General features: G+C 35.5%; 3 protein-coding genes across 19 annotated transcripts; 1 reads left to right on the forward strand and 2 right to left on the reverse strand.

Annotated features, from left to right (window-relative positions):
• Nucleotides 1-21,728: 21,728 nt before the first annotated feature.
• LOC149545011 (low affinity inorganic phosphate transporter 3-like) lies at nucleotides 21,729-24,100 on the reverse strand. The gene is made up of 2 exons (XM_089796483.1): nucleotides 24,051-24,100; nucleotides 21,729-23,464 (listed from the first exon to the last, which is right to left on the reverse strand). Exon 2 carries the CDS (start codon nucleotides 23,436-23,438, stop codon nucleotides 21,828-21,830), a length of 1,611 nt encoding a protein of 536 aa, XP_089652609.1. The 5' UTR covers nucleotides 23,439-23,464; nucleotides 24,051-24,100; the 3' UTR covers nucleotides 21,729-21,827.
• A 9,968-nt stretch (nucleotides 24,101-34,068) lies between these two features.
• LOC149545012 (uncharacterized) lies at nucleotides 34,069-57,376 on the forward strand. Of its 17 annotated transcripts, none has more exons than XM_089795515.1 (9): nucleotides 34,083-34,280; nucleotides 34,407-34,486; nucleotides 43,027-43,148; nucleotides 45,515-45,577; nucleotides 45,785-45,859; nucleotides 46,321-46,400; nucleotides 56,445-56,524; nucleotides 56,765-56,931; nucleotides 57,017-57,376. In XM_089795515.1, the coding sequence occupies exons 8-9, from the start codon at nucleotides 56,830-56,832 to the stop codon at nucleotides 57,260-57,262; spliced, it is 348 nt and encodes a 115-aa protein (XP_089651641.1). In that variant the 5' UTR covers nucleotides 34,083-34,280; nucleotides 34,407-34,486; nucleotides 43,027-43,148; nucleotides 45,515-45,577; nucleotides 45,785-45,859; nucleotides 46,321-46,400; nucleotides 56,445-56,524; nucleotides 56,765-56,829; the 3' UTR covers nucleotides 57,263-57,376. The 17 variants fall into 17 exon arrangements, 16 of the variants coding, with proteins under 16 accessions (XP_089651642.1, XP_089651646.1, XP_089651652.1 ...); XM_089795512.1 differs by adding an exon at nucleotides 46,050-46,112 and having other exon boundaries at nucleotides 34,084-34,280; nucleotides 56,445-56,931; XM_089795514.1 differs by adding an exon at nucleotides 46,050-46,112 and having other exon boundaries at nucleotides 34,084-34,280; nucleotides 46,326-46,400; nucleotides 56,445-56,931.
• A 3,320-nt stretch (nucleotides 57,377-60,696) lies between these two features.
• Nucleotides 60,697-63,961, reverse strand: LOC149545013 (putative inorganic phosphate transporter 1-7). The gene is made up of 2 exons (XM_089795527.1): nucleotides 63,637-63,961; nucleotides 60,697-62,533 (listed from the first exon to the last, which is right to left on the reverse strand). The coding sequence occupies exon 2, from the start codon at nucleotides 62,511-62,513 to the stop codon at nucleotides 60,954-60,956; it is 1,560 nt and encodes a 519-aa protein (XP_089651653.1). The 5' UTR covers nucleotides 62,514-62,533; nucleotides 63,637-63,961; the 3' UTR covers nucleotides 60,697-60,953.
• Nucleotides 63,962-72,089: the final 8,128 nt, after the last annotated feature.

The raw sequence follows: 72,089 nt of genomic DNA on the forward strand, positions 1-72,089 counted from the left end.
GATCTAATTGCATTCTCTAAAGAAAAAAAGTTATTTCTATTCATTCTTGATGCATGAGATAAAAGTGAACCCATTAACTCATCAATAGAGCGTATTCTCAAATCCTTAGATTCTTCAATGGTAACAACAATGGCATCAAATTTTCTAGGAAAAATATAAAATATATTTTCAACAATATTTGATTTGTCAAATCATCACCATATGGTCTAATTTGATTAACCACATTTATTACTTGATTTAGAAATTGATGAACTAAGTCTGAATCCTGCACACACAAATTTCAAAATCACATCTTAAAGTTTGTAATTTAGCAATCTCAATTTTTGATGTCCTTTGATATGATGTTTCAAAAATATCCCATTAATTTTGTATTTTTTAGCTACAAAAACCTTAGGGAAAATTGATTCATCTAAAGATTATTGAATTATAAATAATGCTTTAGCATCCTTTTTCCTGTTATCTCGTAATTTATCTTTTTCATCTTGTAATAATGTAAACTCATCTTGTGGTTCATTAAAACCCTTTTCAATAAGATCCCATATGCCTTTAGAACAAAATAATGTTTTTAGTTTTATAGCCCAAAATTCATAGTTTTTACCATAAAATATTGAAATTTGTAGTTGAGTTACACTAATTCCTGAAGCCATATTAATACTCATAGTTACAATTGCACTTGAAAATTTTAAACTTTTCTTTACAAAGAAAATCCACCAAACAAGTCTAAGCCAATGACATATAGCTTAAACAAACAACAATACAACACTTATTTTCCCTTTTTAATATTTTTTTTTCTCATTAGACTTCACTCCATGAAATTAGCTCATACCTTCTCTCAGACATTCAACTAGCATCTTTCTTCTCTAGATCTTCATAGCCACTAATTTCTGACTTTAGAAGCTTGTGATCTATAGTATATAAGTTTGTGATCTGCAGTAAAGAAAATATTAGAAGCTTCATTCATAGCTTCAACAATTATACATATCAACAAATATTAGCCAATACTCTTGTGATATCTCATATCTACCTATTTCTCAAGAGTGCTCTAAGTAATGTACAAAATACTAAAAGCTCCAACAATGGCGTCGGCTTTCCCTGCAATAGCCAAAATCCCATGACATGTCGATTGAAGCCTTGCTAGAAAAACCTTAGCCAAGATGATGAAACTGGTTGCATTGGGACCAAAATGTTAGTTTTGGTATCTTGGACAGTTGTTCGTCCATATGCTATTATTTAGAAAGTAATTATTTTGCTAACTAATTGGTTAGGTTAAAGACAAATATTTGTTAATTAATTGACCACTTTTGGAAACAACTAGAAATTGACTTGGTTAGGGTTGTTAAGTTGTTTTAATCTCAACTGTCGACTGACAATCAATCTCAGCCATTGGTTTCCCAATAGGAGTAGTATACAAGGAGGTTGGGGGCCATTTAGAAGAACAAGAAAGAAGTTTGGAGAAACATTTTCATGCTAGCAAATGAGTTTGTAAGTGTTTAGTCTTAGCAAACAATCTTGCAATGTTAGTAAGGGTGCGTTGTTAGCATGGGAATAGCAGTGGGGAATATCAGCAAGATAAATTAGGAGGTTGTCAAAGTTCTACCACTGAGAGGTAAGGAATTTTGTATCTCTTGATTTGCTAAAGTTTAATATAATTCCTCACTTGTATAGTTGGTTTTCCCTTAGGGGTTTTTCCAGGGACAATTTATCCAAAAATATTGTGTTCATTGTATTGTGCATTTCTTTCCGTATTTTATAAGTGAAGTTATAGTTGTGTTATTTTTTGATATTAAGCTGTGGATTTATTTTTAGTAGTTTAATAATTATTTATGATAGAAGTTTAATAGTCAACGACTGCAATAGTTGATTTTTCACATGGTACTAGAGCATTGTTCAGGGTACAAGAGTTTTACCCTAGGAAAAGTTTTTGATCTCTTTAGATTTATTATAGCTTTAATCCCTTGAGATGGCTTCAGCTGGTTTGAGAGATCAAGATGGATTTGAAAGTGCCTCAAATTTTGGTGTCTGAAAGGCTAGAATTTCTTTATTGCTAGAAGAGAATGGTATCAAGAATTATGCTACCAATGATGTACCTATACCAATGGATGCAAAACAACTTATAGCATAGAAGAAGGATGCTGCCAAGATGAGGAGGATTATCCTTGATGGTGTCAAGGATCATATTATTCCACATATTGTAGAGCTAAATATGATGAAGAAGATGTGGGACACCATTCTAAATCTATATCAGAATGCTACCACCAATAGGAAGTTGATTCTCAGAGAGAAGCTAGAGAATACTTGGATGAACTAGGGAGAAGACATCACAAGTTACCTCACCAAGCTTATACTTGTCAAGGATGAGTTATCAGCTATTGGAGATAGCCATAGTGATGATGAACTAGTGAGAATAGCCCTAAATGGGTTTACTAAACAATGGATTGTCTTTGTTTAAGTTGTCACTATATGAGATACTTTACCAAGTTGAGATCAACTATGGACTGATTTCACTTAGGAAGAGTTTAGACTAAGTCTTGTTAATGGGGCAAACAAGACTCAAAAAAATGAGGTGGAACAAGAGAATGCTTCCCTAGAGGGTAAAGGGAAAGCAAAGAAGGGATCTAGTGTAGGATTAAATTCATTAAGTGAGAAGAAGAAGGACCTTTCTAAGGTCAAGTACTTTAGATGTCACGAGTTTGGCCACTATGTTAGTGATCCCCCAAAGAGGAAGAAGGGTAAGAAGCAGGTGGGAGCTTTAGCAAGTGTAGAAGAACTCTCTAGTAGAATTGAAGATTAATTTGCACTCATAGCTTGTATTGTTAGCTCAACCTCATAGTGTGTTTGGTATATAGATAGTGGGGTGTCATTTCATATGACAGGAGTTAGAGAGTACTTCTCCAATTACAAGGAGGAGGACACCAACATCCATATTTCTATGAAAAACTTGTCCAAACTGAACCCAGTTGGGAAAGGGACTATTCAGTTTCAGAGGGAGAATGGAAAGATAATTCCACTTCATAATGTGTTGCATGTGCTAGGTTAGGTATGAATTTTATTTCTATATCTATTCTTTAGGATAGGGGGTACAATGTACTATTTAGAGGGCCAAACATGTTGATTAAGCACAAGGATTGGAAATCACCCATAACTATTGGAGTTAGGAGTGGTCACCTTTATAGATTGTAGTTTGATACTCCTAAGGCACTCATGAGCAGCAATAATACTAGAGATATTGGAGAGCTATGGCATAGGAGGATGGACCATATTCATCATGGAGCACTTAGATTGCTTCATGAGACGGTGACAGGTGTTCCAAAGGTGAGCATAGAGCATGCCGATGTATGTAAAGGATGTGTGTTAGGGAGGTTTGCGAAAGCATTTTTTCCAAGAAGTGACACTAGATCTGAGGGTGTTTTTGATCTAGTACATTCAAATGTTTTTGGACTGATGTTGATGAAATCTCTCAGAGGATATGAGTACTATGTTACTTTTATTGATGATTTCTCTAGAAAGATGTAGATATACTTCTTGAAGACTAAGGATGAGGTCTTTAATTGATTCCAAGAGTTCAAGGCTCTTGTGGAGAATTTGATAGCAAGGAAGATGAAGGTTTTTTGGTTAGACAATGGAGGCGAGTACAAAGGAAATGTCTTCCAGGAGTTCTATAACAGAGAAGGAATCAAGAGAGAATGGACTATTCCTTACAATCCACAATAGAATGGAGTTGCTAAGAGGAAGAACCATTCTATATTAAAGGTAGAAAGAGCTATTCTACATGACCAAGACATGCCCCGTTACTTATGGGAAAATGCATGTAATATAGTAGTCTACATCCATAATAGAGTTCCACACAAGGTGCTAGGGAAGATGACACCAAAGGAGGCTCTCATAGGGAGAAGCTAGATGTTGGTCACATCAAGATATTCAAGAGTTTGGCATATTGTCATATTCCTAGAGATACACTTACAAAGTTAGATTAGAGTGTAGAGAGGGGGTACTTTGTTGGGTACAATGAGACCTCAAAGGCATATAGGATTTTCATTCTAGGGACTAAAAGAATTATTTTCAAACGTGATGTCAAGTTCATGGAGGAAAAGGCATTCAAGAAATCTAGAGATTTGCTAGCAAATGACCAGAGTGAGTAGCCAAAAAAAGCTCCAAGACCAAGTCAAGGGCAGTAGAGCTCAAGTACAGTTACTAATACGAGTGTAGACTCAGGTAGTGAAGATTTACAGACTATAGAGCAACAAGTGCAATAGGAAATGTATCTAGATGATTTAGAGGTTGACATTTCATCCTCTATAGTTGGCAGCAAGAACCATGAGGTTCTAGATACATAAAGGGATACTCAAGAGTTTGTGGGAGCTCCTAGGAAGAGTACTAGATAGTGAAGAAAACTAGCTAAGTTCAATGACTATGTGGCATTATTTAGTCAATTGGTAAATAATGAGCCTTCTAGCTATTAGGAAGCTACATAAAATTAGGTATGGTGAGATGCTATGGTTGAGGAATATTCCTCAATAATGAAGAATGATGTGTGGGAGGTGGTGCCTAGACCAATAGATAGAGTAGTAGTTGGATCACTCTGGATCTATAAGATAAAGCATGGTGCAGATGGTAGCATTGAGAAATACAAGGTGAGGTTCATGGCAAAGGGGTTCTCTCAGAAGGAGGGAATAGACTATGAGGAGACATTTGCTCCAGTTGCTAGGTATACTTCTATATGAGTTGTAATTTCACTTGTAGCACAGATGGGATGGTAGATCCATCAAATGGATGTCAAGACAACATTCCTTAATGGTGAGTTGAAGGAGGAGGTATACATAGAACAACCAGAAGGCTTTTTTAGCACACAAGAAAGAGACCTGCATGTGCAGATTGAAGAAAGCATTGTACAAACTCAAGAAGGCTCCTAGAGCATGGTATGAGCACATTGATACATACTTGTAGAAAATGGGCTTTGTGAAGAGTGAAATGGTTGCTAACCTTTAGTACTTGGTGGCTGGGGGTTAGACTCTCATTCTTGTTCTTTATTTGAATGACCTATTTCTTACAGGTTCACTACGGCTCATAGTGGATTGCAAGAGGAACCTTGTAGAAGAGTTCTAGATGAAGGATTTCGGACTTATACACTACTTTCTAGGCATGGAAGTGTGGCAGAAAAATGGGGAGATTTTCCTTAGTCAAGGGAAATATTGCATTGAAATCATGAAGAAATTCGGGATGGAGGATTGCAAAGCCATGTTTAAACCCATGATCACAAATTTGAGGAAGGTAGGTACATCTAGGGAGAAGGATGTAGATCCCACTTTATACAAATAGTTGACCGGTTTGCTTATGTATTTGATCAACACTAGGATAGATATAGCATTTGCAGTTAACTCTCTTAGTCAGTTTATGGTTGAACTAAAGAGAATGTATTGGATAGTAGCTAAGCATGTGTTGTGTTACTTGCATGGTACAGTTGAGTATGAGATTAGATATGTTTGAGGTGAAGGTATCAAGTTGATAGGCTATACTAACACAGATTGGGCAAGAAGTACAACAGACAAAAGGAGCACTTCAAGGTGTTGTTTTAGCTTAGGATCAGGAATTGTTTCTTGATTTAGTAGGAAGTAGAAGTCTGTGGCTTTGAGTTCAACAAAAGTAGAATACATAGCAACTAGCATGGCAACATGTGAAGTTATATGGATTCGGAAGTTATTAGTAGCTTTGTTTGGTTAGAAGGTTGAGACTAGTGTGATACATTATGATAATCAGAGTTGCATCAAGTTGTCTAAGAATTTAGTGTTTCATGATAGTTCTAAACATATAGACATCAAATATCACTTCATCAGAGATTGTGTACAATGGGGGGTTATTTAGCTACAATACATACCTACAGAGGAGTAGGTAGTAGACATTCTAACTAAGGCTTTGGGGAAGACATTCTAAGAGGGAGTGTTAGTTTTGGTAGCTTGGACAGTTGTTCATCCATATGCTATTATTTAGCAAGTAATTGTTTTGCTAACTAATTGGCTAGGTTAGAGAGAAATATTTGTTAATTACTTGACCACTTTTGGAAACAACTAGAAACTGACTCGATTAGAGTTGTTAAGTTATTTTAATCTTGACCGTCAATTGACGATCAATCTTGGCCATTGGTTTCCCAACAGGAGTAGTATAAAAGGAGTTTAGGGGGGCATTTGGAGAAACATTTTTAGTTCTAGCAAATGAGTTTGTAAGTTTTCAATGTTACCAAACAGTCTTGCAGTGTTAGCATGGGAATAGCAGTGCAGAATATTAGTGGGAGAAATTAGGAGGTTGTCAAAGTTCTACCAGTGAGAGGCAAGGAATTTTGTATCTCTTGATTTGCTTAAGTTTAATATAATTCCTCATCTATAGAACTAGTTTTCCCTTAGGGGTTTTTCCAAGGACAATTTGTCAAATAATATTGTGTTCATTGTGTCGTGCATTTCTTTTTGTATTTTATAAGTGAAGGTACAATTGTGTTATTTTTTGCTAGTAAGCTATTGATTTATTTTTGGCAGTTTAATAATCATTTACAATAGGAGATTAATAATCACTAACTGCAATAGTTGATTTTTCACACCAAATTAGCAAAAAAAAGGCAAAATAGTAGAGAACAACAATGGTAATATGGTTGCCATCGTAGTAAGCATAAGCACATTTGGTGCCATGCTATTGATTATAAGGAATAGCAAGAGAAAACATGAAGACTATCATGAAGAAGAATCTCGTCAGGTGAATAGCAAATCTACTCACATGGTTGATAAAAATGGCTGTAAACTAGTAGCTGGGGATAGTAGAATAGAGAGCAATGATTGACTGAGCTCTTGTAATATGGTACACTTCTTTTAGGGAATTCATCTTTTTTTCAGCTGGGAGCCATCTGAGGGTGGTGAGGATATCCTTCTAGAATAGATTCTAGCTTTAGAAAGTGATGTCTAGAAGAGACCAGGTGGAAGTACTGCCAAGCAAATGAAGTCCATGGTTTTTAATGAATTTCTTGGAGAACAAGTTGTATTGTTCCTCTTTCTTTTCAATCTCGTCCACTATAGATTTTTTTACAACAATTTCAATGTTTAGAACTCTCAACATGTCTATCGCTACTTGTTGTGCATTTCTTTCCACGAGTGTCGTGTGACATGTATTTTTTGACATCTTCATTCACTAGTAGTAAGTCAATCCTATGGGAATGGCTCCAAATATGAGAAGCAACTGCCACATGAAATCCTCTAAATATTTTTAGTTTTCCTTGTTAGAAAGTTGGGGTATTATTGATTCCTCTAAAGATTTTATTGAGGATGTGGGTGAGAACAAGGAAATGGGTGGGAATCCTATTCATATTGAATTGAACAACATTGAAAAATATCAGGTGAGTTGGACTTATTTGAAATAATATGGTCTACTTTATTTTATGTAGTGTATATAGGGCTATGATGAATTAGAGTCCATGCAATCTGTCAACACTTGGGACAACATGCACGTGATTTTGAATGGGATTTTCATCTTGTTTGAGATAAATGAAGAAATTATTGTAAAAGTTTATCATCCCTCCTTGGATAGACAAAAAATGATAAAATTAGACAAGGGTTTTAGATGAACCTAACTTTAACAAGTTTTTCTACCCTGGTGAGATTTTGAATTGCAACCATGGTAGATTTGTCAGAATGGCCCTTCTAGAACCCTAGAAGGAGGTATGTTATGCCATCATTCATTACATTACATTAGAGGTTAGATTCCCAATTTTTTGCTACTATCACTTTCCCATTTTGTATCATTTTAGGAACCATGATCTCATTTCAGTGCCTTATCTTATGATGAATGCCATGGAAAATAATATCCTCAATGTTAGGAAGAAAATCAAAGTGAGTAAACCATTAAACATCCTTCACTAGGCCTTTATGTTCAAATTATTCAATTTCCACAAAGGCCTTTGCCCACCCCAACCTATTAATGTCTAGGTTGTTCTCCCTAATTTTGTTATTTCTACCTCAACCCCTCAAAAAAAATTTGAGGTTATGTTAATTGTGGATGCTAAATCCCTAAGATCTCTTCACCATATCCTTTAATAAATAAAAATGGAGAAGGATGTTCAGATTGTGGAATCTTATGTGGAAACCAATGGGGGAAGATGTAGGTCCCTTAAGAATAAGAAAAAATGATTACAAATGGATCATTATGCCAAGCATTTGAGCTTTGTTAGTTATAATTCCACTAATAGTGGTAAAAGCCAACCCTCACAAAGAAGGTAGAAAAGAAAGGCATTTGGGAAAAAATAAATTGAGGATGATGAGGATGAAATGGCCAATAAAAGAGGAAAAGGAGAAATTAGCCCCACTACTAGTCACTTAAGCCTTGTGACATCCCATATTATAAGCACCTTCAAAAATTATATCCCTGACAATCCCAAATTTTTGAGTAAAAAAGGGAGTGACCATCACTTACCATCCCCATTGGCATGAGAAGGATAGAAAGAGTGAGGATAAGGACCCCCTAGAGACCCTTGGAGGTGAAGACTAGAAGTAGGAGGAGAATCATCACACCCAGGAAATAAGGCTTAAGAAATTGGGGGAATGGTAGGACATTATTGAATAAAGATTCGATGATGTGGCCAATTTGGCGGTTAGGGTTATGCAATTGGCAGATTTGACTCTTCACCTTGTTTGTGCTAGAAAAAAGACCTTATAGCTATGGCAGGGGTGGACATCCTTGGTTCTCTTTAGAGGTTCCTTGTTGATGATTCATTGCAGCTACTACTTGACAAAATGGAGGGAAAGGAGAAGACTAAGGAGATATAGCTCTCCTCTTTGGTTTAGGTTTTTTATGCTTTCTTTTCCAATACTCAGTCCATGTGGGCTTTGCTCATAGTGGTTTTCTACACTTTCCATGTTTACTAGTTTTGTATATATTATATTTATGATTGCTCATATTTTACTACTTATTGTTAGATATTGGGATAATTTGATGTGGAGGCTTTTGAAATTAAGAAAGGGGGTAGGCTAATATGTGTTGGATATGACTTTTGGTTGTTTTACAATGTTTTGTTTCCTAGACCAGCCTTATTAGAATAAATTGATTAATTAGCATGTTCTAGAATGTTTAGTGGTTGGTGGTCAACATAGACCAGTCATTTTCCACATACAACCATCCAAGCACCAACCAACTAACTCAGCCATCCATCTTAGCTAGTCTCATTAATATTGTAGCTAATTCTATGTTATAGTCAAGATAACATTTACTATGTATTTCTCTATAAATTAATAGATTGGGTCTATGGTTATTAGAGCCCATTTTTTGGTCTCTCCATGGTTTTCTCCCTTGTTTGTTGTATTCTAATTTTTATCATGGTATCAAATCTTATGGTCAACAATCCAAGAGTACGAAGCGCTATGGATGAAAGATTGTGATTGGGAAGTGTGGAGGATTGTTTTTCTCTCATGAAGAAGTCTACAATTGTGAAAAAGATGCCCATTACAAAGATGGAATGAAGATCAATGAATGTTAATTTTTTGATAAGTGAGATAAAAAAGCTGAAAAGTGTTAAGTAATTAACAATTGTTTATGAAATAGTACATCATATTATGCATTTGATTACTATTGTGTTCTTCATTCACTATGAGCTATCAAGGAATCTAAGTAATGTGGGCTTAGAAATATGTAATTTTAGTTGGGTGAAAAGAATAAAATGAGAGATTGAAGGCCTACTATAAAAATGAGAGAAGCCATGAAAAGAAGGAAACCAAAGTTGAAGTGTGTTTGACTTAGCATGTGGAGCACTTCTATTCAAGTGGGAGTGCCAGAGAATGCATACACATGGCATGGAAGATATTGATCATGGAAATGTTTATTTTATCTTTGTGTTTGAAGTATATTTGTTTGATGTTATAGAATAGTTATTAAAGTTAGTTAGTTTTCATGATTCATAGGAATTCTAAGGTATGTGATGATGCAAAGGTCTACATGTGTGCTAATCAAATAAAAGTGCTAGGATCAGATGTGAGAAAATGCTTAATCAATTGTAAAGGCTATGATGTTGTTGATAGTAGTCAATGTAATAGAAGTTTGTTGCATTGATATCCCCCAATCAAGTGATGGAGATTGAATGAGAATTATTTGTTAATGAGCTATTGTAAGGGATGCATTATTGGTTGTACCTGACACCCTAGAATTTGATTTAATGTATTGGTGAACCATGTATCTAAATAGGATTCCTATACAACTGGTGAGTACAATGGTTGGACACCCATGTATCATGGTAGATGGATTTCTTTTTATATGCACTCAATAACCAATTTTATGTAGGTACAAAGATGAAAAGCTCAAAGTGATAATAGTTTCCCCATAGTGATGATTTGTGGTCATTAGAACCAGTGATTATTTGGTTTGTGGTAATCCAAAACCACTTGAGTGCAAAGTTTATGGTGATTTTGAAAGCATTTTTGAGTCAAGGGTTTGTGGTCAGCAAAAACCACTTCAGTGTGAAGTTTGTCGTGATCTTGAAACCACTTGTGAGATGTTTGTGGAGTTTATGTTAAACTTGAAACTACTTTGATATTGCATCAATTGTGGGCAATTCATACAAAACCTATGGTGGTTGTAATTAGGGAAACAATGTAAATGATGAGATTTGGTGAGTGATTGTAAATGGGTGTATAACAAGACTTAGGGTCAGGACCCATCATCTCTAGATTATGGGGGGATTTCTTTAAAAAACAAATTTAAAAATTATGATTAATTTATGGGGGATTTTAGAATAAATTAATTATTCAGCATGTTCTAGAATGTTTAGTGAGTAGTGGTCAACATAGACCACTCATTTTCCACATGTAGTCATCCAAGCGCTAACCAACTAACTTAGTCGTCCATCTCAGCTAGTCTCATTAATATTGTAATTAATTTTATGTCATAGTCAAGATAATATTTACTATATATTTCTCAAAAAATTAATAGACTGGGCCTATGGCCAGTAGGGCTAATTTTTGGGTCTTTCCATGGCTTTCACCCTTGTTTGTGTTGGGATAAGGTGACTCAGCCTTACTATAATTTTTTTTTTAAACTTGTGCTTACTTGGAAAGTTGCTAAATAAATCTCAATTCTTCCAAGAGAAAAGACTTGGAGTAGAAAAATAGAAAGCTTCTATTTTTTGGTGATTTATTCTCTTATGATTTGTTTTTATCAAAGTGTTGTGCATAAAAATGTTTCTATAATAATTTTTAGATGTATTGAATTTATATGCTATAGAAACTATTTCCTCTTGTATGAAAACTCTATAAGTACAAAGTATTGTTGTAGAGAATTAAGAGAGAGAGAGATGAGAAGTTATTTGCATAGGGCTATGCTACTAGATTTTATCTAGAATGGAGCAAGATGTAAATCTCCATGTGAAGTCTAAAAATGTGTTGTAACTTGTTGAATAATACATTATCTTGATGGTTTGGAGGGTGGGATTTTCTATGTGGAAAAGTTTTCCCCACATATATTTGTGTTCTCCATTCTATCTCATTCTTCTAGTTCTATGATTTTAGAATAGTAATATATATGTCATAATGTTGCTAAAATTTATTTAGATTGGTAAATTGCAATCAACTTCCTTTAATGTTTTAATTGTGCAAGATCAACTATGTTTTTTCTTCTTTTATGGCATACTAGTACGCACTTGTATTTGGTTATTAGATGTTGTTCAAGGAACCATTAGACATAGAATTTGCATACTGATCTCAGATGAATTTTTGGGTTGCTCTCATTTCTATTCAATTGGTATCAAAGCTCAATTTTGTGAATTGCATGTTGCTTGCATGTGAGGATTCATAAATTTTTTGGTTCTGGGTATTTCTTCTATTAAGATTTCTTAGCTTGAAAATCTTGAAGAAGTTTGTTTTGAAGAAATTGACTGATAACTAATCCTTTGATGAGAGGAAGCCTTATATTTGATTTATTCATTCAGGAGATACTAGACATTTCTTGAAGGATGGTGAAGATAGAGAAAATAGAGTTGGTCATGTTAAAATGACTTTGATCTAGAGCTCTTGGTTGATAGTAGAGTATTTCTTGATGCACGGGTATTGGAAAATGTTTCTTTTGTTACTTGGAATAGATATAAGCTATGGAGTTGATCATTGGATGATCTCAAAGCTTTTGGATAGCCTATCTCTCTTAGATGCAAGTACTAGTAGTGGTTGTGGAAATGGTCTACAAGTGGACCTAGAGTTCCAGTACTATGTTTTCCTCTTGGATGCTTATGCATGCATGACTTGGATTCTTGTTCATTAGATCTAAGGGATTTATAAATTTTCCTAAAAAAATCTATGGTGATGTTCATCTATGATAATCCATTATTTTGGGTTCAATTGTTTGGTATTTTTTTCAGACTTTGAGTCTTCTAGGTGAGAAGTGGGTGTGGATGTGCATAGGTGTTCTTAAACACAATGTTTTGTAGGTTTTCCATCCTGAAATAAAAAATTGTAGTTTTTGTGAATCTACTAAAGAGCTATTTTCTTGACTTGTGTTCCTTTAGAGTGGTACCAAATGAGATAGTTGTAGTTCTACATGCATGCATTCTTTGTGCATGGTGAAAGAATGTGTTTTATGGTGCATGGTGAGAGGATGTGATTAGTCACTAAATATTTCTATGGTGATGCTTTGTTGTATTCCTAGACTATGGTGACTGATGTGGGCATGATTGACAAATTAGATTTGTTCTTGATCTGGTGTTTGAGTCATGTTGTCTAAATGATTATTCTATTTTGATCTCATTTGTACATGTCACTAATGTGATAGTGGGTTTGTATGTTGAAATGATTAGATCTACAAGTTACACAGTCAGGTGGGTAGGTCACCATTTAATTGTAGTGGGATAACTTGGAAGTGGATTGTCTATATTGTTGGAGCGGACTTGTTAGCTGGCCTTGTTTGTGGTCACTTTTACATTTTTGTGGTTGCTTTGGGATGAGAGGATGGATGATATTTGAGTACTTGGATAGTTAGTTATGGAGTCCTATAGCATGGTGTGGAGATCTTCATTTCACTTAGTGCAATGTGTGGGCATGGATGATTTTCAGATTTGGAGGATGGTTTCTCATATTTCTAGATAGCTCGGTATCACATTTCAATGGGAGCTTTAGCAATGGCTGTATTTTTCCAACATATGGTGATGGATGATCTTCTTCAGTGTTGCAGATTTTGGAGGATGTCTTAGATCCTATTGTTGCAGAAGGGTTTTTCACATTTGTTGGTTCACTAGTTGGAGATGATATCATCATGTGATTGGAGATGTTGACATCTTTAAGATTCAAGGGGTCCTTGGTAGAGATGTTTTTTATGCTTTTATTTGATATGTTATCATGGTGGCTTTTATGTCATGGTTTTCTCTTTAATACTAGTTTAGTGTTGTGATATGATACATTTATTTGATATGATTACCTGAAGCATGTTATCTCTTTGGAGGAGATGGTTTAGATCATGATGTCATGTTTATGTTCGTGATTCCATGGTTGGAGCTTTGACATTGATCTTGGTTTACTTTCTTAGTATTGAGTACTTTGATCATTTTCTTGATACTTCATGTTAGTGCTATGATGTATTCAATTTTTGCATGGAGTGATTCATTAAAGGTGCTTGGGGATACTTGGAGACTTAGGTGAGGCTAGAGTTCTCTTGAGATGAGAGACATATTGTTGAGATGTATACTCTTGATGAGATTTCAACACAAAGTTTGAGGAGCCTACACCTTTTTGGATGTGAGTTCAATATAGACCTATGAGGAGATTTTTCTTAGAAAAGTCACAAGGTGATTTTCATATCTTGGGGGATAATTCTCATTCTCCACTCTTGGTCTACTTAGTAGTTTATCACTTGAGAGGTATTGCCCAATGTTACTTTTAGGTGCTTTATCTTGTATTTCATATCTATGGATCTTAAGCTATAGTTAGATGGTTCTAGAGGATTCATTATAAGAGATGGATAGCATGATTATCTCCTTGAGGTGTACTTTCATTTATGATGATGATAAGAGATGGTAGTGGGCTGATTTCCTAAAATGGGAATTGAGTTGTTTGATCTTCTTTGAGAGGGTTACATCCATGTAGATTCATGATATCATGTTATGTTTTATCTCTTGAGATTGAATAGTTTTGGATGTTGTTGTGGCTTTTCTCTTGGGATTGTGAAGGAGATCATACTTGGCACAGTTGACATTTAGAAGTGTTTGTAGAAGGACATTCTACATGCTTATGATTTGCAATTTCTTTCTTTGGTCTTGGTTATCTTCTTGGATATTTTGGTTCACATAACATTTTTTGAGATCTATTGGAGCTATGATGGTCACTCTTTTGTGGTCATTTTTTTATCATTTGTACTTTTTTTTTTTTTGTGATGACAAGGTGGTTCATTTATCTCTTTTCTTTGTTGGATGTGGAGAACACAAGAGAGTTGTGGAGACTAGATAAGAGAGATGTTTGTTGTAGTGTTTTTGCTATAGAATTTACATGTCTTTGTGGATTGTCCTTGGTACTTCATGGTTGCACTTTCTTCGCATTGTTATCATTAGACTTAGTATGCTTTTGATTTTTTAGATTCTACATTACCCATGCAATGGGAGTTCTTGTATATGTTTGGTCTTCATTGACTAGTTTGCACATAGAGCTTGAGGTTGCAGTTTATGGGTTGGCTATGTTGCTAGCATGAGTTTTCTAGTGTTGGATACCTTTGAGGTATGGGTGATTGGATGGGTTAGAATTTACTATGGATGCTATTTTCAATCTCATGAGTTTATCATTTGGATTGGACAAATCAGGTTGGTTGTTGTTATGGCTGATGTTTTATCCTTTTTCTAGAGGACGACATCACAATTTTATTGGGTTAAGAAGTTGATATTTTTTATACTTCTGTGTAGCTCATGGGCACAGTGGAGTAGTAGTAGTGTTGTGAAGCCTTTGTTATGACTAGGATCTTGTGCTTGTATTATTTGGATAGGTGTCTAGTTGGAGCACAAGAGTATGTGTTAAGATTTATGTGGTTTCATGCATGGTTGTGATGATATAGTTTCATCAGTTTGAATCTTGTAAAGTCTTTGTCAAGTGGGAGATTATTGGAATAAGGTGACTTAGCCATATCACGATTTATTATTTTATTTGTGCTTTCTTAGATAGTTTCTAAATGAAGTTGGACTATTCTACAAGAAAAGACTTGGAGTAGAAAAATAGAAAGCTTCTATTTTTTGGTGATTTATTCACTTATGATTTGTTTTTATGCAAGGGTTGTGCATAAGGAAGTTTCTAAGATAATTTGTAGATGCGTTTAATGTAAACACTTTAGAAACTATTTCCTCTTGTATGGAAACTCTATAAGTAGAAAGATTTGTAGTAGATAATTGAAAGAGAGAGATGGGAAGGCATTTGCATAGGGTTATGCTACCAGATTTTCTCTAGAATGAAGCAAGATGTAAATCTCCATGTAGAGGCTGAAAATGTATTGTAACTTGTTGCTAAAAAATACATTAGCTTGATGGTTTTGAGGGTGAGGTTTTTCACCTGGAAAGGTTTTCCCCACATATATTTGTGTTCTCTATTTTGTCTCATTCTTTTAGTTCTATTCGTAATGCTGCTGAAATTTATTTAGATCGGTAAATTGCAATCACTTTCTTTTACAGTTTTAATTGTGGAAAATCAACTATGTCTTTTTTGATTTTATGGCATAGTAATATGCACCTATATTTGCTTATTAGAAGTTGTTCAAGGAACTATTGGATACAAGATGTGCATACTGATCTTAGATGACTTTCTGGAGTGCTCTCATTTCCCTTCAATTTGCTCTATTCTATTTTTTATCAAGCCTCCATTTTTTAACTAATCTTAAATTAAAAACAATCATTCAAAAAGAAATCATAATTTTGACTCAACATTCTTTCTTTAATTCTATCTACCTTAAACTATATATATTTTAGATAAAGAACAGCAACATATCTATTGCTTGTTAATTATTGTTAGTTGGACAGCTGTTATTTCTAACCCGAAAATATCAGTAGTATTTATGGGCAGCTTGGATAGCTATTTATCCTTATCTATGAATAGAAATTGTATTTATGGGTGGTTTGGATAGCTGTTTGTCCACTTGCCAAGAATTAGCAAATGGTTATTATTTACTAATTTTAGAGATTCCTTTTGGACACCTTGCAACCAATTCTATTATTGGCTGTCGAGTTGTCTTAATCTCAGCCGTTGGTTTGATTTAATCTCGATCGTTGGTTTACCAACAGGATTAGTATAAAAAGGGGTCATTGGGTCATTTGGATTAAGAAGTTTTGGAGAAACGTTTGCAGTGTTAGCAAATAGTCTTGCAGTGTTAGCAAGGGCATAGTGTTAGTGTGGAGATAGCAGTGGGGAATATCAGCGGGAGAAATTAGGAGATTGTTGGAGTTCTGCCAGTGAGAGGCAAGGAATTTTGTATCTCTTGATTTGCTGAAGTTTAATATAATTCCTCATTTGTAGAACTGGTTTTCCCTTAGGGGTTTTTCTAGGGACAATTTGTCCAAAAATATTGTGTTCATTGTGTTGCGCATTTCTTTCCATATTTTATAAGTGAAGTTGTAGTTGTGTTATTTTTCGATATTAGCTGGGAATTTGTTTTCAGCAGTTTAATAATCATTTATGATAAGAGATTAATAATCAGTGACTGCAATAATTGATTTTTCACATGGTATCAGAGCATTGTTAAGGGTAGAAGAGTTTTTCCCTAGGAAAGAAATTTTGATCTCTTTAGATTTGTTATTGCTTTAAACCCTTGAGATGGCTTCAACTAGTTTGAGAGATCAGGATAGATTGGATGGTGCCTCAAATTTTTGTGTCTAGAAGGCCAGAATTTCTTTATTGTTGGAAGAGAATGGTATCAAGGATTATGCTACCAATGGTGTACCTGTACCAATGGATGCAACACAGCTTGCAGCATATAGGAAGGATGATGCCAAAGCGAGGAGGATTATCCTTGATGGTGTCAAGGATCATATTGTTCCACATATCTCGTAGCTAGATATAGCAAAGAAGATGTGGGATGCCATTCTAAATCTGTACCAGAATGATACCACCAATAGGAAGTTGATTCTCAGAGAGAAGCTAAAGAATACTCGGATGAATCAGGGAGAAGACGTCACAAGTTACCTCACCATGCTCAGAATTGTCAAGGATGAGTTAGCAGCTGTTGGAGATAGCCCTAGTAATGATGAGCTAGTGAGAATAGCCCTAAATGGGTTTACTAAATAATGGAGCGTCTTTGTTCAAGTTGTTAGTGGATGAGATACTTTACCAAGTTGGGATCGACTATGGACAGATTTCACTCAAGAGGAGTTTAGACTAAGTCTTGTCAACGGGGCCAACTAGAGTCAGAAAAATGAGGTGGAACAAGGGAACGTTGCCCTAGCGGGTAAAGGGAAAGCAAAGAAGGGATTTAACAAAGGATCAAATTCACAAAGTGAAAAGAAGAAGAAGGACCTTTCTAAGGTCAAGTGCTTTGGATGTCATGAGTTTGGCCACTATGTCAGTGATTGTCAAGAGAGGAAAAAGGGTAAGAAGCAGGTGGCAGCTTCAGCAAGTGCAAAAGAACTCTCCAGCAGAATGGAAGATGAGTTTGCACTCATAGCTTGTATGGTTAGCTGAACCTCACAGTGTGTTTGGTATATAGATAGTGGGGCGTCATTTCATATGACAGGAGTTAGAGAGTACTTCTCCAGTTATAAGGAGGAGGACACCAACATCCAGATTTCTATGGGAAACTTGTCCAAACTCAACCCTGTTGGGAAAGGGACTGTTCAGTTTCAGAGAGAGAATGGAAAGATAATTCCTCTTCATGATGTGTTATATGTGCCAGGCTTAGGTATGAATTTGATTTCTATATCTTTTCTTCAAGATAGGGGGTATAATGTACTCTTTAGAGGGACACATGTGTTGATTAAGCACAAGGATTGGAAATCACCCATAACTATTGGAGTTAGGAGTGGTCGCCTTTATAGATTGCAGTTTGATACTCCTAAGGCACTTATGAGCAATAGTAATCTTAGAGATCTTAGAGAGCTATGGCATAGGAGGATGGGCCATATTCATCATATTGCACTTAGATTGCTTCGTGAGATCATGACAGGTGTTCCAGAGGTGAGCATAGAGCATGACGATGCATGTAAGGATGTGTGTTGGGGAAGTTTGCGAAAGCATCTTTTCCAAAGAGTGACACTAGATCTAAGGGTGTTCTTGATCTAGTACATTCAGATGTTTGTGGACCAATGTCGACGAAATCTCTCAGAGGATATGAGTACTATGTTACTTTTATTGATGATTTCTCTAGAAAGATCTGGATATACTTCTTGAAGACTAAGGGTGAGGTTTTTAGTCGATTCCAAGAGTTCAAGGCTCTTGTGGAGAACTCGACAGGAAAGAAGATAAAGGTTCTTCGGTCAGACAAAGGAGGTGAGTACAAAGAAAATGTCTTCCAGGAGTTCTCCACCAGAGAAGGAATCAAGAGAGAATGGACTGTTCCTTACAATCCACAGCAGAATGGAGATGTTGAGAGGAAGAACCGTTCTATATCGGAGGCAACAAGAGCTATGCTACATGACCAGGACATGCCCCATTACTTATGGGTAGAGGTGTGTAATACAGCAGTCTACATTCAGAATAGAGTTCCACACAAGGTGCTAGGGAAGATGACACCAGAGGAGGCTTTCACAGGGAAGAAGCCAGATGTTAGTCACTTCAGGATATTTGGGAGTTTGGCATATTGTCATATTCTTGGAGATACACGTACAAAGTTAGATCAGACTGCAGAGAGGGGGTACTTTGTTGGGTACAGTGACACCTCAAAGGCATACAGAATTTTCATTCCAGGGACTAAAAGAATTATTGTCAGATGGGATGTCAAGTTCATGGAGGACAAGGCATTCAGGAGATCCATAGATTTGCCAGTAGATGATCAGAGTGAGCAGCAAACAGAAGCTCCAAGACTAAGTCAAGGGCAGCAAAGCTCAAGTACAGTTACTAGTATGAATGAAGACTCAGTTAGTGAAGATTCACAGAGTATGGAGCAACAGGTGCAATAGGAAATGCATCTAGAAGACTTAGAGGTTGACATTTCATCCTCTACAGTTGGCAGCAGGAACCATGTGGTTCCAGATACACAAAGGGATACTCAGGAGTTTGTGGGAGCTCCTAGGAAGAGTACTAGATAGCGAAGACAACCAACCAAGTTCAATGACTATGTGGCATTAGTTAGTCAGTTGGTAGATAGTGAGCCTTCTAGCTATCAGGAAGCTATAGAACATCAGGTATGGCGAGATGCTATGGTTAAGGAATATTCTTCAATAATGCAGAATGATGTGTGGGAGGTAGTACCTAGACCAACAAATAGGGTTGTAGTTGTATCACGCTGGATCTATAAGATAAAGCACGGTGCATATGTTAGCATCGAGAAATACAAGGCTAGGTTCGTGGCAAAGGGGTTCTCTCAGAAGGAGGGAATAGACTATGAGGAGACATTTGCTTTAGTTTCCAGGTATACTTCTATACGAGCTGTAATCTCACTTGTAGCACAGATGGGATGGCAAATCCATCAAATGGATGTCAAGACAACATTCCTCAATGTTGAGTTGAAGGAGGAGGTATACATAGAACAACCAGAAGGCTTTGTAGCACACAGCAAAGAGACCCATGTGTGTAGATTGAAGAAAGCATTGTATGGACTCAAGCAGGCTCCTAGAGCATGGTATGAGCGCATTGATACATACTTGCAGAAAATGGGCTTTGTGAAGAGTGAAGCAGATGCTAACCTCTACTACGTGATGGTTAGGGGTGAGATTCTCATTCTTGTTCTTTATGTGGACGACCTATTTCTTATAGTTTCACTAGGGCTCATAGTGGATTGCAAGAGGAACCTTGCAAAAGAGTTCGAGATGAAGGATTTAGGACTTATGCACTGCTTTCTAGGCATGGAAGTGTGGCAGACAGATGGGGAGATTTTCCTTGGTCAAGGGAAATATTGTATTGAAATCTTGAGGAAATATGGGATGGAGGATTGCAAAGCCATGTCTACATCCATGATCACGAATTGGAGGAAGGTAGATACATCTAAGGAGAAAGATGTAGATCCCACTTTATATAGACAGTTGATTGGTTCGCTTATGTATTTGGTTAACACTAGGCCAGATATAGCATTTGCAGTAAACTCTCTTAGTTCATGGTTGAACCAAAGAGAATGTATTGGATAGCGGCTAAGCATGTGCTACGTTACTTGCATGGTACAGTCGAGTATGGGATCAGATATGTTCGAGGTGAAGGTATCAGGTTGATAGGCTATACTGACGCAGATTGGGCATGAAGTACAACAAACAAAAGGAGCACTTCAGGGTGCTGTTTTAGCTTGGGATCGGGAGTTGTATCTTGGTTCAACAGGAAGCAGAAGTCTGTGGCTCTAAGTTCAGCAGAAGCAGAATACATAGCAGCTAGCATGGCGACATGTGAAGCTCTATGGCTTCAGAAGTTGTTAGTAGCCTTGTTTGGTCAGAAGGTTGAGACTACTGTGATACATTGTGACAATCAGAGTTGCATCAAGTTGTCTGAGAATCCAGTGTTTCATGATAGGTCTAAACATATAGATATCAGATATCACTTCATCAGAGATTGTGTACAAAGGAAAGTTGTTCAGCTATAGTACATACCTACAGAGGAGCAGGTAGCAGACATTCTGACGAAGGCTTTGGGAAAGACCAAATTTATCTTTTTCAGAGATAAGATGGGTGTCATGCAGAACAGCTTCCTCGCTAAGAGGGAGTGTTAATTATTGTTAGTTGGACAGCTGTTATTTCTGACCCGAAAATAGCAGTAGTATTTATGGGTAGCTTGGACAGTTGTTCGTCCTTATCTATGAATAGCAATTGTATTTATGGGTGGTTTGGACAGATGTTTGTCCACTTGCCAAGAATTAGTAAATGGTTATTATTTACTAATTTTAGAGATTCCTTTTGGACACCTTGCAACCAATTCTATTATTAGCTATCGAGTTGTCTTAATCTCAGCCGTTGGTTTGATTTAATCTCGATCGTTGGTTTACCAACAGGAGTAGTATAAAAAGGGGTCATTGGGTCATTTGGATTAAGAAGTTTTGGAGAAACATTTGCAGTGTTAGCAAACAGTCTTGCAGTGTTAGCAAGAGCGCAGTGTTAGCATGGAGATAGCAGTGGGGAATATCAGCGAGAGAAATTAGGAGATTGTTGGAGTTCTGCCAGTGAGAGGCAAGGAATTTTGTATCTCTTGATTTGCTGAAGTTTAATATAATTCCTCATCTGTAGAACTGGTTTTCCCTTAGGGGTTTTTCCAGGGACAATTCGTCCAAAAATATTGTGTTCATTGTGTTGCGCATTTCTTTCCATATTTTATAAGTGAAGTTGCAGTTGTGTTATTTTTCGATATTAGCTAGGAATTTGTTTTCAGCAGTTTAATAATCATTTATGATAGGAGATTAATAATCAGTGACTGCAATAGTTGATTTTTCACATTGCTCCTATACCCTTATTATTTTTTTAATAAAATTATTTTGATACGTAAGGGAACCTTGAAATTATTTGTTAATTGTAAATTGCATATATAATTAAAAATTATAAACAATAGAAATGTCTCAATAGTCTTGAGATGACCTTTCCGAGCAAAGACGCACACAAAGTGTTAAACGAATGTTCCAAACGAGTAGTCCATATATAAAGGCCAAAACAAGCATTGTGCCAGGGGCATTTTTCAATTATTTCAAAGCTGTAATATATGTTTGGAAATACATAAACACAGTACCAAATACGTCGGTCAAGCAGATAGTTCAATATCAGATTGCTGTCCCTCGTTCTCACCGGAAAGTTCTTCCAGAGATTTACCTTTGGTCTCAGGCACCAGAAACGTGAACAGAAATCCGAGAGCATTTACGACTCCCAAAACAATCAAAGAGTTCTTGATGCCAATACCCTTGTGATATCCCGTATCTACCTCTTTCTGATGAGTGCTCTGAGCAGCGTAAAGAAAACCAAAAGCTCCAACAATGGCGCCGGCTTTCCCCGCCGCAGCAGAAATCCCATGACATGTCGAGCGAAGCCTTGCTGGAAAAACCTCAGCCGGGACGATGAAAGTGGTTGCATTGGGACCAAAGTTAGAAAAAAAGAAGGTAAAAGAGTAGAGAACAACAAAGGCAATATGGTTGCCATCGCAGTAAGCATCGCCACATTTGGTGCCACGCCAGTGATTATAAGGAATTGCAAGAGCAAACATGAAAACTGTCATGAAGAAGAATCCCATCAGCTGAATAGCAAATCTACCCATGCGGTCGATAAAAGCGACTGTAAACCAGTAACCGGGGACAGTAGAACACAGAGCAATGATTGACTGAGCTCTCGCAATACGGTACACTTCTTCTAGGGCGTTCATCTTTTTCGCCGCCGGGAGCCATCCGACAGCAGTGAAGATATCCTTCTGGAACAGATTCTGGCTGTAGAAAGCGATGTCTAGAAGAAACCAGGTGGAAGTAGTGCCAAGCAGATGAAGTCCATGGCGCTTCATGAATTTCCTGGAGAACAACCCGTATTGTTTCTCTTTGTTTTCAATCTCGTCCACCGTAGATTTGTTTTCAACAATTTCAACGTTGAGAACTCTGGACATGTCCGCCGCCGCCTGCTTTGCATTTTTCGACACGAGTGCCGTGTAACGTGCGGTTTCCGGCATCTTCATTCGCCAGTAGTAAGTCAATCCCGCGGGAACGGCTCCAAACATGAGAATCAACCGCCAGACGAAATCCGCTTCATCGACAGTCGAACCCTTTCGATCTACAACATAGGGCGAGGCCTTGTAGATGTTCTTGAATGCCGCCGAGACAATGATTGCCACTGCGCCGCCTGTGAGGATCCCGAATCCTTGCATGGCGAAAACGGCGGCGATGAAGGCTCCTCTGGTTTTCTTGTTTGCGTACTCTGACATGATTGTGGCGGACAATGGATAATCTCCTCCGATGCCGAACCCTAACCAGAATCTAAAGAAGCAGAGAGTTGTCATGACTGATTTGGCCGTGCTTCCGAAGGAGAGACCCGATGCGATTGAGCAGAGCACCATGATCATCAGCGTCATTCCGTACACTCTTTTCCGGCCCATTTTGTCGCCCAACCATCCGAAGAAGAGTTGGCCGGCAAGGGTTCCGCAGAGGGCCACTCCATTGACGGCGGCAGAGACGTTGGGAGGGAGAACTCCGGGCTTGTCGCTGTTTTCATCGAAGTAGTAGAATCTTCCAAGGAGTTTGGTGACGGTGGATATGCAGAAGAGGTCGTAGGCGTCTGTGAAGAAGCCCATTCCTGCTATTACGATTGCCGTGAAGTGGTACAATTGGGTTTTTGCAACGTCCAACGCCTTCAACACTTGCAGATTGTTTTCCGCCATTGTCTCTCAAATCAACTCACTAATTTCTGTGTTAACCCACAAAAACACACACACAACACAATAAAATTACCCATAAGAGTCTATTCTAATGTTTAAAAGGGACCCTTTAAACATCGCATAATGAATTGTAGAATAAAAGTTCTCAATAATTGAAACCAACACCATAAGAGAAAACACCATAACACTGCATAAGACTGTATCAGCTCGATTGAACCAAGTCTACCTAATTGTTTAAATAAAGACCACATACTATACACACTGAGACTTGAAATCTAAGGTAAAAGTGTTAATCAAGCTTGATTTTCCTCTTGATATGTAATGTGTTAAAATTGCTGTTCAAATAAACTCTAATGTATAATTGTTTTATTTTTGTATCAATGTTTAGTTTCACCTTTTGTTATCTATCATCAGATGAATGATTGATGATGAAAAAGATGATCTAAAACATTAATACAAAAATTTATACACAGATATATTTACAGAACCAATAATATATACCTTTATGAATTGGAAAACAATAACTATGTTTTTGACAGAATCTTGAAGAGGAAAGCCTAATTACAGCAGAGAGGGGAGAAAGGGTTTGTCGCTTCTTAGATCTTAAAAGGTCACCTGATAAATCTCCTCCTGTCCTCTTTTTGGAGTTGAACTTTCTACTGATGATCTCCTTGTGATGAATTTGGGTTCCTCTCCATGGTATTTAAAGTCGCTCATTAGCATCGTTTATAGATCTTGGTATATTCGCCATGTGTTTCCCGGAAAAATAAAATGGAAAAGAAGACATTTTCTCATCTATTTCGTATTTACACTATGTTCGTCATTTTGTAGTGTTTTTCCTTTGACACGAAGATGGAAAGAAAATACGTTGCAATTTCTAACAGAAGATCCATACAATAGAGATGGAGACGTTGAAACCGATTTTAATTATGAACCATTTCGATAGGTATCTTTGTCCGGCTTTCTTGGGTTTATCATAATTGTAATAGCGAGCGTAAACAATTGGTAACGCCAAAAGAAATTCCTATTCTTTTGACGAGTCCAAACGTTTTAGGCTTTGTCGGATGCATTTTAGGTTAGGCATATACGAGTATTTGATATCCCTCCCGTTATATTATTTTGTTGTTATTAACTGGTAAGAAAGAAAGAAAGTGCACGGAAATAGCTGGAATATCCAGAAACGTCAAAAGTTAAAGCAAGACTTGCGCACAATAAATTAATTAAGATCTACAGATAGACATTAATTAATTAATAATAGACAAATAATTAATATTAGTTTTATTAAGATTCATTATTATGCTACGCATATTCTTTTTAGAGATCTAATTTGTTTTCTCACATCAACATTATGAGCTGGAAAAAGGTTACCAAAAGTTTCACACAATAGCACCAACCACAAAAGTCCCAATAATTTCTTAACTATTATAAGATTTTAATTATAAGACAATTGAACTTTAAAATAAATTATTAATATCAACAAATTTCAGGGTAAAAAAGATAAAATTTATTAATAAAAACAAAATTTTATCTACTTACAATATTATATTTTTCAAATAGAAAAATCATTAAGGATTCTTAAGATACTATAAAATCTATAAATCACATCAATTGAACAACCAAACAATCAACCATTATATTCATTTTGTTAAGCTCATCTCATTTGACTTAGCAATCAATGACCAACATATGATAGCTAATTAGAGATCTAATTTGTTTTCTCACATCAACATTATGCGCTGGAAAAATGATTACCAAAAGTTTCACACAATAGCACCAACCACCAAAGTCTCAATAATTTCTTAATTATTATAAGATTTTAATTATAAGACAATTGAACTCTAAAATAAATTATTAATATCAACAATTTTTTTGGGTAAAAGGGATAAAATTATATTAATGAAAACAAAATTTTATCCACTTACAATATTATATTTTTTAAATAGAAAAATCATTAAGGATTCCTAAGATACTATAAAATTTAAAAATCATATCAATTGAACAACCAAACAATCAACCATTATATTTAACTTGTTAAGTTCATCTCATTTGACTTGACAATCAATCACCATATTCCATTTCCTAGGAACATCAATTATTTCAGCGGCATATGATAGTTAATTCAAGAATAATTATTATCAACCATCATAAAATTAATGAATACATTACAACCATAAGGTGGCCAAATCTTCCAAGTTTTAATAATTATTAGGAAAATGTATTCAATTCTTAATCAATTTATTTTATTGTGCATATATATTCCATATTTCCACCAATAACAACTAAATATATTATATGTTCTAATTTGATGTAGGAGCATCCCTCTCTCTTCCAAGGTTGGTTTTCTTTCATTTAGTTTTGTTAGATTCATGATTGTGATTGTTGGTATAAGATTCATGTTGAATATAGTGTTAAGATGGCTACCAGATTGCAAGGTACAAACTTCATTTCATTATGACAACTTTTTTAGTTGCTAATGTTGATTTAGGATAGCAATAAAATTGATTCACTACTACATAAGAGGTATTTTGAGACACCTTCTAAAGACAAAATTATAACATTGTCTTTAATACTTCATAAAAAAATCTTGTGTGAGATTGTGCCTATTATAATTATTATTTTAATTATTGAAATTAAAAATTAAAATCATCAAAAAAAAACCTTAGGCTACCAAAGCAGTGCCAGCCTTCAAGGTGATTTTGTATCCCCGGTGTGAAAAATCAAACTATTGCAGTCACTAATTATTAATCTCCTATCATAAATGATTATTTAACTGCTAAAAACAAATTCCCAGCTAATATTGAAAAATAACACAACTACAACTTCACTTATAAAACGGAAAGAAATGCGCAAAACGATGAACACAATATTTTCAAACAAATTGTCCCTAAAAAAAACCTAAGGGAAAACCAGTTCTACAGATGAGGAATTATATTAAACTTCAGCAAATCAAGAGATACAAAATTCCTTGTCGGCCACTGGCAGAACTTTGACAACCTCCTAATTTCTCCCGCTGATATTCCCCACGCTAACACTGTGCCCTTGCTAACACTGCAAGACTATTTGCTAACACTACAAACGTTTCTCCAAAACTTCTCATCCAAATGACCCAATGACCCCTTTTTATACTACTCTTGTTGGTAAACCAACAACTGAGATTAAATCAAACCAACGACTGAGATTAAGACAACTCGACAGCCAATAATAGAATTGGTTGCAAGGTGTCCAAAAGGGAATCTCTAAAATTAGTAAATAATAACCATTTACTAATTCTTGGCAAGTGGACAAACAACTATCCAAACCACCCATAAATACTACTGTTATTCATAGATAAGGACGAACAGCTGTCCAAGCTACCCATAAATACTACTGCTATTTTCGGGTTAGAAATAACAGTTGTCCAACTAACAATAATTAACACTCCCTCTTAGCGAGGAAGTTGTTCTACATGACACCCATCTTATCTCTGAAGAAGATAAATTTGGCCTTTCCCAAAGCCTTCGTCAGAATGTCTGCTACCTGCTCATCTGTAGGTATGTATTGTAGTCGAACAACTCCCCTTTGTACACAATCCCTGATGAAGTGATATCTGATATCTATATGTTTAGACCTATCATGAAACACTAGATTCTCAGACAATTTGATGCAACTCTGATTGTCACAATGTATCACAGTAGTCTCAACCTTCTGACCAAACAAGGCTACTAACAACTTCCGAAGCCATAAAGCTTCACATGTCGCCATGCCAGCTGCTATGTATTGTGCTTCTGCTGAACTTAGAGCCACAGACTTCTGCTTCCTGATGAACCAAGATACAACTCCTGATCCCAAGCTGAAACAACACCCTGAAGTGCTCCTTTTGTCTGTTGTACTTCCTGCCCAATCTACATCAGTATAGCCTATCAACCTGATACCTTCACCTCGAACATATCTGATCCCATACTCGACTGTACCACGCAAGTAACGTAGCACATGCTTAGCCGCTATCCAATGCATTCTCTTTGGTTTAACCATGAACTGACTAAGAGAGTTAACTGCAAATGCTATGTCTGGTATAGTGTTGACCAAATACATAAGCGAACCAATCAACTGTCTATATAAAGTGGGATCTACATCTTTCTCCTTAGATGTATCTACCTTCCTCCAATTCGTGATATGGGTGTAGACATGGCTTTGCAATCCTCCATCCCAAATTTCTTCAAGATTTCAATGCAATATTTCCCTTGACCAAGAAAAATCTCCCCATCTATCTGCCACACTTCCATGCCTAGAAAGGAGTGCATAAGTCCTAAATCCTTCATCTCGAACTCTTTTGCAAGGTTCCTCTTGCAATCCACTATGAGCCCTAGTGAACCTGTAAGAAATAGATCATCCACATAGAGAACAAGAATGAGAATCTCACCTCTAACCATCAAGTAGTAGAGATTAGCATCTGCTTCACTCTACACAAAGCCCATTTTCTGCAAGTATGTATCAATGTGCTTATACCACGCTCTAGGAGCCTACTTGAGTCTGTCTAATACTTTCTTCAATCTGCACACGTGGGTCTCTTTATTGTGCGCTACAAAGCCTTCTAGTTGTTCTATGTATACCTCCTCCTTCAACTCACCATTGAGGAATGTTGTCTTGACATCCATTTGATGGATTTGCCATCCCATTTGTGCTGCAAGTGAGATTACAGCTTGTATAGAAGTATACCTGGCAACTGGAGCAAATGTCTCCTCATAGTCTATTCCCTCCTTCTGAGAGAACCCCTTTGCCACGAACCTAGCCTTGTATTTCTCGATGCTACCATCTACACCGTGCTTTATCTTTTAGATCCATCGTGATCCAACTACAGCCCTATCTGTTGGTCTAGGTACTACCTCCCACACATCATTCTGCATTATTGAAGAATATTCTTCAACCATAGCATCTCGCCATACCTGATGTTTTGCAGCTTCTTGATAGCTAGAAGGCTCACTATCTACCAACTGACTAGCTAATGCCACATAGTCATTGAACTTGGCTGGTTGTCTTCGCTGTCTAGTACTCTTCTTAGGAGCTCCCACAAACTCCTGAGTATCCCTTTATGTATCTGGAACCACATGATACCTGCTGCCAACTGTAGAGGATGAAATGTCCACCTCTAAGTCTTCTGGATGCATTTCCTGTTGCACCTGTTGCTCCATACTCTGTGAATCTTCACTAACTAAGTCTACATTCGTACTGGTAACTGTACTTGAGCTTTGCTACCCTTTACTTGGTCTTGGAGCTTCTATTGGCTGCTCACTCTGATCATCTGCTAGCAAATCTCTGGATCTCCTGAATGCCTTGTCCTCCATGAACTTGACATCTCGTCTGACAATAACTCTTTTAGTCCCTAGAATGAAAATCCTGTATACCTTTGAGGTCTCACTGTACCCAACAAAGTATCCCCTCTCTGCAGTCTGATCTAACTTTGTACGTGTATCTCCAAGAATATGACATATGCCAAACTCCCGAATATCCTGAAGTGACTAACATCTGGCTTCTTCCCTGTGAAAGCCTCCTCTGGTGTCATCTTCCCTAGCACCTTGTGTGGAACTCTATTCTGAATGTAAACTATTGTATTACACGCCTCTGCCCATAAGTAACGGGGCATGTCCTGGTCATGTAGCATAGCTCTTGCTGCCTCCAATATAGAATGGTTCTTCCTCTCAGCAACTCCATTCTACTGTGGATTGTAAGGAACAGTCCATTCTCTCTTGATTCCTTCTCTGGTGTAGAACTCCTGGAAGACATTTCCTTTGTACTCGCCTCCATTGTCTGACCGAAGAACCTTTATCTTCTTTCCTGTCGAGTTCTCCACAAGAGCCTTGAACTCTTAGAATCGACTGAAAACCTCATCCTTAGTCTTCAAGAAGTATATCCAGGTCTTTCTAGAGAAATCATCAATAAAAGTAACATAGTACTCATATCCTCTAAGAGATTTCGTCGACATTGGTCTACAAACATCTGAATGTACTAGATCAAGAACACCCTTAGATTTGGTGTCACTCCTTGGAAAAGATGCTTTCACAAACTTCCCCAACACACATCGCTTACATACATCATCATGCTCTGTGCTCACCTCTAGAACACCTGTCACGGTCTCACGAAGCAATCTAAGTGCTCCATGATGAATATGGCCCATCCTCCTATGCCATAGCTCTCCAAGATCTCTAGGATTACTGTTGCTCATAAGTGCCTTAGGAGTATCAAACTGCAATCTATAAAGGTGACCACTCCTAACTCCAATAGTTATGGGTGATTTCCAATCCTTGTGCTTAATCAACACATGTCCCTCTAAAGAGTACATTATACCCCCTATCCTGAAGAACAGATATAGAAATCAAATTCATACCTAAGCTTGGCACATATAACACATCATGAAGATGAATTATCTTTCCATTCTCCCTCTGAAACTGAACAGTCCCTTTCCCAACAAGGTTGAGTTTGGACAAGTTTCCCATAGAAATCTGGATGTTGGTGTCCTCCTCCTTATAACTGGAGAAGTACTCTCTAACTCCTGTCATATGAAATGACGCCCCACTATCTATATACCAAACACACTGTGAGGTTGAGCTAACCATACAAGCTATGAGTGCAAACTCATTTTCCATTCTACTGGAGAGTTCTTCTGCACTTGCTGAAGCTGCCACTTGCTTCTTACCCTTCTTCCTCTCTGGGCAATCACTGACATAGTGGCCAAACTCGTGACATCCAAAGCACTTGACCTTAGAAAGGTCCTTCTTCTTCTTTTCACGTTGTGAATTTGATCCTTTGCTAGATCCCTTCTTTTCTTTCCCTTTACCTGCTAGGGCAACGTTCTCTTGTTCCACCTCATTTTTCTGACTCTTGTTGGTCCCATTGACAAGACTTAGTCTAAACTCCTCCTCAGTGAAATCAATCCATAGTCGATCCCAACTTGATAAAGTATCCCATCCACTAACAACTTGAACAAAGACACTCCATTGTTTAGTAAACCCATTTAGGGCTATTCTCACTAGCTCATCATCACTAGGGCTATCTCCAACAGTTGCTAACTCATCCTTGACAAGTCTGAGCGTAGTGAGGTAACTTGTGACGTCTTCTCCCTGATTCATCCGAGTATTCTTTAGCTTCTCTCTGAGAATCAACTTCCTGTTGGTGGTAGCATTTTGGTACATATTTAGAATGGCGTCCCACATCTTCTTTGGTGCATCTAGCTCCGAGATATGTGGAACAATATGATCCTTGACACCATTAAGGATAATCCTCCTCACTTTGGCATCATCCTTCCTATATGCTGCAAGTTGTGTTGCATCCATTGGTACAAGTACACCATTGGTAGCATAATCCTTGATACCATTCTCTTCCAACAATAAAGAAATTCTGGCCTTCCAGACACCAAAATTTGAGGCACCATCCAATCTATCCTGATCTCTCAAATCAACTGAAGCCATCTCAAGGGTTTAAAGCAATAATAAATCTAAAGAGATCAAAAAAATTTTCCTAGGGAAAAACTCTTCTACCCTTACAATGCTTTGATACCATGTGAAAAATCAAACTATTGCAGTCACTGATTATTAATCTCCTATCATAAATGATTATTTATCTGTTGAAAACAAATTCCCAGCTAATATTGAAAAATAACACAACTGCAACTTCACTTATAAAACAGAAAGAAATGCACAACATAATGAACACAATATTTTTGGACAAATTGTCCCTAGAAAAACCCCTAAGGGAAAACCAGTTCTACAGATGAGGAATTATATTAAACTTCAGCAAATCAAGAAATACAAAATTCCTTGCCTCTCACTGGCAGAACTCCAACAACCTCCTAATTTCTCCCGTTGATATTCCCCACTGCTATCCCCATGGTAACACTGGGCCCTTGCTAACATTGCAAGACTGTTTGCTAACACTACAAACGTTTCTCCAAAACTTCTCATCCAAATGACCCAATGACCCCTTTTTATACTACTCCTATTGGTAAACCAACGACCGAGATTAAATCAAACCAATGGCTGAGATTAAGACAACTCGATAGCCAATAATAGAATTGGTTGCAAGGTGTCCAAAAGGGAATCTCTAAAATTAGTAAATAATAACCATTTACTAATTCTTGGCAAGTGGACAAATAGTTGTCCAAACCACCCATAAATACTATTGTTATTCATAGATAAGGACGAACAGCTGTCCAAGCTACCCATAAATACTACTGCTATTTCTAGGTCAGAAATAACAGCTGTCCAACTAACAATAATTAACACTCGGCCCCTTTTTTTGTGAATTGTAAACTAAGCATATTTTATTAATAGAAAATGTAACTATTCATAAAAAAATTAAAATCATCACTTACATTTTAAATTAAAACTTAAGACAAATAAAAACTATCCATGCATTTTTCATTTACGTGGCAAGCAGCTGAGGATGGGGGACAAAGCTTTTTTTTTAAGGAATAGTGGAAGATTTTAGAATAAAATTTTGTTAACTAGAGTAATGTCTTTATTTTGGGCATTGGACTAAGAGCCTTAATTTCTCCACAGACAATCATTTGCAAGGTAGGTTTTCTTAGAAGCACTTCCAGCTCCACCGTCAAAATGGGGTTTAAAGAGGGTTTCATGATATTTCCATTCTGCAACCTCTAGAAGTTGGAGAGCCCTGAAAAGTGGTAAGATACTAGAAATACATGCATTCTAGCCATTCCACTCTCTTTATGGATTCATCACATTCATCCATTTTATATGCTAGTTGTTGATAGAAATTAGAATAGAGCAAACAAAAGAGAGTCATGGAAAGGAAAAATCATGGAGAAACCTACAAATGGTCTCTATCATTCTATTATCAATACATTCAATTTATAGATTACAACATTACTATATAATAGTATGTTTGGATGGTTGGAGTTAGCTATCCACATAATATTAAATGTATTAATAAATGCTTAGTTGCTGGAGTGGCTTTGGACAGTTGTGTGTAGCTATTTGTGGCTGTGGATGGTGTACCACCGCAGGGAAGGTAAGAGGGAGAAATTAATACTCCCAACACTCCCCCTTAACTTTTTCCACTAAAATTACTACATTTATATTGTTTTCCCTCATCATAATCACTTTGGGTTTTATGGCTTACCCCTAACTCATGTAATACAAATGGTTTCTAGCTAACCAAAAACTTTGCATTTGAATGGTTTCAGCTAACCACAAATCTCAGATAATAGTGGTTACAATAGAGCACCAAATATTACAAATGATTTTAGATTACCACAAACTTACATTAGTTATTGGCCAAGTAGGGATTGACCACGTAGGTGCATACTGTGGGACATTTAAAGCTCTTCAATGAAGCTATCATAGTGATACCAAGGAGATCGTGTGGAGCTGGGGATATTCAATGCATTTGAATTTGGTTTTATTAACCTTGAACTTCATAAGAGGGACATTTCCACGTGATAACCCTAAGTTTAGCATCTTCTTAATTTTTCTAATCTATACATATTTATGTAGGAGTTGTGTGTGATTGAGGGATTCTATCAACATATTAAAGTTACTAATTAATTTGAGAGAAGATAAGGTCAATTGAAATATCCCTACATAATTTTCATAATTTTTTGTGCATGTAATAAGTTCATATTCTTTTGAATCACTTACACACTCTCGAATTCTCAATGCACAAACTTGTTAATTTCTTTTGTAGCCCACCTAGTTTTGAAGTCTCAGTAGTAAAATCATTCTTAGTGTTGCTAAGATGCTTTTCTGTCAAACACTGCAAAATCGATAATTTATTTTTCAACATCATACACTATTCTCAAACATGGTTGTTTTTACCATTGATAATATTCATTTCGAATCATATTAGAGCTGCTTTTTGGTATCACGAGTGACTATTACTAATTCATGAGATTTTTGCTAAATCACAAGTTAAAATTTGTTTAACCAAATGGCATGTTACAAGAGTTGATGGGATAACTGATAAAAACTACACGACAACACAACAAAGAAACCAAACAAGAGAAAAAAGCCATAGAGAGAAGAAGCCATGGAGAAACTCAAAAATGGGCTCTACTGAACACAGGCCCAGTCCATTATATTTATAGAGAAATACATATTAAATGCCATTTACACTATAGGAGGAGTTAGCTGGAAAGGTAGTTGGGATGGACAGTGGAAGATCTATGGTCTGTGTTGGGCGGTTGGTCTGTCCCAGTGATACCTACGATAATTAATTTACATATTTAACATCCCCCCATAAATTAATTATCATATTTTATGTTTCTTAGAAATCCCTCCATAATCTAGAGATTTACAATCAATTATCAAATGCTTTCACTCATCTTGTTTCCCCCCATCATGATCACTCTAGGTTTTGTACGGATTACCCACAACCGACGCTATATCAAAGTGGTTTTAAGTTCACCACAAACTTCTCAAACATCACACAAGTGGTTATAAGATCACCACAAACTTCAAGCAGTCAAGTGGTTTTGGATTACCAGATTCTACTACACAATAGAGCGTTTAAAGACATTATTTTAAGACATTTTTAAAATTTTGTCTTTAATATGCATTTTTATATAAATAACCTATTTTAATATATTTTAATTGAAAAAAAATAAGACAACAGCAAAAGGCAGTATTATTAGGCTACATAGCTTTTAATTCATTTTCCTAATCTAATTACGTCATTGAACTAGTTATTATCTCTGATCTCATCATCTGCTCCGCTGAAAAATGATAGATATGCAGTGATTAATGGCAGGAACGGGCGGTAACCACTGCAAAATCATGGAAATGCAGCGATCAACGGTAGGAATGGGCATTATGGCCATGGCGGGAAGTCATTCCATTAAATATTTTGATCAGGGTATATGTAGCATCATATTTTATATTTCGATGCCCTAGATGTCTTCTTTAGCCTTTCTACAGGCAAACTCTTCTTCTTCCAACCGTGTATCAATGTACTGATCTGGTTTCAGCGTCCGTGTAGCAGCTTGTCTTTGGTCTCACACCCGTGGCGCTTCCTTTCGTCATCTCCACGCGACTTATGCCCTTCAACAGAAAACTCAAATGGTAGTCCCGACACCAAAATGTTCTTTGTTTTCACATTTTTAATACTGTACCTTTTTATTTTTTTGCAGATATTGTGGTTTTTATTTTCCTACTTATATTTCAAATAGATTTAGTCGGATGATGGAGAATTGTTTCCGATCTAAGCACTTTATGTTAAAGATTATTAACTATTGCTGAGGGCCTTTGGGTTTGCAACATACTGTAGCAGTGGATTTGCTCTTATAAGAGGGTTTCAATTGAAATTTTTTATTTTGATTTTTCCTTCTTAATTAGGGTTTTCTTCTTTATCAGACTCTAAAATGGGAGGAAACGGTAAAAGTCTCTATCAATGGTTAGTGCTTGGCTGCAAAGGCTGTGTCATTTGTTTGAGAAGATAGATAGAATATTGGTCATTTAAGCTAGGCGTTGTTCTTCCTATCTTACAAGATGCATAACCTTTATCCAACATGTCACAAATGGAAATACGGAGGCTTTATTCAATGCTCACTCTCCAATTTGGAAAAATGGTTGTAAGTGGAGAGCTGATTTCGTGATTTCTGTATCTCACGGCGAGTTCTTTACCCTTGGCAACTTGTGTCAATTTTTGTATCAAATGTTTATGATATGACAGACCCCTGCACATGCGTTATCTTTGTCATCAGAACAAGTTTTTTCCTAGAATGTCCTATCCTTTATTTCTGTATGGCAAGCATCACCATATTTATGTCCATTCTTGTAATTTTATATAACTGCGGCCATGTGGGACAATATTATATGAATCCTTCAAATATCCTCAACACCGTGGCTTCTAGTTATCATCCAACCATTAGATATGAGCTCAATACCTTCAAAAACCATATTTCTAAATATATTATTTTCAGAACCATATAAACATATAAACTATATACTAAAACAAGCATCACTAATCTATAGCCTGAGGAAAAACTCTCCAGTGGCATGATTATTGCCCCTTTATCCTCATAGATCTAGATCAAATTTGTGAAATACCAAGTTGAGTCAGAGATTTGACGAAAGAAACCAAGCTTTTTTGGATTTTTATCCTTAATAGATTTTTATCCTTAATAATACCTTAGCGCTAATAGTATTTACAATTAGATCATTAATTTTGGTCCTGATATGTCTAGTCATTGTGGATATACTTCTAAAATGGAGAATATGAGAGTAGAGAACTAAGCTCCCTGCGTAGCCATTGTATGTGTTTGAGAAGAAAGTACAATAACACAGTAAGAAAACAAAAAGAGGTATTTTGTGATAACCATCTATAACTTTATGCTCATTATACAATAGCTCGTGGGTATCCAAATGGTAACTGGGTTGCTGCTCAAGATGTATTGCATTAATGGCTCTTCTGACCCATTGAACTATGGATCATATGGGAATGCATGTGGTTATGACTTAATTTGTTGTGGAGAAAAATGAATTATTTTTTTCCATTGGTAATACTGACTGCAAAAGTTGCTTCAATATGTTCCATAACGAGAAATGCTCATTTGGTATCTATAAGGAGACTATGAATAAATATTAATGATAAAAAAGAAAAAAGAAAACCCTAACGTGTGAGCGATTGTATTCTCTAAATACCCTAGACGCACAATGCACAAACCCTACTGTCACAATGTGCCTAAAATTGGTGGCAAGGTATTGTTAAATACTTCTATTTCCAGTTCTATAGTTATTAGGTAAACTAATTTACATTAAACCTTTTTTATGATTCAATAACATTCAATAGAATGTTGTGTGTTTGATGGTTGGAGTTTATGAAGATTGATGCATGCATCAGTTACCAAGAATATTAAATAACAACTTCACTCTACCATTTTTACCTTAACTCCAACTCCACCATTTGTTTCAATCTGCATATAGTTTGTGATTAGATTAATCATGCACTGCTCCTCCAAATGCATTGTTAGCGATTGGTTATCCTAGGCATGCATAGTCTTTTTCTTGTAGTTTATTTTTGATGTCCACTGTAGTTTACATATGTTTGCCTTGAATAAAATAGTTCATAAATCAGTCAAACTGCTATGACACACAGTGGAGTATAGTTCATTTACCGTAATTTGTTCTTTCAACATAAGGTTTGTGGTGACATTTCAATAAACGAGAGCAGTGATGTAATGAAAAGTTAGAGTAATAAAAACTAGGTTTGCTGTTTTAAAACAGAGTATGCTTTGTTCAAAATACAGAGCTTTCTTCTTCTTTTTTGATGTCTTGGTATTTGTTAATTATTCTTTTTGTTGTTCTTCTTCTTCTTTAGTTTCTATAGTTTAGATCTGCATGTTTGATGGTTTGAGTTTAGATCCCTTCTTGAAGTGTTTTATAGAAACATTATAGCTACATGTAAAAAATGGGAACATCTTTTATGTATTTTTTTTTCTTGTGTGGATGGTAAGACTCTAGGTTCAAATATCATGTTACATTGAAGGCCTGAATGTAAAGAAACTGTACAAAAATAATTTGACTTTTAGCAGGCAGGGAATAATAGTGCAAGCATGTATACATGATAAATGAAAATTTGCATCTGAATCTGAATCTAGGAACTGTGCATTGTACCATGTTTGAATGATATAGAATTCAAAATGAATTTTCAACATCTTTATATATTAAGTTGGATAGTGTTTGAGTTTGGGGTGCCGCAATAAATTTCATTTGCCTTTGCCTTATATTTAGCTATCTAGGTTCAAAAAATCTATCCAATGCAAGAGTGGTAGAGAAACCCACTCGATAAGAGAGTTGCTACTTTCCCAAATGATCTCATGTAGCTCCATGCACATTGGCAGCTTATGGAAAGTGCACAAAGTAGCACATGAAGAATCATTGCTGGCCCACAAATAGTAAAAACTCAACAATATGTTGCTTTTGTTCCAAATGCAGAAGGAATCACAGTGCATTTATTAACCTTATATGGTCAAAGTTCCCATTTCTGTTGAATGTTCAACATGATTGATTGTTGACACATTTGCTAGGTTTCTATCATTGAGAATTTTGGACATTGACTCTGTGTGTGTGTGTGTGTGTTAGCTAAATTTCCAATTACTATTGATATTCTATTCAATAAATATGTCCCCTATTTACTGAGGTGGAAAATATAGAATTAGCCACTTATTCTTATAGTTATTCCACTAGCAGAATCATTAATTTGTACTTATGGTAAAAGCATGCTTTCACTTTGCATACTCGAATATAGAGTTTGTTGTCTAAGGTCAGATTTGGGGCATTTGTATGTGATTGGGTTCTTTAGCCATGCAAACATAATACAATTTAATCATATGTGGAGAAATGTCCAATATAGGTATCTTGCATTTGCTAATTATAATTTCCAGCTCCAAAGTGGACATATGTGGAACAATATGTATTACTTAAGTAAACTTCAAAAATAATGTCATATTTGTTGTTGTATTGCATCAAATAATATAATGATTTATCAACATTCAAATGCCTATTTTCAATTCAATCTTCTTTGACCATCTTTTGAGTTAAGATTGTTTTTCTCCTTTCATAGACATCATTTGGGCAGTGAGCTGATGACAATCTAACTTTGTTCTACAAACAATATTCTTGGTGATAGCTTAAAAATAAAATCATGGTTGTTCTGCCTAGAAGTCCATCATTGTACAAAGCCAAAAGTAGGTCCCTTTACAGTGATAGTTACCCTGTTAGGCTAAAAAATTATAGCTTTCTACTTCTTCAAGAGAAATGAATATCCAACTGAAAATAAGGAAAAGGAAAATATTCACTACTACTGAGAGATAGACCCATTATCCTCTTCCTACATTGCTTTGATCTCGAACAACTAGCATAGATATGATATTGTGTGGATGTTATATGTTTTTATTTTGTTGATCTTCACTATCTCCCATGTAAAAATTTCTTCAATCCTTTAGACCCATGCTTCCAACCATAACTCTTTCCTATCCCTATGCATACCATGTCTTCCTGTGAGTACATCTCCATCCATGCATTCTCTAGATAATGAATGTGAACTTCACTTATTGATGCCAGTATAAGGATGCAATGAGATCATATTAAATCTAGAGATTGTATTCTCTATTATAACCATAGTACATTACTTCATCTTCTACCCTTCATACTACTTGTGTGTGCCCCAATTTCATGCTTCACATTACTGAGGATGTAAGAAAATTCTCTTCAACGTGATGGGCCAGAATTTAGTGTTGGATGTGACAGAGATGGGCATCCTAATTTTTTTATACAATTGAATGGTGAGCCACATGGAAAAAGCCATAGATGAAAGTTATCATGAAACCATAGTGTGCAAACTAGAAATGCTTTAAATATTTATCTTGGCATAATCATGCAATAAAATCATTTTTTCAAAAAAAAATTGGTTTTATTTTTCTTGATTTTAAAATGATTTCGGTGTTACCTATTCATGCTCAAAGAAACAACATGTAGTTAAGGCATTCCTTGCCCCATTCCCATTTAGAATTGTGTATTTCTTTAAAAATTAGGGTACACAATGACTTTGAATGATTGTTTTATCAAATATCCTTCCTATATTACTAAATAACCTGTAAGGTGTCAAAGCTAAGCAGATCACAGTTTTTGGTGTAATTACAGGTTATATGTTGCATAGAAAGCCATGTCATCTAGCTATTGCCTAGTAGGATGAGATTTGGAATGTAAAAATGCAAGATAAATGGAAAGCTTGCATTACTCAGCCAATATCTGGCCTCAGAAGGAGTTGATGTCCCTCCTCAGTATGTGATTGTGTACTAAGCACCTCTTGTAGTTGCTTCATAATTCCCCAAACATCAAGACATCATGCATCCACGTATGGCATTATGAGCAGAATGGAGACCAAGGCTTGGATTTCTAGCCATAGTTATTTATTTTAGAATGAATAGTTTGCCAAAAAAATTTAGACATTCTTATGATTTGATTGGATTTTACCAGTAGCAATTTTTTTAGTATTGATCGTGTTGTATTTTATTTTCTTATCTTCTTTTTTCTTCTTCAAATTCCAAACAATCCTAAATACCAGAGGCCAAGGGAACACATCAATGGTCTTCTGCTTCCTCAGCCAGACCAACTGATGACCTACATTACTCCTTTGTAATAAAAGGCTTTGCCCTAGTTTCATACAAAGATGCAACCAGAAGTTGAAGTACTTCAAAAATATTGTTCAATCGACTTTTTTTGTGTTCCCTTTTTTGGTGCATTGAATTCTATTTTTAATTATATGATGTATTAGTTATTACATTTTATGCTATAGAGCTATATATAGGGAGTAATAGCAATTATTCTATGTAAAACTTTCCTTTTGAGCTTATCCCTTCTGCACTACCCTTAAAGGTTGCATGACATAGTTCCACGAGGTTTAAGACCTAGGCTGTGCCTTTATACTTTTACTGACATAGCTGGCATTTTAGACTATTTGTATAATTTGTTCATCTAGTTAAGGAATGGTTTTTCTATTTATGCTGCCTGTCATACAATAAGTGACCTGAAACTCAACTCCTACATTACTGAAGGCTTATCTCTAGAATTCAACCTACTCATGAAATGTTAGCTGAATAGCTCCAGTTTTACAAGTTTAGATAAATCAGCCAACAAAGAAAAGAGAGTGAATTTCACAATCAATTTCACAAGTTGACTGGTAGTTTTGGGATGATTCTATCTTTTTAAAACTGATTTTATATAATACTAAACTATTTCAGATGTGTGTATTTATATCTCTCTCTATGTTTGTATTACAAATGGGTAATTTTTTTGCAATTAGGAAATAGTTTATAGTTTCGATGGTCTTGTATGTACGAAGTGATTTTACCTGACATAGGTGAAATCTGTTACAAATACAACATTAGCAGTAAAGTTTAATGCTAGGCTTAATGTGTATTTTGCAAAAGAGAATCCTTACATACCTTAGACTAGAGCATTTGTGTATAGATTAGGTCTGATTGTAGAAATATTTAAAATTTCATTTTCCTAGTCTTGTAATTTGGTGTGCAGGATTCTATGGTTTAACAATTAAATTACAATTATGTTGTGGTTTATAGGCAAGATTAGAGTACACTACTTACATTTAGAAGATTTTGGTGGTATTCTACTTACTGGCCTTTTTGACCTCATTGCCAAGTTTGCACCTTCTTGTATGCATAGATGATGACCGGTTTTGTATTTGAGCGAGTGGGAAATTGATGACCTTTGTCTATGCCTTCCTTTATAACATTATTGTTTGACAATGATGATCCAAAGGAGCAGAGAAAAATGATCTATTTCTTCAACTGATTGTATTTCTACATCAGCATTGGCTCTATGTTTGTAGTCACAGTGTTAGCGTTCATACAAGACAATATAAGAAGGGTATGGGGATATGGAATCTAAACAAGGAGCATGATTTTGGCAATGACACTATTGCTTAGGGAGTCATACATATGTAGAATTCGTTATCGTCTAAGCTCTACATTATAAAGATTAATGGAATGTATGGCACAGACTCAGAGGTTTTTGTGAATAGCTCTTATGTAGAACCTTTATTTATGTTCGAATTTGTCCAGATCTTCTTCATGGGCTTTGACAACACCTATGTTGTTCAAATCACTGTATGTCGAGTTGTGCTAATATGTAAATATTGTTAAATAATATCATTACAATACATTAAAATCAATATCACTCTTTGTGAATATGTTTGCCTTGCTGTACAAAACACAAAAAAATGTTGATGTATACTAATAGTCTTAATACATCAAAATCAATACTAACTACACAAAAATTATGGTGTTGAAAGCAATGGAATTCAACAGTTTTTTAAACCTTAAGTATACAGTAACCATCATCAACTTATGATAACACAAAAATATTGAATCTTTTGTTTTGTAGCTTTGTTGCAGAGTTAAAACTGTGGCCTTTGTTGGAATGTTGGTATTTTCCCAAATTTTTATATCAAATCAATATATTTTTTTTCAAGTTTCCTTTCATAACTACAATACAAATTCAAATGCAACATGAGCCTGTTCACTTTCCAACTTCGGGCCACGACCATGGTATGTACCCATAGTAGGTGGAGTTGCAATAGCTATCTGATTTTTTTTTAAAGAGGTTACTAGGCTATATTTCTGAATTTCTTCCTTCTATAAGAGCAACTTTAGCAAGTTTTAGGACATTATTTATTGTTATACCCTTTGATGGATGTTTCACTCTGCTGTACTTGAAACAAAGAACATATGTATGAACCTATAGATATAGTTCTCTCTCTACGAGGGATGAGCTAAATGTATTTGTATGCTGAAATGAGCATAGACCATTTGCAATTTCCTTGAGTTTCAAATTCTTTAGATGAGCTATTTGAAATATGTAGACTCCTTGATTATTTAATTACTGAATCCCTCTATTTATACAGTTTTTTCTCTATATGGGATCAGCTCAATGTATATGTCTATTGAAATGGGCAATATATATACTATGCATTGTACCTTTCTCCACATCTCGTGTAATATCTCATTCTTTATGGTGTATGCATACAATTTCAATCGTAATTTGTATTCATTGATTTTATCTTTTGATCCTGTGTTCACCCGTACCCTGTTTTAGTGGCTTCCATAATTTACATGTAATATTCAAATAATTCTCAGGCTAAATAAAAGAGCCCTATTAATCTTACTGATGCCTGATGTCATTTCTTTGGCAGAACTACAAAACCATCAGCTCTCAACCCTCAATGATGTTAGTATGTGTAGTCTAAGTAATGCAAATTTGATGAGGATATACAGTATTTGGTCTTTGTTATCTTTCACTTGCTCTAGATTTTGGGCATGCAATACATGAAAGAATTTTCCATACAAATCATGACTTTGTTATTCATATTAGTGTTGTCAAAATGTATAAATAGTATTAAATACTGTACATGTTAGGCAATCAATGTCATGTGTGTAGCAATAACATATTGTTGTCAAGGTTATGTATCCTACTGTAGGAGAGCTACTTAACATTAACATTCCTGCCACGCAAACAGCTCTAAGACTCTTGACCTTGCAAATGAGACTCGTTCATTCCAAATAGATGACCTTGCAAGTGAGACTCTTTCATTGCATTTTTCATTCATTAAGTTTTTTTATTGCATTTTTCTATATTTATTTCTTAAGTTTTGAAAGTGGGCAATTTGCAAGGCTTAATGATGTTTTAATCTTTTCAGAGTGGGTTTCCAGCATAATAAAGGTTATAAATAGTTACATTCCAAACAAAAATCATCCTTCATCATCTTGTGTTAGTACAAAAAATCCTGCAACCTATAATTCCAGAGGTTTTGAACTCCTAGAAAATGCACATGACTTGGTAACAGTTAGTTTCTCTACAATATGTCGATGTGTCATCCATTTGATTTATGATGTGCTATTGTCATGTTTCATAAATTTGATCAAGTAAATATGGCTCTTCTTATTATGTAGCGATATTGTTCACATGAGTTTTCATAGCTCTTCTCATCTAATATGGATGATGATGTAGTCTTCTATTGATTTTTTTATCTATTTTTCTCATGAACCTCATATCTCATCTCAAATTTTTCTATCAATATGCAGACATGGGATTTCTAGTCACACTTATCCCCAATTAATTTTCCAAGCTAGAGCAGAAAACTTTCTACAAAAGTCAACAATGTAAGGACAAGCTGAAAAATATTTGACAACATATTGTTCACAAGGTACATGCATTTGATAAACCAGCTTTAAAATATTTTTTAACATGTATCATTTTATCCATGGTTCTTAACATTCAAATTTATGCTTTCACTTTCTTAAAAAAATATTTCAAATTTAAATATTTTCTATAGTTATTTTTTTTCTGTGTGCTTTGTAGTTTTATCATGATTTTTGGAAGTGTTTGAAAATTGAATGAGCTTTTAATGATAAAATCCCAATGGATCTCCAAAGCTTTCTTTGTAATGATAATAGTGGCTGATAAATTGATTGTGTCTTTATAAAGGGAGAAAAACTGTGGATTGCAACTTTTCATGAGTGGAATGCAGATGTACTGGCTAGTCCTCCCCTAAGAAGTCACTAAACATGTTTGTTGGTACGTGACCAACACCACCCCGCTCATTCAAGAGAATTTCATTTCCCTTTAGATTCTTAGGAAAATTTAAATGTGCATATATGATAAACTCATGAGTGAAAAGATTAACTGAAGTTTCATAAATAGAAGGCGGTTGATTCTTTGAATTTACTTCACAAGGATCCTGATCTGAAATGATCTAGGCAATGGGGTCCATGTTTAGGACGAGCACCACCTCCTCCTCTTAACATTTTGCTTTCGGCAACCTATCCCTTTGCAAGGGAATCTAATTCTTCCTGACTAGCACTCAAAAGGGGAAGAAGTTCATATCCTTTATTACCCATCTTTGACTTTGCAAGAAAATCAGCATTCTCATTCGTTTCTATCAGCAGGGAATCTACCAGTTGGGCCTTATATGCCAAGAAATGGGGAGTTGTCTCTATTCATAGTTCTTCCTTTTGCATAAACAAAACATCTTCATTATTTTGACATGCCTTTGGTGGATAAAGGCCCTTAGATTTCCCCTTCCTCAAACTTGGTTTTGTGGTCATGAGGCGGGGATGTACATGGGCTACATATAGTTGTTGTCATCCCCCCTGACCTCATGATGTTGAACACTTAGGAGTCTGGTATGGTTTCAGATGAGGTGAAGGGTATTCTTGTGTGGTCCACAAGTGAGCCATCTCTAATTTGTGTATTGAGTGGACCCTCCAGCATTCCCTGATTCAATGTATTCTGATCCTTTGCACATATGGAGCACAACGTAACCAGTGAGGCATGATCCAAACAAACTCTTCCAATCCCATCCATCATTGAAGCACACTCTAAAGTAAGATGACCCAGGGCATTTTGTATTTTATGTTCTTGATGAAAATCATCTATTATGATATTTTGCCAATGAGTTCCAAATTTAGATTTTTAAAACACTGCAGATGGCCTATCTTTCTTTTTGTCTCTCAAAACACATATTTTAACTGAGAACTGGCATTTATTAAAACAAAACAAATTGAGCCTAAGGAAAATATCCAAAGATTTTCCCACCAACTCCAAGATTTCAAGATCTCTATATTCCATTGGTAAAGCATGTAGTAATATCCAGACAGGAGAAAAGGCACAACATAAGATGGTGGAACAAAGTTTGGATGCAAGGTTAGCGTGTAAAGACCATGCCCATTAATAAACCAGTCTTTGTTCCTGTCAGTCTTGTCTCTAGGAACCTGATCCCCAAAAATGGCTACAAAAAATCCATGGCCTTCGTCAATACAACATGCATCCACCACCCCTTCCCAGTTTTGCAGGACCCAGTTAGAAATCAAATCATTTAGAGGATAGTTACCACAGATCTTACCTATGAGAGCTTGTCCCTTGAAACCATCAATCTATGTGGAAAGCATGTTTTCCCCAATATTAATCATATGTCATAGTACAAGATTTTGATTTGAATGCAGTGAGGAAGAAATGTACAGATAATTCCTCTATGATTCTAAGAAAGTTTTGAAAGTGCTAGGTATGGAAATGATGACAGACCAAATATTTATTTTCCAGACATCTACCAACAAATAGGTATCTATCCATTCATGTATGTTTGTGAAATATGGTGTGGTTCTCTTAGGTAGGATTGCAAAATTCTCGTGCTTTTGTTTGTTGAAAATGTTACATAAATGTCCAGTCATGGGTCATTTTGACTTTTTAACACTTTTTTTACAAGGTGAAGAAGAACTACACTTGGTTATTGGGTTTTTGAGCTTTGTGTGTTGATTTTGATGGTGTAATTTTGAGTTTAGAGGTTGATTAAATATTTCCTAAGTGAGGAAGGCAAATAGTTTTCCATGTTTGATAATTTCTATATGTATGGTTGAGTTTTTCAGATTAGAGTTGGGACTTGCATGTGTAAGATTACATATGCCATTATTTATTACTTAAGCTATAAATAAGTGCAAAACTAGTAATTAAAAAATCTAAAGAATAAGATCACTAAATCACATTTAGATTAATTGATTTGCTGTGCTGTTACAGTGGTTTGGAGAAGCTATGGAGCATGAACTATTAAGAATAAAATCACTTCCTTGAGCATCTCAGGTAAGGAAGTTTTTTTTTCTCTATTTATTTCACAATCTACATGCATACACCATCATTGACTAGATCTGTAACCTACATATCACGAAATCACACCTATTGCAAAGTTCACAATCTTTTTGAAAGTAATAAATAGGGGAGTGTCCTTTCACAATTTTTACTAATTTGGTCATTCTAGTATCTTTTTCAAAATATCCCCACAAAAATTAGTGAACAATCAGATCTTTGGAGTGCAAATAAACCATCAAAGTACATTTGAGTCCAGTGGTAATGGCTTCAGTAGAGGTAATTTGTTTTCCTTTTTTTATTCCCCTGCTAAGATTTTAAAATAATTATCTTTCATCATTCCATCATTGTTTATTAAATTGATCGATGTATGTGGATTTAGTATTCTGAAAACCACAAATTGTGTGTAGTTCATTAGGTATGAATTTTGGTTTTCAATATGAAACATGAATAATTGTTTGCTGCACAGAATAATAAAATATGGCATCATCCCTCAATCGATCGGTTTGCAGTCATATAAATTCACTCATTGGTGAGTTAAGCAGATATGAATCATGCTCTTATTTGGCAGCCTTCAGTAGGAGCAAGAATGAGTGGGAAAGTATCTCTACTAGTTTTGAGCTTAGTGTTTGTATTTGATAATGGTTGTGAGAGTAAGAGTAGTTAACTAGAATGATAGATTGGCATCTTCATCACATAATTGGAAAGATTCTCTCACTAAATCCATTTCTTTCTTGAAGGTTAGTTCTGTCAAACTCCCTTCAAATCAGAGGATGACGTGGAGGGGGGTTTTGCCCTTGCTGACGTAACTGATCAAAATGTATGATCTGTTCTCTTCATTTATTTGTTCTAATCTATGACACAATGATGGTCTTCGTAGATGGGTAGAGCTAAATAATGTTTATTATGGGGGTAGGTGGACTTAAGTGGAGGATATTGTGACCTAGGAGATAATGTGAAATTTGGGTTCCCAATAATTGTTGTGCATTGGGCTATTGATTATCTGCTCAAAGCCACTTCTCAACCTAGAGTTTTATATGTGTGGCTTTACTCCATGAATGGATCATTTTCTTGGTAGATTGTGTAATGTGATTAGAAATGCTATAGAATATTTAGATTATGTAATATGGTAAGAAACAGAGGAAAAATAACATGAGTAGATAGTAAATATAATTTTTCACTTACCAACAAATTTGTCAAGATAAGCACTATGATCTTAGTACTTACAGGCCATCGCTTTCTAGCAGACAAGTTTTTCATTGACACTTGCCATGATAGCTTAGGCAGCTATGAGGATGCATAGGGTCTAAGCAATGTCAAAATTGTGGAAAAATGTTGAACCCTATAGAGCTCATAAATCCTACATGTAAGGTGCAAACAATGCTTTATCCATTTTATGATCTCTTTCTTCTTTGTCGACAATCTCTATCAATTTGTTGTGAAAATGCATGCTTATCCATTTGTGGAGCTTCAATCCTCCTACAAACATATCATTAGTTGGACTCTTTCCAGCTACCATCTCCAAGAGCTTAATATCACCCTTTGTGGACACATTACCACCAATTTCATACTCTGCAAAATAAAAAGTAAAAGAGTGAATCTCATTAGAGGAAATGAATGAAATTTAAATATGAAATGTAGATAAATTTATCTATTATTGCAATTACATAGCCTAATGCAATACTTGGTGCAATGTAGAACACAGATCCTTTCAGATTTAGAGTGGAACTACTTTCTGAGTCACAAGTACTGTTGTTTAAACCATAGACTATTTTGGAAATGCCAAAACCTGCAAGGTGTGCTTTCAAGTCCTCTTCAATGAGAATTTTGCTTGGTTTTATATTGTAGTGAATGACTTTCTTAAATAGTCATGATAGAGATACTCTAATCCATAGATCACATCAATTGTTATGTTTAATATCTCAATGAAGGTCAATGATTTAACATTGGAAAGAAAATGTTTCTCTACATTTCCTTTAAATATTGGACTTGATCTTGCACTTCCTATAAATTAGTCCCAAGATCATTAAAAAAACTAATAGGAAGGTAATGATTCCAGCCACTAGTCCTATTATTCTAATTATATTACTGAGGTCTTTTGGTGGAGCATTCAAAATAGAGCATGGAGGTAACTGGATCCATTCCCCACACAGACCCACATTTCCCCTAATTGATGCAGCTGTCAAAGTATAAAATATGCCATGTTTGAGGATCTCTCTACTCAAATTATTGAAATACAAATTCAATACCTTGAGCATTTCAAGAACTTCATAGAAGTGGGGATCAAACCAAACAGTTTATTGGAAGACAAATCTATGATCACAAGACTCTTAACTCACTGAGAGTATATGGTATTGGGCATTCCAAATCATTTGATCAAAGATTTAGATATTCAAGTTGTTCATAGCTTCCAGAGTGGCAAGAATTGAACCTTCTGATCTGTTAGCTGAAATGTCAATGGCTTGAACATGAATCATCTTTCTGATTTCTCAAGGTAGAGGTCCTTGGAAGGAATTTTTGGACAAATTGAAATATATCTACAAATTACCAAGACTAGCCACTTCATGGGGGTTGTGTGCACCGAATTGATTGTTAGAGAGGTCCAAAAATTTCAATTTGTACCATTTCCCATGACTTGTAGGGATGTTCCTGGAGAATTGGTTGTGGTTGATCACAAGTTGTGTCAACTATTGAAGGAAACCAATTGTCACAAGGATCTCTGTGAATACTTTAAAAAATAAATTTTTGCCACTGAAGATGTATTTGATATTTCTGTGCAGGCACCAATGATCTTGACCATATTAGTAGTACTTTCTTTCCATGAAGTCAATTGTGGTAATTTCTTTTTTAACTATGTATTTTTTGGTTCCTTTCAAGAACTTTATACCTAGTACCGACAGAGAAACAATTCATTGAATTAATTTGTTTCGCTCCCTTCTTGACTTGTAATTTTCCTTATTTTAAAAGGTGCTAGCTCAAAGGACGAGCACTTACAGTAAAATTAGGGAATGATGGTTCGAATCCATTGTGCCTTAACATGAAATGATTAATTATATCTTAGTTTATATTAAATAATATAATTTTTCAAATTCATTAGTTTGTATCATCTTCTCTCTAATCATCTTAAGAAATACAATAAGTGAGATTAAAGACACAATAGTTTCTATTAAGACAAAATTATTATTGTCTCTAAGAGACAATAATAGTGTTGTTCTTTATTGTCTTTATAAGACAATAATTTACGACAATAGTTTAAGACACTCACTTAAAGACAATAAATAAGACAATATACAACTTTATTTTTGTCTCAAATTATGACAATTCATTTAAAAATTGTCTCCAGTATTCTCTTAAAACACCCCTTCATGTTGTAGTGAGAAACCAAGCACTCACTCGTTTTAATGACCATTAATCATCACTACGGGAAAACTATCATCACTCTGAGCCTTTCTTTTTTTGTACTTGCATCAAACTAATTATTGAGTCCATATAAAAAGAAATCCATCTACTAAGATACATGGGTACCCAGCCGTTGTACTCGCTAATTCTATAGGAATCCTTTTCACATACATTGTTCATCAATATGTCAAACCAAAACCCTTTGGGGTGTCGGGCACAACCAATAATGCACCCCATACATTCACATAACCCATTAAAAATCATCACTAATTCAATTTTAATCACTTGGTTGGGGGATATCAATGCAACCAACTTCTATTACATAACCACTATCAAGAACATCATATCCTTCACAATTAGAGAAACAAATTCTCACTTCCAATCCCAATACTTTTATCCAATCAGCATACACAGACCTTTGCACCATGACAACAAAGTCTAGCATGCCATCTCTTCTTCTCCTAATAAATGCTAACTCCTACAACTAACTTATAATACTCCACACATATTCCAAATAAAAATAAATAATAAAACACTGTTAATAGTAACAAAATATGCTTTCACCTTCAACTTTAGCTTCCTTCTTTTCATGGCTTCTCTCTTTCTCATAGCACTCCCTTGATTTGTCCTTCTCACATGAGAAGTGTGTATGCAATCTTTGGCTCTCCTGCTTGCACAAAGTTGCTCCACATTCCACAAACATATGAGTAACAACTTGAAATTCCCGCATTAATAGAAATCCAACACTCTTGAGTTGCTTCAAATCAGCAATGCTTCTTTATCTTTGATTATCCACTCCAATTTCACACATTACCAACAATATCATACTTTCAATTTTCTCTTCCTTCTAGCAATATCTTTCTTTGGCACAGTTTATCCTTTAACACAATATGCTACCTCGTTAACTGGCTACATCACAAATCACAGCCCAAATACACCAGCAACCATCTTCTATTCAAAGACAATGTCAATCATCTTTCACAATGGCTTGAACATTCACTCTCACACATGATAACAATCTCTTTTGAGGAAATTTCTTTGGATCTCTTTTGCAACACTTTTTTCTCTTTTAGCTCACTTAACAAATTAACATTCACAGAACTTCAATCCAGCTCCATAATGGGCAGCCTTCTCACAACAGCAGCCTTCTTCGCAAGACATTAGCAATCGTATCACAATATTTCACTCATTGCTCTCTCAAGACTTTTGGATCATTTACCATAAGCTCTGATACCATGATGAAAATTACAGCACAACACAACAAAGAAACCAAACAAGAGAGAAAGCTATAGAGAGGAGAAGCCATCGAGAAACCCAAAAATGGGCTCTGGTGATAACAGGCCCAGTCTATTAATTTATAGAGAAATACATCAGTAATGTTTAATAGACTATAGAAAGAAGTTAGCTATGAAATTTATAATGGACAGTTGAAATGGATGGCTGAATGGTTGGCTGCACATGGAAAATAAGTGTTCTATGCTAACCACCAACCACTGAACATTCTGGAAAATGTTGATTGTTTCGGAAATAATTAATTTATTCTAACAATAACATCTCTGTTATCATTCACCAGTTCTCATAATAGTGCTGTCAATTTTGAACCATACTCGTGTTCAACAAGCTTCACACTTAAGTAAATCTGAATATTAAATGAAACCTCTAGGATTGGATAAGGATAAGGCTTCTTGTAGTTGTCCACTATAAATTCCTTTTCTTCAGTGAGACACCAAGAGATGTTGAAGGTATTCGATTGATTGTCTCTGATGTAGAGCATCTATCATTTTTACAAATCTGTATAACCAATTTCTAATTTTTATCACTCATTAGAGGCAACGTTTCTTCTTTTCACATACTTTCAATCTTAAACCTTTCAGTCACGAGTCCATTTGCATTTCTGTAACAGACTTAATATTTCAATTGTCATACAATCTCATCCATTCATATATCACACAATATTTTTACTTATTAACCCAATACCAGCACAGTCAAGAACCTATTCAAATGTAAACTAATTTCATCCATTGAAGTCCATGTATATGACAGCCCGATATATATATCTTGTAACCGGTAGCACAATTAGTGCATTTTATAATAGAAAATTTGAACAAATTGATTATTTGAATCAACTTTTCCATTCTCATAAATAGGTTCGACATTATTCCATTCACCATCTTTGTAAATTGATTTATAAACAAGTATGGGATCTTGCTTCTTCATTGCCGATCCAAAATCAATTCTAGATTTTGTTTCAAACAATAAAATATCAACCCAATGATATAAGCATGACATGGAAAACCCTTACAAAATCTCCAGAACTCGGTATCAAACACATTACAAATCAAAATTCATCACAGCCGAAAACATTTCAATCCAAACTTCAAAAACCCTAAATGTAACTCATTCGATCCCACGAGTTGAGATTCATAATATTGATAGAGATTCATAATTTCATGGAATTCATAGAGACTTTAAAATACACCAAACATATCCCTATAGAACACGGAATGACATGAAACATAAAATAGAGGATAAGAAAACTTTATTTACAGAGTACATTCGAACATTTATGCAAAATCCATTATCTCTTCCATGCACGTTGTATATCACTATGGACTGTATTTTCCCGCAGGGCTGTCAGAGGATATTGATATAAACTACATTTTTTATATTCCTCTCTTCCATGCCTTCTTTCCCTCGATTTCTGCTTCTTAATAAAGGCTTTCATTGACTGTTACAATTCTCTTCAACTGCTGCATGATCGTTAATATTCCCATTTGGTTTTATCAGTTACAAGTTACCCATCAAATGCCACAATTAAAATTTTGGCACATCTTGCAGATTGTGCATCTTAAACCTATTAGTTTGGACTTTTATAACCCTAGATAATCTTTTACATTTGGGTCACCTTTGAGTTTTATTTTTTATAGTGCTAAGGTATTTTTTCACCAATCTTTCTCACAAAATCTTAAATTTTTTTGTTCTAGATTTTTCATTTAATTTTATAGGCAATAGTACATGTGACAATTTTTACAATCATACCATCTACCTATGTCATTGGTTAAAATGATTTTCTGAACTAGCAGTATAACGTATCAATTTTCCCCTTCTTATAATTTCTGCAGAGTCTTTTTGCTACAGCCCTATGTCCTGTATGCCACATTTCTACCGTCGGCTATAATTCAAGATATTTGTAATCCTTAGACTTGTTCATTTATGAAAATGAATCAAGAAATAGGTCTAACTTGGGAATAGTTCGAAACCACAGGATTTCAAAGTTCCAGTTTCTCAAGTGACTTTTAAGGCCCAAAGCCTCAATTTGGTCAATTAATGAAGGTTTTGAACTATCTCAACTACGGCTTCCAAAATCTATAGGTTCTACTAACCCACACAAATTAGCTTCACCAACACCTCAAGGACACTTCAAACATCAATTTTCCACCTTTCAATTTGTTTCTACACCTTCAAGGACACTTCAAACATTTGTTTTCCACCTTTCAATTCCTTTCTACACCTCTAAAACCCCCTGCTATTATGGACCATTACATTTCCTGGTTAGCCATATACACATGTCTAACTGCAACATCACTGCAGATTGTGCCATGACTAAACAATTAGTGCAGTTATTGGTTAAATTGGATTTTCTTTTGCTGGGTGAATTTATTATTCCAAATTACCAGGTCAATTTTTGTGTGCTCTAATTAGTATCGTGGACAACTCTAGAAATATGTTATCGTAAATTTAAGTTATTTTGATGCTTTAAGAACTGAGAAAGCCCTGTTTGAGAGTTGGCCTAGTTGGGTAGCTATTGATATTGTTCTAAAGCTACAGATCAATTCTCCAATTGGAGAAGTCATTGATGGTTGTCACATTTAACATATTTCTCTAATTTTATTTTAAAATTCAGACGCCATTTCTTTGATTAACATTCATTCCATGGTCAATGAGTGTTTTTAATTTCTTCATTTTTCTCTTGTGAAAGCATGTTTGTAAAAAGGGCTTGATGTAGTTGGAGTCCCTTCCTTAAGTCCTTCATGAAAAGGCTGACACTCATCAAAAACCTCTGGAATAATGTTATTTGAAATAGAGATGAGAATGAATACGCAAAACTAGCACTCAGACAAACCTTTCCATCAATATTTTTTGAAATAGATATGAGAATCAATTCATAGCCACAATATCAAACCAATGAGGTCCAATCTCATCTACAACATATAAAAAGCAGTAAACATGCTATAATATAATTTATGTATATAACAAAGCAATACATTTTTTTAAAACAAAACACGGTAAGCTTGAATATAAATTCATATCAAAAGATTTCACAATAAGTACAAAATATAAATTGAGTCTCTTATTAGAAAAATTTACAAAGAAGAACAAAACAAGGTTCTCAAATCCTATAGATCCTAATAGCTAATTATTACAAGTGCCAAAATAGAGAAAAACACAATCTAAAAGTATAAGTAAATCCATCTACTAAAGGGTAGGGGGTCCACATTAATAGGCTTAAAAATTTAAAATGTAAGTCTCCTAGGGCTAGAAATGCTGGAAACATCATCTTGATATGTGAACCATAATGAACAAGAAAAGGGGGATACCCAGCTTATCGAAAGAAGTAATTGTGTAAGGGAAGGATCACCTACTTGTATTTTCTCACGAGAAGGTGGAGATGCTTGTGTGGGGCATAGTTGAACACTCCTATAAGTAGAGTAACTAATCATAATATGATATATGTCCTGTGGTGGGTTGATTAGGGGTTAGCACTATACAGCATTAATCCCACTTAAAAATTCAGCCAACTGTGACGACAAAAATATATTCCCAATGCAAGACCTATAAGACATTTGAAGATAAAAAACCTCAATGTTATTAACATTTAAAACCAAATCACCAATTATAGCTAAATTAGCATGATTAATTCCTTGGATAATACGTGCATCACCCTTACCCACATGAACAAGATAAGGCCTCATCTAGGCAGCTTATTGACATTTGGAATCACATCAGCAATAACAATTCCACTAGCATGAATATTTACTTGGTCATCAATCACATCAACCTTACCCTTGTCAACAAAAAGGCCGCAACCTAACGTTAATTCATTATACATTCTCATCATGTCATCAACAGAATGACACATGGTACAATTGAAAATGCTGAATTAATCCAGACATAAGGTTACTTCCATAACGTCTATATTCAAGAGCCCTGCATTGAATTTCAATCACAGGTCATAGACTTAAATGTGCTTTCTTCTACTAAATTTGTTCCTAGAAATCAACATGGGCATTTCTACAGATCAGATTTAACCCACTTACATTTTTACAACATCCACAGCAATCCCAAAATTTCTCTCATATTACAGATTAGAACTGAGGAAATTCAATTCATATTTGAACTATCTTGGGGGCCTAAAACTCAAATTTTCTGGAAACATGACATGCGAGGACTCTGAAGTGGTTGTAAATAGATGCACTAAGATGTTGACATGCAGGATAGAAATAGGAAAAAAAGTGGAAAAGAGCAAAAAAGAGAACATTAAGAAGCAGAAAAAATATGGAGAACATAGCAGCAAATAAAGCTTTATCATTCAGATAGACTTCACCATTCTCCTTTATGTTCACACCCACCAATTCTTTTTCCAACCTACTCTACCCACCAAACATGCCTCCATTTTCTTCCGCCAGTCTAAGCTTCCATGGAATGCTAATGCCTAGTGTGAAATTCAGCATTTCGATCATTAAATAGCTAACTTACAAAACAAAATTACTAATCATTTAAACTAGGTTTTTAACACTTACTCATCATTCTTTTCATCAAAAGTACTAGATAGGGGTCATAAAGGTTCAAGATCACTTTAACATGTCTAATAAGGAAATACATGAATGTTTGATGTTCAAATTTTGTATGTACAAACTAATTATCATGAAATGACACTTCAGAGAAAAATAACAGGTGGTTATTTGAGTTATTAGGATTCAATGTTCAATTTCATTTTGATGAACCCACAAGTTAATTAATAAACTCCTAGTGGTTAATGAAGATTGATTTTGTTTTATGGGATTATGATTATTATAGACTAGAAATTAAAATTATAAATAATGATTATTAATGGAAGTTTTTGGCTTTTAATAAGAACACAGAAAAATTATAAATTTTTACACCTTTTTATTGGGTGATAGTGGAAATCTCAAAGGTTAACTATAGGAAAATGAATTGATAGGATTGATTATTTAGCCAAAAGTGGAACACATGGAGTATTCTTGTAGAAAGGAAGATATTATTATTAACTTTTGTTATCAATACTAATAAGTTTGACATTGGGTGGATTGCATCTACATGGCTTGATAGACCTTAAGGCTAGACTCTTGTGGTGCGAGTAAAAGGATTATGATACCTTTTAAAACAACTTAATACAAAAGCTTCAAAAAGAGAAGATCTATTGATATTGACTATCTTATCCTAACTTTAGTCGATCATTAGGGTCTTTAGGGTCATTCCCATGCCCCAAAAAAATTAGATTTTAATAATGTAGTAACTCGTTTGAAATGTCTAAAATACTTCTCATTACATTTATGGGTTAAGCAGAGTTTATAGATTTTATGCTCACCATTGTCATAGAACCCATAAATTAGGATTAAACCTTTACAACAACTACTTCTATGATGAGGAGCAGCCTAATAGAACTACTTCTTTGACAAGGAGAAACCTAATAGCTTACTTTATGATATGCATATTGGAACTCCCATAGGGTTGTTATTATAATAAATACCTATCCAATATAAGGACTAAAAAAACCAAGTGCTTGCTTTAAACACCAGTCACTCTACATAGAAATCCATACCGTTATTGATTGATTCTTGAGGTTGCCACAAGAAACAGCAAATTGTTGTTAAGATGCAACTAGTTAAACCCATTTATTGTATACAATAATATTCACTAGCAGCCTCAACAAAATCAACTTCTTGTTAATTTATGTCAAATTGCCTCTTGTAGCAAAAACAATAGTTTCGTTAACCAATCAATGGTTAATGATCTGTTGTGCTCCTTGGTGTTTTCTAAGGTGTTCTTGCACCAATATGCAGTCAAAGCTGAGTTTATTTCCCAATATAAGTTACTAGTGATTTTTTCACTTGTAATTTTTTAGATTCTTTTCATTAAAATGTGAATAGAAGCTTGTGGAAAGCCTTAATATAAGTGAATAGGATTTTCTTGAGAAAATCCCAAAGAGTCATATAATTATGTTATATTTTGTTGTAGAAAAGATATGTGTGTGTGTGTGGTTATTGGATAACTATTGGTTGTTGGGGATTGTTGGCTTTATAGGGTATTGTTTATAGGGTTGTTTGGCTTCTTTCAAATAAATGATATAAATCCATCGACTTGATATATGTTATCATATCAATATTTTTCATTATGTGTTTCTTTAAGGATCTATATGTGAGTTCTTCCAAATCTATTGTAGGAGATCCAATGATCTTAAATGCTTTAGTTGAAATGATAAGGAATGGGCAAGGGCAAAATATTACTCTGATGGTTCACAAGGTAAGTTTGAAGATGATCTTTTATAGGCTCAGTTATTTTATGTTTTAGATTATATCATGTTAATTTATGTTTGTGGAATGTAGGCCATCTCTAAAGTTTTTCAAACCCCTATTATGTCCTTTAGTACCTTTAATACTATGCCAAAAGTAATATTTCATCTAGATTATTTTGCACATACTTATCTTATTTTTCCTTTCATATTTTGTTTATATTTGTTCTTTTACCACAAAATACTTCTAGAGTAGGTCCACCAAGAACACATCTTATTGGCATGAAGGATTCAATTATGCCATCTAAGATATCCAATGTCAGTGGACTTGAAGCATGCCTTACTACATGATTCTCAAGGCCTTCAAAATCACTTGCGAGACCAAGGAGAGAAATTAGTCACTAGTCATGAATCTGAGGTAAGTTCTTTACAAATTCTTTGACATCAGTAATTTAATCAGAGGTATTATGTTATTTTAATAACTTAATATGTGTTGTGTATAGAGTGTTCAACAATCAAAGTCATCTAGTAGTGATCATGAAGAGGAGCTAGAGGAATATGTTGAATTGTTTGTTGCACACAATGATTCACCTATCATTAAGGAACCTCATTATAAAACCATTCTTGAGTTTCAACAAGTGGGAAACATTTATAATTATATTGATCAATATGATGAGCAATCCACACATACAATTACAATAATGCCTCATAGAAAGAGGACACTAAAGAAGAGGATTGATAAAGCATAATGTTGAATTTGAAAATAAGATATGTTGTATGAAGTTACTAGAATGTATTATCTTTTGATATCTTTGTAACTTCTTGAACTTAAATAAAAAAAAAGCTAATGTTTTTTGTTATAATATTAATGTCATACTTTTTTCCTTGAAACACTATTGATTTCTCCTTAATGTGAAGTCCACTTTTCCATTTTTCTTGTGTGTTATTATCAATTGGTTTGCTACTCCTTTCAAATAGATGGTTTCATTGGCATGTGGAAAAAATTATGTCTTCATTCTTCTTGTCATTCTCTTCACAAAATTCATTATTATTATAATCTAAAAATCATCTTCTCATTTTTCTTTTAGGATATTGGAGAAATACAAACCATATGAAATTCTTCCTATTTCATATTTTTATTCTTCTAAATTTGCATTTACAAATGGTCATTCCAGAAATGAGATTTTGAAAACACGATAATTCTGAGATGCTAAAAACATGATAGCTCTGAGATGCTAAAACATGATAAGCTCTCTAACATGTTGAAAACAATACAGCTCCAATATGCTGAAAATGTAATATATTTTTGTAATTATCTTCATAAAAATATGCATTGAAATTAGATTTTTTAATTCACAAGAGATGATGGGTTTTGGTACCTATTAGTTGTAATGCAAACTTAGGAAAAATATATACTTGAGGCTAAGAATAAAGAGTTTATTGTGTAATTTTGAGTTTCAATGTTCTAATGTGAAATTTAATAAAATTATTTACTTTTATGTCCAAAATTGAGTTTTTGTAGAATTTATTTATTTATACTCTTTCATTTCAAAATGTTGCTTTCTCAACAACTTATTATGGGATAGAGATTGTGTTCCTTTTCTAATGCTCCTATTTTATATATTCGAACTTGTGAAAAAAAATTGTAAGTTGATTATTCATACAACTTATAAGGCTTGCACATCGTGACAAGAGTACTCCTAGTAGAGTCATATCAGCAACAAATAACATGAGAAGTTGCAGTGAAACAACTTACATGTTCTCTCTCATGGGAGCCTTTCTAAGTGATTCATATATGTTATATTTCAAGACAAGCACTAGCTTTCTATAAATATTTGTTCGGATAAGTTGAAGCCCTTTAATTCAATTCTAATTTTCTAGTTTTTGGGTGGGAAGACCTTTCGATTACATGCAATCTAATTATGCATGGTTATTTGGTCATTTACAATGTCTACTCAATTGTAAAAAAAAATTGTAAAACAAGATGGTGGAAATAATGCAAGAAAGTGGAATGCAACAGTTTACATGTGAGATTAATTTTCAGACAAATTTTTACTAAATTGTCTTCATTTGAGATAAAAGGAAAGTTGTATATTGTCTTAGATATGTCTTCAAGTAAATGTCTTAATATATTGTCTTAGAAAATTGTCTCGATAAGACATAAATATTTTTGTTCCATATTGTCTTATAAAGAAAATTGTTTAAGACTATATATAAAGATGCTCTGTTAAAAACATATCAGAGACAATACATAACTTTCTTTTTGTCTTGAATGAAGATAATTTATTAAATATCTATCTCTTATTTTTTCTTTAACACCCTCTCTTTGTAGTAGTGATTCCTTTACTCATGCTTGGATCTATACTTTTCTCCTTGCTTTCCATGCTTGAATAAATGAACAAAAATGTGAATCAATTTCCTTGTCTGCAAAGTACTTGATTTCTTGAATGCCTAGACTTGGAAATGATAGGATGGATCTTGAATACTTATAGGTGGATCTCAAAATGATGGAGGTAACTTTCTATTTATAAATCACCTTACTCATTTGTAACAAAAATGTTAGAGAGCTGAAAAGGATTTAAAATGTTTTGAAATCCCTGATGGAAACTAGAATTCAAATTCACTTACAAGTACAAAGCACGAGTCAAGTTAGATTTTTCCTATACTAATAAACTTTTCACATGACACCAATTTTAGGTGCCAATTCAAATCAAGACCCATCAAAGTATTAGGATTTCAAAAAATGTACTCAAAATTAGGGGTTAGAATTGAGATACATATAAAAGGACATCAATAATTAAATAGTGCTTATTATGCAAGAAGAAATGAATGAGAGGAAATGATTAGTAAGACATGTTCAAATTTAAGGTCCTCCATAGAAATTAAATATAGAGAGAAGACAAATTTGAATATTTATCAATTAATTGAATAGGACAAAGATAAATGATGCATGAAAGTCTCCTCCACTAAAATTAGGTCTAGCTAAGGATGAAGATTGTACTACTTGCAATTTATGACACTACACTAACAACATGATAACATCTATCTATAAATTAAAAGAAAATTTAGAGTTATTGATGCAGGAGCATCTTGCATGGAAAAATTGAAAAAGAAAAAAAGGCACAAAAAAAAAAAAAAAAAAAAAAATTTGGAGGAGAGAGAAAAGTGACGAAAATTAGAGGAGAAATAATAAAAAATAAAAAGGAGAAAAGAAAGGAAAAGAGGATTTTTATTTTCGAGGTGCATAGGTGGCATAAATAGAAAAAATTAAAAAAAATAGTTGTCATTACATTAATCGAGGTGTGTAGGTGGCATCTTAGAAGCTTGTGGAAAGTTTCTTAAATCTTGCATTTAATATTTGTTGTGATCCATAAAGGAAATATAATTTTCTAATTGGGCCACATGGTGGTGCTTAGTTGTAATTTTAGAAGGTTATGGAAGTTGTAGAAGGTTGTGGAGGAATTCTAGAAGGTTGTGGATAAGTCATGCATGGGGTGGTAATTGCCTATTTAAGCAAGGCATATGAGCATTTCTAAAAAAGCTCAAGGGGAAGCTCGAGGAGTAGAAACTTGAGAAGTAGAAGTTGTGGAAGGAGAAGCTTGATATCATCTTGTGGGTGTTGTAAGGATCTTCAAGTATAATAAAATTTCTTATGAAGCATTTTTTTTATTGGTCTCCATATTGTTGCTTTCTTGATTGTGAGTGAGTAAGGGTGGTGTGGCCCTCTATCAGTTATGATAGTTAGTAGACATTCATTCACATAGAGTATCCAAAGAACTATTATGTTATTTTATTTTTATTTTTAAATTTGGATCAAGCTAATTTGATCATCCTTCTTTGACTTAGAATGCAGAAAAAAGATCAGATAAGTATCTGATACTTATAGTTAAATCTGAACAAAGCATAATCTAATTATGAGTCGGTCCTAATAAATCTGATCAATATGCATTTAAAAATCTTTTTAAATTAAGTGCATCTCTAAGATTATCAACATAATTGACAATAATAACCAACGTGTAGTTAAAATACGAATGAAATGAAGATAAAGTGAGAAATGATAAAACTTAAAACAAAACATGTCACTTACCCAATATTTAATTTTATTCGGTCATGAAGATTGACAGATACGAACAAACTTCATATTCCAACGATATTTCAATGAAAGTGATTAGGATAACTGAAATAACTTCAATAAATATAGTTTTGCATTTACAGGTACGATGACTGCAAGCTTATTTAAACCTGATACATCTCAAAAAAATCTGCTAAGAAACCGCTTCATGAGACCACAATCTTATTTAGTTCTAGTGAAGATCATATCTAAACCAAACAAGTAAGATTGATCTTTGTTTGTTGTAGTGATAGATCGCAGAGACAAGTTATGTTCACAGAAAAATTCATACACAATCAAATTTTCAGATTGTAAAAATCTGAAAAGATCTAAACTTGCTCAAGCTCCTTATCTTTTTCCTCATTCTCCCCAGTAATCTCCTCCAACGATCTACCCTTCGTTTCGGGCACCAGGAAAGTGAAAAGGAAGCCCAGAGCATTCGTGACAGCAAGTATAATGAGAGCCATCCTCACATGCGTAGGCGTCTTAATCGACAGCCTCCCGATCCCGAAGGCTCCAACAATGGCTCCCGCCTTTCCGCAAGCCGCAGATATTCCATGACAAGTCGACCGGAGTCTTGCCGGGAAAACCTCCGCCGGGACGATAAAAGTGGTGGAGTTGGGACCAAAATTAGCAAAGAAGAAAGTGAACGCATAGAGAACAACAAAACCAACCTTGTTATCATTCTTCCAATGTTCATAAGGGATGGCGAGAGCAAACATGAAGACTGTCATGAAGAAGAATCCCATCAGCTGAATAGCAAACCTACCAATGATGTCTATAAGAGCAACCGTGAACCAGTACCCAGGAACAGTTGCAACAAGTGCAATTTTCGCTTGTGCAACCGAGACCCTGAAAACTTCTTCAATGGCGTTCACACCCTTTCCTGCGTGCAGCCATCCAACGGCCTTGAACATGTCTTTTTGAAACAGATTCTGGCTGTAGAAAGCGATGTCAAGAAGAAACCAAGTAGTAGTCGTGCCAACCAAATGGAGCCCGTGTCTTTTCATGAACTGTGATGAGAGTAAACCGTAATCTGACTCACTAGACCAAACTCTCTCCGTCTTATCTTCTTCAATATCCACTTTCAGAACTTTCGACATGTCAGCCACCGCCTGCTTTGCGTTCCGAGCAATCAGCGCCGTAAACCGCGCCGTTTCTGGCATTTTGGAGCGCGAGTAGAAGGTCAGAGCCGCCGGGACGGCGCCGAACATGAGAATTATCCGCCACACAAAGTCCGCCTCCGGAACAGTAGAAGGATCAGGTTGGCCAACCACGTGAGTTGCGCTTTCGTACGAGGGAGCCGGGTAATGCGCCTTGAATGCCGCTGATACGACGACGCTGACGGCGGCGCCGGCGAGGATGCCGAAGCCTTGCATGGCGAAGACCGCCGCAATGAAAGCCCCACGTGTCTTCTGGTTGGCGTATTCGGACATGATTGTTGCGGACAGGGGATAGTCGCCGCCTATGCCGAAGCCTAACCAGAATCTGAAGAAGCAGAGGGTTGTCATGACTGATTTGGGCGTGTGACCTAATGATAAGCCGGATGCTATGGAGCAGATGATCATTAGCATTAGGGTGAGGCCGTAAACCTTTTTGCGGCCCATTTTGTCGCCTAGCCAGCCGAAGAAGAGCTGGCCGGCTAGGGTTCCGCAGAGGGCGACTCCCAGGACGGCGGAGTCCACGCTGTAGGGAAGTTTGCCGGGGTCTGTGCTCTTTGGGTTGTAATAGTAGATTCTTCCGAGGAGCTTTGTGACGGTGGTTATGCAGAAGAGGTCGTAGGCGTCGGTGAAGAAACCCATGCCGGCTACGACGATTGCAGTGAAGTGGTACCATTGGGTTTTGGCCGTGTCCAGTGCGTTCAGCACCTCTAAGCGATCGTTCGCCATTGCTTTATAAATCTGCGAATCTGCATTAGTTTTTATGTCAGGGTAGTTTTTTTCAGGGAGAACTGAATGAATATAATAATAATAACAAGGTGGGTTAAAGATTTTGAGGGAGGTTGGGAGAATTAATATACGTTGTGATGAACTACAATGTTTTGAAAGGTATTTTTGCACTTATTTACAATTTTCATTGATGATCGATCAATCGTTACATCAATAAATATCAGTTTCTGTTCTATTATCCTCTGATTTTGTTGAGAAGGAATCAATTCTTACATCGTATTTAGTGAGGATTCATAGAGTTAATTCATTTTTCATAAGAAGTTCAATGAATTTGATTCAAAAAATTACACAGTTATATTCTCATAGAAATATCACAGTACTGTTTTTTTTTTTCAATTGTCTTATATTTTGAATCACATTTTATTGATATTAACATGATAACAGATCACAAAATATAATTTAGAACACTAATATAATTTAGAACACTAGTACTAAAATTGTGAACACAATTGAAAGCGGAAACAGCCTTCCCTTGAAACCATTATATTCAAAAACACCCATTACCATTATGTTATCCTCAACAATTTTATACAATGGGAATCATAGAAAGCAAACCTAATAAAGCCTGATGTTTAGGACTATAAAGTAAAAAATAAAGTCTCCTGTTTATGATCGTCAGATAGAAAGAAAATGTTGTGTTATGTTGTGTTACAATTATGAATTTTCTACTGCTCATAATGATTCGTCGGTATTCGTTTTCTGCTAATCTTATGGATCAAACTTTATGATCCATTATCGAAAACGAGAACAGGGAAAGAGAAAAGTAATAGAATTTTGATAAAAAATATAGCAACAATAAAACCCGCACCATCAAATCTAAAAGAAGAAAAACAATTATGACGTATTACTCTATCCGGTCTACCACAATATTACAGTAGCTTCAAACAAACTCGGGCAGATATTAAATCCGAATGAAGGCAGCTGGTCAGTCGGAAGCAATCACACAAATTTGAAGCCTTACGCTCATTCTCACGTCAACCTTTGTTATCCCACGTAAATTCTCTAACAAAAATATAAACACGTGAGCAATGGATTTGAATGTTACATTTGAATGAAATATTACCTCGACTTTGGCTTCTAAAACCCGAGCACGCAGAGATTACTCGCCACAGTTGAAATCTGGTAGCTAAAAATAAGGTTAAATTGCGCTCTTATATGCATTTATGTAAGAAATCTCGTAACACTTATATCTATCTTGGGCCTTGATCTTGTTCTTGTTTTTGTCGTCCACAAGGAGAATGAGCACACATTTCTGCATTTTGCATAGACTCGTCGTTCTAAACTATGGTGATCGCCATGGATTTCTCAGCCATCTAATGGTAAAAAACAAAGTCCTCCTTACGAAACAATGTGTAGAGATATCAGAGAAAAATATTAGAGACATCGGAGAATATCGTAAATTTTGTATTATATGGCCTCGTTGTACAACTACGAAAATCCTTGCAATAGACAATTCCGGTTTTTGGACTGTATGAGAATTCTGACATTTCGTAGCAGGTGATATCTCCTTATCTGTCAAACTTTGAAACTTCCGTTTCACAAAAGAGAACAAACTTATCTCTTTGGGCGAAGTTTTATTGTCGAGGACAGCAATTTGACTTGAATATTAAAATTCTAACAAACTCTTCCGGAAATTGGGTTGGCGAACACTGGAATTTGAAGGAACGGCTTAAACATCACACACTAAGCTTAATTCCTACACCAAAAGTGTTAAATAGTCAAAGTTGACTTATTTTTCACAAGCTTAATTCTTCCCTTAGTGTGTGATGTTTAAGGGTGGCCGAATTTGAAGGCCACGACACCCCATGTGATAAGCTTTTAATTAGGTTTTATAGTTAGAATTTCTTGCATACAATTGGGAATTATATTTTATCTAGTTAATTATTGATACTATAATAAATTATTATAGGACAATAGTATATAAATGTTTTTAGTAAACTTGTCTTAAATATTACTAGCACTTGCACCTTTTAAGAGTACAAGGATTACACCGATAGTTTTATATATATCAAATAATGTCATAAATTTTTTTCTAATAATATTTTCTATACACAGTAGAACATTAGAAGGATAATTTTAAAATCTTTATTATTTTGGCTTTCTTTCTGAACATGGAATGCACCCTATTAAATCTTTCTTTCGTTGATGTGTATCCTTTCTTTTCAATAATCTATCTTCTATGCAACATTTGTTGGTATCTTTGCACCCTTTTTCATCTCTAACGAGCTTGATAGGATCTTGGTCATTATGGCCTATACTTTGATTATCCTCCTCCAAAAGCATGGGTGCTACATGAGCATTAGCATTGTTATTAATGAAGTACAAACTATTCTAGTTGTTTCTATCATGATATGAGACCTGAAATGTGGATGTTTCTAAGCTATCAATATTGTAGATTTGGGATTCTTGGCCCTTCAAATAGCGCACATGAAAATTAATTTGAGTCACCATGGAGGTTGCATAAATCTCATAATGGTATATCTAAGTTCCATCTCTTACCATTTTTCCATAGTATTCTACAAAATTCATGTCATCTTTCTCAGAAAAGAAATGCTCGCAGTATGAATGATTATCCATAATGTACTCCACTACCATATTACGATACTTTGAGTGTTGCTCTTGGTCACTTTCAAGTTGATCTACTAGGGCTCTAAAAAAATAATTTCTATCAAGCTACATTTGCACCACTCTTATTTCTTCTTGGTTGTCCTCCTTACTTTCTGCTTCATCCAAAATGATGCTTAATTGACATTGTTTGTCTTCTTCTTGGGTGACCATGTCTGACTAAGAAAGAGGTAGTTCTAGTTAAATATTTCTTTGACATATAATTCAAATAGATAATGAAATGTATAATTCAACCTTACATATAATTCTTAAGCATCCTATATCAAAATTGAATAATGTTATGTTCAACTATTTTGTAATGGTCTCAATCTTTGCTTTAATTATCGAATGTATTCATGTGCAATCCTAGAAAATATGAAGACAACCAATTGTAGAATCCATTTAAATGCAACCCTGAATAATACAAATTCAATAAATTCAATTTTATGAACATGTATATGAGAAAATACCTCTCAAGGTGTAGGAGACAAATAGTTACAATCAAAAGTAATGGGAGAGCCAAAGGCAAAGCTGATGCAGGAGCATCTAGAGGTATAAGGGCAATCCTGTGTCATCGAAAAAATGTATTTAGACTTAGTTTTTGTTTCATGTGTTTTCATTTCTAGATACCCATTTGGGTCAAATAAAGGTTCCAACTCTCACAGTTCCACTATCAGTGTTCTAGGTTAGAGTATTTAAGCACCTTGGGATACATGTAAATGTCAAAAAAATAGGAGTATGTAATTGAGCCATAATTATGGTGAATTAGAGGGTGTAAATTGGCCAGATGAATGCAATTATAATTTAGAGCATTCTAGAAAAATAATTATGTCAAAAGGCCCCACAGTTTGAAAGTTATTACAGTTTTCCAGTTTCTGGAGACCTCTTAAGAATGCTTCAAAGTCAAGTTAGGGGTGTTAAATGACCTTGTACAAGACCAAAAAATGGGGGACAAGCAAAGCTGGTCCATAGGGCTATAGAGCGCTTCAAGAGCTTTTTGGAAATGTAAATGGTTTGTCAATCAGAGCTACAGTTCAAAAGTTATGCCTCCTAAAAGTTCGGTTACTATTTCTGGATTCTTCTAATTTTCCACCGACTTCTAACACGGCTTCTAGAGCCTTCTATTTGGTCGGTGGATGCCAACTAGCACTTTCTAGAATGTATTCTTAATCCTTAACCCTTTGGGGTCTATTTAAGGACAGTTTTGGCATTGTAAAAGGTAGTTCAGAGTGGAATTTGAGAGAATGTACTAGGAGAAGAAATTATCTCCAGTTTCATGCTATTGTAAGCCCACAGGGAATGTTTTAGAGTCTATTTTCTCTACACTAAGTGTATTAGCATATTTTCATAGTTAATAAAATTTTCCCTTTCTTGTTGTGTCCATTCTGTGGTTTGGTTGTGTCCCCATCAAGTGGTATCAGAGCTAGTTTTCTTGAGTGTGTAGACAGAGCGTCGACTATGAGGCAGCTTGCACCAGGACTATGTGGTTGTGGGTTTGAATTAAGAAGATGCCTCCATGAAGAGAGCATGGTGGAAGGGCCATAGCTATTAATCCTAAGGAGGTTAGAGCCCTCTAAAGGCAGGTTCAAGAATTGCAAGAGGAGATCCGTACAGGAACAAATGCTACTACAGGTGATGAAAGTGAGGATGACAATGAAGAAGAAGAAATTGGACCAGAAGGGGAAGTTCTAAATCAAGCAGAGGAGAGGATTTTTAGGGCCATTACTAAGTTTGGAAAAAGACCTACAATTGATGTGGGTGTTTTTACAGGAAATCTAAAACCAGATAAGTTGATCAACTGGATTAATGAATTGGAAGAGTACTTTGAGTATGAGGATATCAGGGATCCAGATAGGGTTAAGTTTGCAAAGGCCAAACTAAAACACCATGCCAAAATTTGGTGGCAAGAGGTTCACTTGGAGAGAAATAGAAGAGGAAAGAAGAAGATCACAAGGTGGGATCGCATGGTGGACAAACTAAAGAAGCAGTTCATTCCTATTGACTACGAGCTTGATTTATTTAAGAAGATGCATGGGTTAAAGCAAGCGGGAAAATCAGTCCAAGAATATATAGAGGAGTTTTATCGACTTCTAATTAGAGCAGGGCATGCAGAAGAAAATAAGAAGAAGGTTGCTCGTTATATCAATGGGCTACAACGTAGCATCCAGGAGGAATTAAGTCTGGTAAGAATGACTAGCATTGAAGAGGCATACCAATTTGCCCTATGAGTTGAAGAGAAGCTAAATAAAAGGTTTGAAGGGAGACAAAGAGGGTGCGGTCAAGGAGGAAGGGGCAGTGGTAGGTCATCTGGAGGTCGAAATGAGATCCAAAAGAAAAATGAAGATGTGGGTACTAGCAGGAACCAGAGGAACCGGGATTTCAACCGCTCTCATGATCAAAACTTTGGAGAACAGAGAGGAAGAGGTAGAGGACATGGACAAGGTTTAGGAAGAGGAGGTTTCTATGGTACCTATTTCCATTGCAATGAACAAGGTCATCGTGCCTTTGAATGCCCTCAATGACAAGGAAGGATAGATAGGAGAGCTGAAGGCCAAGCTAGGGTTGCTCATGTGGATGAGGATGCACAGTCATCACATTCAGAGGATGCAGAAAGAGGAGAGACTTTAGTAAATCAAAGGGTCCTACTAAGTGGTGAGATTGAACTAAGACAAAGGAGGAATCTATTCCGTACCCGGTACAAGTGTGAGGATAAATATTGTGATGTGATCATTGATGGTGGTAGCACTGACAACTTGGTATAAAAGGAGATGGTCTGTAAGCTGAAGCTCAAGAGGGAGAAACACCTCCAGCCCTATCGGATCGCTTGGGTGAAGGATGATCATAAGTTACTGGTAAGTGAACAATGTTTATAGTGAAGTTCAAAATTGGGAGTTACCATGATGAAGTTCTCTGTGATATTATTCCAATGGATGTCTACCATCTATTGTTGGGAAGACCGTGGCAGTTTGACAGGCATGCAGTACATGATGGTCATGCAAACACATACTTTCTTACAAAGGATGGAGTTCACCACAAACTGAAGCCCATGGTAAAGGAAGGTGAAAAGGTATGCAGTAGTGCTAGGATCTATCTTGTTGATGGAAAAAAATTTTTAGATGGCATGAAACATCAGCGTATGTGCTATGCTTTGATTCTCAGAAAAGATAAGGAAGGTAGTAGTGAAATGCCACTTGAAGTTTCAGATTTATTAGGTGAATTTGGAGATATCATCTCTGATAATGTTCCAGAAGGATTGCCACCAGTAAGGAAAATCAGTAATAAGATAGATTTAATCCCTAGAGCTAGTTTTCCTAACAAGGCTGCTCATACGATGACTCCTAATAAAATTGAGGAGCTAAACAGACAAGTTTAGGAGCTATTGAAGAAGGGTTTGATTCGAGAGAGCCTGAGTCCATGTGCAGTAACTGTAGTACTAGTGGCAAAGAAGGATGGAGAGTGGAGAATGTGTACGGACTCTCGAGCTATAAATAGGATAACCATCAAGTATCTGTTTCCTTTGCCAAGAATGGATGATCTTATGGACTGCTTGAGTGGAGCTCAGTGTGTCATAAAGATAGATCTCAAGAGTGGGTATCACCAGATATGGACACGAGAAGGAGATGAGTGGAAAATTGTCTTCAAGACCAAGGAGGGTCTTTATGAATGGCTAGTCATGCCCTTTGGATTGACGAATGCCCCAAGCACCCTCATGCGGCTTATGAATGAGGTACTTAAGAAGTTCTTGGGAAAATTTGTTTTGTCTATTTGGATGATATTTTCATTTTCAGCAAGAATTTGGAAGAACATTTATTGTATATTCGTAGTGTCCTTGAAAGGTTAAGGGAAGAGAAACTATTAATTAATCTAAAGAAGTGTATCTTTGCAAAAAGGGAGTTAGTCTACTTGGGGTTTTTTATATCACTTGAAGGTCTGAAAATGGATCCAGAGAAGGTAAAAGCCATCTTGGAATGGCCTACTCCAAGGTCTGCTACTGAGGTAAGATCATTTCATGGTCTGGTTAGTTTTTACAGGAAGTTCATTAAGAATTTCAGTGGCATATGTGCACCCCTGATTGACACAATAAGAGGGGATAGAAAAGAGTTCAAATGGACTGTGGTAGCTGCAAGAAGTTTTGAATTGCTAAAGAAGAAGGTGACAGAACAACCTATGCTGGCACTTCCAGATTTTAGAAAGGTGTTCTAGGTGGATTGTGATGCTAGTGGTAGTGCTATTAGAGCTGTATTGAGCCAAGAAGGTAAGCCTATTGCATATTTTAGTGAAAAATTGAATGATGCGAAGAAGAAGTATTCTGTTTATGATCAAGAGTTCTATGCAATAGTTCAGGCCTTAAAAAAATGGAGACATTATTTATTGCCAAAGGAATTTTTTTTGTAGATTGATCATCAAGCATTACAGTACCTAAATAGCCAAGGTAAATTGAACTAGAGGCATATGAAGTGGGTAGAGTTCTTGCAAAGCTATACATTTGTGTTGAAGCATAGAAGTGGAAAATTTAATAGGGTTGCAGATGCATTAAGCAGGAGGCAGTTGTTGCTTACAGTAATGCAGGTTGAAGTAGTTGGGTTTGATGAACTCAAGAATATGTACCTTAAGAATCCTAATTTTGCTGAAGCATGGAAAGCTTGTAAAGAACCTGTTGTTGTAGACAAAACTAAGTGGTTAAACTATCTGATTTAGGATGGTATGTTGTTCAAAGGCAGTCAATTGTGTATTCCAAAGAATTCCATGAGGGAAAATTTGATTAAGGAGAAACATAGTGGAGGGATGGCAGGACATTTTGGTCAAGATAAGACCATTGCCATTCTTAGAGAACATTATTTTTGGCCTCAGATTTCATGAAGAAGTTTGAATAGAGTTGTCAAGTTTGTCAAGTGGCCAAGGGATTTAGTCACAATACTGGACTTTATCAGCCATTGCCTATTCCATCAAAGCCATGGTAGGACATAAGTATGGATTTTGTTCTTGGATTGCCGAGGACACAAAGGGGTAATGACTCAGTATTTGTGGTGGTTGATAGGTTTTCCAAAATGGCACATATCATTCCATGCCATAAAACTCATGATGATGTCCATATTGCAGACTTGTTTTTCATAGAGGTGGTAAGACTACATGGCCTCCCAAAGAGTATAGTTTCTGATAGAGACACTAAATTTGTGGGGTATTTCTCAAGAACATTGTGGAATAAGTTGAGAACAAACTTGAAGTTCAGTTCTACCCATCACCCACAGACTAACGGACAGACTGAAGTGGTAAATAGAAGTCTGGGCAATTTGCTGAGATGTTTAGTTGCGGATAAGCCCAAGGGATGAGATTTGATTCTACCACAAGCAGAATTTTCTTACAATAACTCTATAAATAGGAGTACTGAAAAATCACCATTCCAAATTATATATGGAAGTAGCCCAAGGACTACACCAGAATTGAGGAAGATGGAGAAAGGGGAGAGGACAAGTGCCAAAGTAGAAGAGTTTTTGGAACATATCAAGCGCCAACATGAGGTGGTTTAGGCACACATTATCAAGATGAATCAATAGTATAAAGCTAGGGCTGATCAGAGGAGAAGACGTAAGGAATTTCAAGTAGGGGATCTAGTCATGGTACACTTAAGAAAGGAGAGATTTCCAGTAGGTACTTACAAAAAGCCGAAGATGAAGAAATTCGGCCCCTGCAAAATTCTGAAGAAACATGACTCAGGAAATGTGTCATGTCCCCTATTCAAATAATTAAAAAAAAATAAACTTTGTTAAGACAGGCAGGCTCCAAAAAGGTGAAATTTCGGAAAAAGGGGTTAATCTTTGGAAACCAATGGACTAATAAATAAAAATTATTATTAAATTATATTTATTAACCCCTCTTGGACGTGAGTTAGGGTTATGCCCTCTTTAAAAGGGGTTTGGAGGCATTTTGGGCTCATTCTACATCTTGATTCTTGCTAATTTTCTTGTTGTTCTTCAGAGGCTGCCAAACCTGTGGAGAAGGAGATCCAAGAACGGGAGTTTGTAGGTTTTCAGGAAGGCTAAGGACGGGAGTTTGAAGCCATTCCATGTGCATGCTCATACAGAGTTTGCCCTTGTGCTGAATAGTGCCGATTTGGGTGTTTTTGGGGTTGTTTTTTGTTTGAATTTGGGTTTTCAGTTGAGTGTTTCATATCAGTTTGGTTTGCTGTTGTATTTCAGACTTTATGATGTTAAAATAGAGCTGAATATATGTATTGGGTCGTGATTAAACTTCTGAGATAATTTATGAGTGTTTTGTGGTGTTTTTCGGGCATTTTTGTGTTAATTTCGGGAGCCCGATTTGACAATAGTTTTGCCCTACATTTGTGATCTGTTGTGTAAGGGCTATACAAATCTGGAAATGTCATTTTGTAGGTTGTTATGTTGCTGAAATTTCTGTAAAAATGTCCATTTTCAGATTTATTAATAATTTGTGAAGTTGTGAAGTTTTTGGCACTAATTTGGACATACCCGATTTGGGTTTTATTGGAGAATTGGCAGATCTTTGTAATATTGGTTGTTTGATTTTAAAGTTCTGATTTGATGCTGGAAATATCATAAAAAATCAGTAAAGGGACATTACAGTGGTATCAGAGCCGTGATCTTGCCAGCCTGAGGGTTTGTAGAAGTTGCATGTCAGTTTTAACAACTACCCAGATCTTGCATGTCAAGTTTTGATAACTACCCAGATCTTGCATGTCAAGTTTTGATAACTACCCAGATCTTGCATGTCATATTTTATGATTGCATGCAACTAAGTGAAAGAGGAAAAAGATATTTGCTGCGAGAAAAGAATAAAGAAATTTTGATCAAACCCCCAGTTGAAAGCAAAAGTACAAAATCCAAGGAAGAAAAAAGTATGGCTGATCCAGATGAGATGGCAAAGAAATTCTTC

Source organism: Cupressus sempervirens, chromosome 8, assembly GCF_028749045.1.
Source record: "Cupressus sempervirens isolate cs-2001-9-10 chromosome 8, ASM2874904v1, whole genome shotgun sequence".
Lineage (NCBI taxonomy): Eukaryota > Viridiplantae > Streptophyta > Pinopsida > Cupressales > Cupressaceae > Cupressus > Cupressus sempervirens.

Excerpts from the sequence above, each read along its gene's own strand:
- LOC149545011 (XM_089796483.1), bottom strand. The coding sequence starts at position 23,438 with ATGGCGGAAAACAATCTGCAAGTGTTGAAGGCGTTGGACGTTGCAAAA.
- LOC149545012 (XM_089795516.1), top strand. The coding sequence starts at position 56,830 with ATGTCAGTGGACTTGAAGCATGCCTTACTACATGATTCTCAAGGCCTT. Across the intron at positions 56,932-57,016 it reads TCACTAGTCATGAATCTGAG|AGTGTTCAACAATCAAAGTC; the intron begins GTAAGTTCTTTA and ends TGTTGTGTATAG.
- LOC149545013 (XM_089795527.1), bottom strand. The coding sequence starts at position 62,513 with ATGGCGAACGATCGCTTAGAGGTGCTGAACGCACTGGACACGGCCAAA.